This window comes from Dama dama, chromosome 12 (genome assembly GCF_033118175.1).
Source record: "Dama dama isolate Ldn47 chromosome 12, ASM3311817v1, whole genome shotgun sequence".
NCBI lineage: Eukaryota > Metazoa > Chordata > Mammalia > Artiodactyla > Cervidae > Dama > Dama dama.
This window is the reverse complement of record NC_083692.1, coordinates 260834-332922: the sequence shown is the minus strand read 5'-3', so window position 1 is coordinate 332922 and position 72089 is coordinate 260834. Positions and strand designations below refer to the sequence as shown.

Here is a 72089-nt window from a genome sequence, read left to right as displayed (position 1 = left end):
TGACCAGCCCAGGTTGGATGCATGAGACAAGTGCTCTGGCCTGGTGCACTGGGAAGACCCAGAAGGAGCGGGTAGAGAGGAAGGTGGGAGGGGGGAATGGGATGGGAAATACATGTAAAACCATGGCTGATTCATGTCAATGTATGACAAAAACCACTACAATATTGTAAAGTAATAGCCTCCAACTAATAAAAAAAAAAAAAATTCAATTTGTTGTAAACCATGGGCCCCACCCAAACCCAATGAATCAGAAAATTTTGAAGTGGGGCCCTGGCATTCATGTTTTTTAAGCAAGATTTTCAGTTGATTGTGATGCACATGAAATTTGGGAACCTCAGTGGCTGTTTTTTAAAGTCACCTTGGAAAGGGAACCCTCTTACACTGTTGGTGGGAATGCAAACTAGTATAGCCACTATGGAGAACAGTGTGGAGATTTCTTAAGAAAGTGGAATTAGAACTGCCATATGACCCAGGAATCCCACTTCTGGGCATATACACCGTGGAAACCAGATCTGAAAGAGACATGTGCAACCTAATGTTCATCACAGCACGGTTTACAATAGCCAGGACATGGAAGCAACCTAGATGTCCATCAGCAGACGAATGGATAAGGAAACTGTGGTACATATACACCATGGAATATTACTCCACCATTAAAAAGAATTCATCTGAATCAGTTCTAATGAGATGGAGGAAACTGGAGCCCATCATACAGAGTGAAGTAAGCCAGAAAGATAAAGACCAATACAGTATACTAACACATATATATGGAATTTAGAAAGATGGTAACGATAACCCTATATGCAAAACAGAAAAAGAGACACAGATGTACAGAACAGAATTTTGGACTCTGTGGGAGAAGGCGAGGGTGGGATGTTTCGAGAGAACAGCATCGAAACATGTATATTATCTAGGGTGAAAGAGATCACCAGCCCAGGCTGGATGCATGAGACAAGTGCTCGGGCCTGGTGCACTGGGAAGACGCAGAGGAATTGGGTGGAGAGAGAGGTGGGAGGGGGGATGGGGATGGGGAACACAGGTAAATCCATGGCTGATTCATGTCAATGTATGACAAAAACCACTACAATATTGTAAAGTAATTAGCCTCTAACTAATAAAAATAAATGGAAAAAAAAAGAAATATACATTCTAGGTACATAGATGTATAAATACCTACATTCATAGAGACATAAATATCTATACACATAGACATATAAATACATATGTACATATAGACATAACTATCTATGTATATACAGATATAAATATCTATTATAGATACATATAGACATAGATATCTATATACATAGACATGTAAATATCTGTATACACGGAGGATGGTTACACAGTGGACAATGAAGGAGACCACCTTATAGACAACATAAGTGATACAGATAGTGGCATTTATAAGAGCATACTAGGAGAGAGAAACATAAACAATTTCAAACAAAGAGAACACAGCTAAGCAAGATGCATGTGACTAGTTTTAATCTGAGGGCACTAAACCAACAAGTCCACAGGAGGTCAGTAACTGATGGCAAAGTCTGGAAGGGTGAGATAGTGAAAACAAGTTAAATGTTTCATCTTTGTTTACAAAGTATAGCTTATAAATTTTTGGATTCATACTCGTTACCTCCTAAAGTATGTATCATCCTATATATCCTCATATGCCCACATCCAATTGTTTCAACTCAAATCAAGCATAACTCCAACTTGTTGCAACTCTATTTAGTCAACTGTTGCAATTTCATGAAAAAGACACATTGTGATTCTTTTGTATAGACCAGTAATGTTTAGGATTTCTGTCTATTTTTTTTTTTTTTTTTTTTAGGGTCCTTAGAGATCGTTTAAAATTTCAACACTTCTCCCTGCTTCACCTTGTTCTGATTCAGTTGACATTGGAAAAGTTATGGAAAGAGTGTTTAATATAATCTGAACTCACCAGGTATCTATTGTTTGGTGTACATAAAGATCTGAGAAGTAGACTTCGATGGATATAAAAATTAATATTGTGGATATAGAACATAATTAGAAATTGCGAGAGTCATTTGACCAGAGAGCAATCACAATGGATCCACTTCATCTCCGACACCCATGAGGACAAGTTCATCTTGGTAATAATATCAGCAACTGAAGAGTTAAAGTGTTATCACTGTGAAAAATGATTATGAAAAGAATTCTATGGAATGTTTTCATAGATAGGATGCAACTTTCCAAGAGGCTTTAAATTTCAGGTGAATGTTTTATTATTTGAAATCTTGAGTGGATTACAGACTCTGTAAAATTTATAGACTGTTCAAAGTTACATTCTGTTCCATCCTGGACTGAATCCATTACCTTTTGGTTCATGCACTTGTGACACACTTCATCAGCTTAGAGACAATCTGTGTTGGAGAGTGTTCTAAACCAATGTGTGCGTACCAGCTGCAGGTCTGACAAGAAACATTCACTCTCATGTTGTTGTAGTTGCTGTTCAGTGGCTAAGTTGTGTCTGATTCTTTGTGACCCCATGGACTGCAGCACGCCAGGAATCCCTGCCCATCACCAACTCCCGAAGCTTGCTCAAATTCATGACAGTTGAGTCAGTGATGCCATCGAAACATCTCTTCCTCTGTCATCCCCTTCTCCATTTGCCTTCAACTTTTCCCAGCATCAGGGTCTTTTCCAGTGGGTCGGCTCTTCACATCAGAGGGCCAAAGTATTGGAGCTTTGGTTTCAGCGTCAGTCCTTCCTATGAATGTTGAGGACTGAGTTCCTTTAGGATTGACTGGTTTGATCTCCTCGCAGACCCAGGGACTCTCAAGAGTCTTCTCTAGCACCACAGTTCAAAAGCGTTAGTTCTTCAGTGCTCTGCCTTCTTTGTGGTCCTACACTCACATCCGTACATGACTGCTGCAAAAACCAGTAGCTTTTACTCTCACATATGGGATATCAAATTTGTTTTTACATATCACCTGCTATGTTTAGGCTCTTGGTTCATACTTCATGTACCCATGTAGTGTTGTATTTAAATCCAGTTTGAAACAGAGCTTTGTTTGGAGAACGTTTTGCCCACCAGCAGCGTTCTATTCTCACCAGCACCTCTTACCTTGGTGTGACATCTCAAAACTCAGAAACTCTTACATGTGATATGAATATCAATTTCATCTTAGCAGAGTTTAAACAGAGAATTGACAAAATCAGGGTGCCTATTTTATCAGGTTTCTCCAGGCAGAAATTTGAAGCTTGATGTGGTTCAGATGTTCAGTCGTGTCCAACTCTTTGCAACCCCATAGACTGCAGCATGCTGGGCTTCCCTGTCCTTCACCATCTACCAGAGTTTGCTCAAACTCATGTTCATTATCTTGGTGATGCTATCCAACCATCTCGTCCTCTGTCATCCCCTTCTCCTCCTGCCCTTTGTCTTTGAAATTGAAATTAGAAGGCAGAGTTCATACAGCTTATGGGCTCCTTGACTCAATATTTTTTTGCAAGAATTTTCTTATGTATTTTTTCAAGTGTGACCTTTCATTCATATAATAGCAAATAACAGAATTAGAAGAAACCAATTTGAAACAACGGATTGTTTCTACCCTGACAATCTGAACACAAAGGAACCAGTGGGAACCACAAAGATCTGGGGGCGAAGCTTTTAAGAATATTTTAGGTTGGCAAATACTAACTAGTATGCTTTCCATTTCAACAATTTTAATTCTGATACAGAATATCCTTTTCTAGAAGGCTTCCAGTGTGGCTGCCTCCTGCTGGAAGCATGGGAGAAGGAATCAGGGCATGTTCTGTCTGTCTTTACAAAACACTGGACTCAACTCTAAGAAATCCCTGGATCTTCCCTGGATCCTGACCAACACATGGCCAAAGATACTGGTGACAGTTTTGTTTTGACTGTTAAAGTGTTTAATGACAAAGATTCTTTCGGTTTCCTGATGTGGGTGACATGTGGGGCTCAGTGATGATTTTTTCTTTAAGAAACTTACTTGCCAGGTCCCACCTGAGGGTGAGGCCCCTGTCCAATGATGAGAGACCTGTGCCTCCAGGGAGAGCAACTTTATGCTAGTTTAAACCTGATCATGTTCTGTCTGCATGGTAGATTTAGACCTCTCTGTCTTGTCTGGGATTTTCCCTGGTGGCTTAGATGGTAAAGAATCTGCATGCAGTGCAGGAGAATTGGGTTCATCTCTGCATCGGGAAGATCCCCTGGAGAAGGGAATGACGACTGAATCCAGTATTCTTGCCTGCAGAATCCCATGGACAGAGGAGGCTGGAGGGCTACAATCCATGTGGTCACAAAGAGTCAGACTGTCTGAAGGATGAATACTTTGACTTTTCAATCCTGTCTGCACGGATTATGTTCAGACAAGACTGCTTGCTTTCTGCAATGGGAATATTGACACCTGACCATGTTCTGTGTGCACGAGGACGTGGAGACCTGGGTGCGGACTGGGCCTGGCCTCCGTCCTGGCAAACTCCGTGCCTGTGTCTGAATGTTAGTGCTCAGAGGTCTGGGGTCTGGAGCTGAGGTGGGCTTCTCTGGGTAATGTGCCCTCCTCTGAGTGGGGTTCCATGGCCCTCCCAGGGGTCAGTGCTGCAGTAGGGCTCTTAGTCTTTCCTCCTGCCAGGGTCACCTGCCCTGAGGCTCATGGAGACTCCTCAGGTGGGCTACTTGGTAATTATTCCAGTTTTTCAGTGCATTCAGTTTGAGTAGGGAGGCAGGTTCACCTGGCTAATTGATTCTGGGGTACAAGGATCAGGCAAAAATCCAACGGGCAGCAGGTGAGGTTGCTATATGATCGCCTTCCCATCGGCCGTCCCTGCTCAGCAGACACCACCTGCCCCTCTTCTTCTAGCCCCACGCCTGGTGTATTTTCTCAACAGCTCAGTGGGGAAACAAAGAATGGAGCCCGCTGGAACCGAGGTAGTGTGTTCAACATTATCTTGACAGCTGTGAAAACATTTAGTATCAGACAGAACCAAAGGGCAGGAGAGGAAGACTTCTCTGGTACCAGAGAAGTTTCCAGGAACCCAGTAGGTTGCAGGAACCCAGTCGTTTCTGCCTTTGGGGCTCAGCCATCAGGGACCTGGTGTCCTAACCAAGAGTCATACAGCCCCAGAGGCAGGGTTTGCGGACCGTGTGGGTCTCACCCCATCCACACGGGTCCGGATCCTGTGCCCAGAGACCCCATGTCTGCTCTTCACCTCGTGTGTCTTGCCCCTTGGAGATCCCCAACCTCTGAATTGAGGGTGTTTCCCTGATTAACCTGTGGCGTTTCTTCTCTTAATCTTGTGACATTCACATGAGGTCAGGCACCTTTAAATGGGTTGCTGTTCTGTGTTCTGCTGGGTGAAATCCTTTGGCGGTGTCATATTAACATCGTGGTGTATCACAGACCTAATCTGTAGGCTCGCCACTGTCTGGGGTCCCCTAGATGGATTTTCTGTAATTTAATTTTTATTTTCTATTGGAGTAAGGTTGATTTCCATTGTTTTATTAGTTTTAGCTGTACAGGAGCTTAATTTGATTTTACATAGAAGTGAATCTATTCTTTTTTCCAATTTTTTCCATCATATACATTATTACAGCTTCTCTAGTAGAGTTCCCTGTTCTTTTCACTAGGTCCTATTTGGTTATCAACTTGTTAGATCTTAGTGTGTATATAAATCCTAAACTCTTTACCCCTTCTTTCTTTCTTTTGATACTCATAATTTGATTTTCGCACACTGTGAAGTCCATTTTATACATTAGGTCATTGGTATGAATTTATAGATTGTCCCCGTAAGTGATGTCTCATGATATTTGTCTTTCTGTCTCTGAGTTCCCTCACCTGGTGTGATGATTTCTTCGCACACCCACGCTGCTGACAGCAGCCCTGTTTCACTCTGTTTTACGGTTGAGTGGTGTTCCAGTTGTAGATGTACCGCCTTGTCTTCACTTTTCTTCCACTGGACCTTTTGGTGGATTCCATGTCTTGCCTATTGAAAGAGTGCTGCCCTGAAAATCAAGGTGCACGTGTCATTTTGAATGGTGATTTTCTGTGGACTGCGCTTCCCTTTATAGCTCAGTTGGTAAAGAATCCACCTGTAATGCAGGAGACCCCAGTTCGATTCCTGGGACAGGAAGAAGATCCACTGGAGAAGGGATGGGCTACCCACTCCAGTATTCTTGGGCTTCCTTTGTGGCTCAGCTGGTAAAGAATCTGCCTGCAATGTGGGAGACCTGGGCTTGATCCCTGTGTTGGCAAGATCCCCTGGAGAAGGGAAAGTTTACCCACTCCAGTGTTCTGGCCTAGAGAATTCCATGGACTGTATAGTCCATAGTGTTGCAAAGTGTTGAACACGACTGAGTGACTTTCTTTTTTTTTTTTTTTTATTAGTTGGAGGCTAATTACTTCACAACATTTCAGTGGGTTTTGTCATACATTGATATGAATCAGCCATACACTTCACATGCTCTGGACCTAGGCCCATGAGTGGGATTGCAGGGTCATTTGATACCTCTATGTCTTGTATTTCTTGGAAGTGCCATGCTGTTTCCCAAAGTAGCTTCACCATTTACAATTCCCAAAAAGATTATAGGAGGATTTCATTTTCCATATATTCTCTGTAGATGTTTTATTTTATTTATTTATTTAATCTTTATTCTTTGTAGATCATTTTGATGATGGCCACCGTGACCAGTGTGAGGTGATACCTTATTGTAGTTTTGATTGGCATTGATTTAATAGTTATTGGTGTGGACTGTCTATCCATGTGCTTTATTATTTTATACTTTGTGAGTACAATTTATCTCTTGAAACTGGCCTCTTGCAACTTGGCCCTGTTTGGAATTCTTTTCTGATGAAATACTGCAGGACATTTCTTGAGGGTGGATGTCATTTAAAGCCCTGTCAAACTTGTGACTATTTAGAGCCCTTCAGCACCTATTTTATGGCTTCCCTGCTCACTCAGTGGTAAAAGAATCCACCTGCAATGCAGGAGACTTTCAGGAGACCTGGGATCAATTTCTTGGTTGGGAAGATTCCCTGAAGAAGGAAATGGCAAACCACTCTAGTATTCTTGCCTGGAGAATCCATGGACATCCTTTGTCCTGCCAAGGTACAGTCCATGGGGTTGCAAAGAGTCGGACAGGACTGAGCAACTAAACAACAAAAACCGCACCAGTTTTGACATGTAAATATTTATCTGTACCAGCTAATTACTCCCCCCACCACCTGACACCTTTCCATTTTGGTAAGTGTAAGTTTCTGAGTCTGTGAATCTGTTTGCCTTTTGTAATGACGCTCATTTGTATCCATTTTTAGATTCCACAGAAGTGATACTCTCTATTATCTTTCCCTTCCTCAGTTATTTCACTTAGTTTGATCACCTCTAGTTTCTTCCCTGTAACTGGAAATGGCATAATTTCATCCTTTTTTATGTCTGAGCAATATTGCTTTGGATATATGTACCTCATTTTCTGTATCCATTCGTCTGTCCTTGTACACTTAAGTTGCTCCCCTGTCTTGGCTATTGTACCTAGTGCTGCCATGATCTTTGGAGTGCAGGTATCTTTTAAAATTTTGCTTTTTTTCCTGGATTTACTTCTAGGTATTGGATTTCTGGGTCACTGGGTACCTCTATGCTTAGTTTTTAAAAGAACCTCCATAATGTTCTACCTATTGGGTGTACCAATTTACATTCCCACCAACAGTGTAGGAGGGTTTCTTTGTTTCCACATCCCCTGCAGAATTTATTGTTGTATGTTTTTGATGTGGCCATTCTGATCAGTGTGAGGTGATACCTCATGATACATTTGATTTGCGTTTCTCAAAGCACTAGTGATGCTGAGCATCTTTTCATGTGCTTTTATCACCGTCTCTATGACCTCTTTAGAGAAACATGCATTTAGACCTTTGGCTGATTGTTTTTGTTGAGTTTTTTTTTTTTTTTTTAATTGAGCTGTACTAATAATTTGTATGTGTTGAAAAGAAAGTTCTTGTGAAATCAACCCTGAATATTCACTAGAAGTACTGAAGCTCCAATCTTTTGGCCACCTGATGCAAAGAGTTGACTCATTGGAAAAGACCCTGAGTCTGGGAAAGTTTGAGGACAGGAAGAGACGTGGGCAGCAGAGGATGAGATGTTTGGATGACTTTACCCACTCAACAGACATGAGTTTGAGCAAACTCCCAAAGATAGTCAGGGACAGGGAGGCCTGGTGTGCTGCATTCCATGGGGTCACAAAGAGTCAGACATGACTTAGCAACTGAACAACTACAAAACCCTGAATCCTCCTGAATATTAACTGCCTAGCAATTCAGCTGGCATTTAATATTCAGCTGTACAGTATGAAAAGACAAAAAGATATTACACTGAAAGATAAATTCCCCTGGTTTGTAGGTGCTCAATATGCTGCTGGAGAAGAGTGAAGAAATAAATCCAGAAGGAATGAAAAGGCTAAGTAAAAACAGAAACAGTTGGGGGTGTTTCTGGTGGTATAAGTAAAGTCCGATTCTGTAAAGAGCAATATTGCATTGGAACCTGGAATGTTAGGTCTGTGAATCCAGGTGAATTAGAAGTGGTCAAGAAGAAGATATCAAGAGTGAGCATTGACATTTGAAGAATAAGTGACCTAAGTTGGATGGGTTAGTGTTAGGTTTAGAATGTGGTCCACTGGAGAAGGGAATGGCAAACCACTTCAGTATTCTTGCCTTGAGAACCCCATGAACAGTATGAAAAGGCAAAAAGATAAGACACTGAAAGATGAACTCCCCAGGTGGGTAGGTACCCAATATGTTACTGGAGATCAGTGGAGAAATAACTCCAGAAAAAATGAAGGGATGGAGCCAAAGCAAAAACAACACCCAGTTGTGGATGGGACTTGTGATAAGAAGCAAGGTTTGATGCTGTAAGAGCAATATTGCATAGGAACCTGGAATGTTAGGTCCATGAATCAAGGCAAATTGGAAGTGGTCAAAGAGGAGATGACAAGAGTGAACATCGACATTCTAGGAATCAGCAAACTAAGGTGAACTGGAATGGGTGAATTTAACTCAGATGACCATTATATCTACTACTGCAGGCAAGAATCCCTTAGCAGAAGTGGAGTAGCCATCATAGTCAACAAAGGAATTTGAGATACAGTAATTGGATGGAATCTCAAAAATGACAGAATGATCCCTGTTCGTTTCCAAGACAAACCATTCAATATCACAGTAATCCAAGTCTATCCCCAACCAGTAATGATGAAGAAGCTGAAGTTGAACAGTTCTATGAAGACCTACAAGACCTTCTAGAACTAACACCCAAAAAAGATGTCCTTTTCATTATAGGGGCCTGGGATGCAAAAGTAGGAAGTCAAGAAATACTTGGAGTAACAGGCAAATTTGGCCCTGGAGTACAGAATGAAGCAGGGCAAAGGCTAGTAGAGTTCTTCCAAGAGAATGCACTGGTCATAGCAAACACTGTCTTCCGACAACACGAGAGAAGACTCTACACATGGACATCAACAGATGCATGACACCGAAATCAGGTTGATTATATTCTTTGCAGCCAAAGATGGAGAAGCTCTATACGGTCAGCAAAAGCAAGACTGGGAGCCGACTGTGACTCAGATCACGAACTCCTTATTGCCAAAATCAGAGTGAAATTGAAGAAAGTGGAGAAAACCACTAGACCATTCAGGTATGACCTAAATCAAATCCCTTATGACTATACAGTGGAAGAGAGAAATAGATTTAAGGGACTAGATCTGATAGACAGAGTGCCTGATGAACTATGGATGGAGGTTCATGGCATTGTAGAGGAGACACTAATCAAGACCATCCCCAAAAATACAGAAAAGAAAAAAAAAAAATACAAAAAAGCGAAATGGCGGTCTGAGGAGGCCTTACAAATAGCTGTGAAAAGAGGGAAGTGAAAAGCAAAGGAGAAAAGGAAAGATATATGCATTTGATGCAGAGTTCCAAAGGATAGCAAGGATAGATTAGAAAGCCTTCCTCAGCAATCAGTGCAAAGAAGTAGAGGAAAACAATGGAATGGGAAAGACTGGAGATCTCTTCAAGAAAATCAGAGATACCAAGGGCACATTTTATGCAAAGATGATTTCAATAAAGGACAGAAATTGTAGGGACCTAAGAGAAGCAAAAGATATTAAGAAGTGGTGGCAAGAATACACAGAAGAACTGTACAAAAAAGATCTTCATGACTCAGATAATCATGATGGTGTGATCACTCACCTAGAGCCAGACATCCTGGAATGTGAAGTCAAGTGGGCCTTAGGAAGCATCCCTACGAACAAAGCTAGTGGAGGTGATGAAATTCCACTTGAGCTATTCAAATCCTAAAAGATGATGCTGTGAAAGTGCCGCACTCAATATGCCAGCAAATTTGGAAAACTCAGCAGTGGCCACAGGACTGGAAAAGGTCAGTTTTCATTCCAATCCCAAAGAATGGCAATGCTAAAGACTGCTCAAACTAACCCACAACTGCACACATCTTATATGCTTGCAAAGTAATGCTTAAAATTCTCCAAGCCAGGCTTAGCAATTGGTGAACCATGAACTTCCAGATGTTAAAGCTGGTTTTAGAAAAGGCAGAGGAACTAGAGATCACATTGCCAACATCCGCTGGGTCAGGAAAAAAGTAAGAGTTCCAGAAAAACATTTATTTCTGCTTATTGACTATGCCAAAGCCTTTGACTGTGTGGGTAACAATAAACTGTGGAAAATTCTGAAGGAGATGAGAATACCAGACCACTGACCTGCTTCTTGAGGAACCTGTATGCAGGTCAGGAAACAACAGTTAGAACTGGACATAGAACAACAGACTGGTTCCAAATAGGAAAAGGAGTATGTCAAGGCTGTATATTGTCACCCTGCTTATTTAACTTATATGTAGAGTACATCATGAGAAATGCTGGGCTGGAGGAAGCACAAGCTGGAATCAAGATTGCCAGGAGAAATATCAATAACCTCAGATATGCCGATGACATCACCCTTATGGCGCAAAGAGAAGAACTGAAGAGGCTCTTGATGAAAGTGAAAGAGGAGAGTGAAAAAGTTGGTTTAAAGCTCAACATTCAGAAATCTAAGATCATGGCATCCGGTCCCATCACTTCATGGCAAGTAGATGGGGAAACAGTGGAAACAGTGGCTGACTTTATTTTGGGGGGCTCCAAAATCACTGCAGATGGTGATTGCAGCCATGAAATTAAAAGACTCTTACTACTTGGAAGAAAAGTTATGAGCAACCAAGACAGCATATAAAAAGCAGACATATTACTTTGCCAAAAAAGTTCCATCTAGTCAGGGCTATGGTTTTTCCAGTGGTCATGTATGAATGTGAGTATTGGCCTATAAAGGAAGCTGAGCACAGAAGAGTTGGTGCTTTTGAACTGTGGTGTTGGAGAAGACTCTTGAGAATCCCTTGGACTGCAAGGAGATCCAACCAGTCCATCCGAAAGGAGATCAGTCTTGGGTGTTCATTGGAAGGACTGGTGTTGAAGCTGAAACTCCAATACTTTGGCCACCTGATGTGAGGAGCTGACTCATTTGAAAAGACCATGATGCTGGGAAAGATTGAAGGCAGGAGCAGAAGGGGATGACAGAGGATGAGATGGTTGGATGGCATCACCGACTCAATGGACATGAATTTGAGTAAACTCCGGGAGTTGCTGATGGATAGGGAGGCCTGGTGTGCTAGAGTCCATGGGGTCGCAAAGAGTCGGAAACGACTGAGCGACTGAACTGACTGACTGACGTTTCTATCATATGCTGGAGCAGCAACTGCATCACACTCGAGTGACTCTGAGGAGATACCCCACGTCCAGGGGCAAAGGAGAAGCCCCAGAAAGATGGTATGAGGGGCACAGTCACATTCAGAATCAAACCCCACACCTGCCAGAGACACTCAGAGGGCTCAAACGCACCCTGTGCACACCAGGACCTCAGCCCCATAGAGACTGAGACAGAACTGTGTCTGGGTGTGTCCTGAGGAGATATAGGTCAGCAGTGGACTGCCGCAGGAACAGGGACTCTGGGGGCAGAAGACCTGGGTATAGCATAAGCCCTCTGGTAGAAGTTCACTGTTAACCCACCACGGAGCTGCCAGGATGTCCACAGGTCTGGGGAAACAGACTCTTGGAGGGCACAGCAGAACCTAGTGCACACCAGGGCCCAGGAGAAAGGAGCAGTGACCCACAGGAGACTGACCAAGACGTGCCCGCGAGTGTCCAGGAGTCTCTGCTGGAGGCGTGGGTTGGCGGCGGCCTGCTGCAGGGCTGGGGGCCTGACTGTAGCAGGGCCTGAATGGCATCTTTTGAAGGAGGTCGTCGTTATCTTCATCACCTCCACCATAGTTTGGCCTCAGGTCAAAAAACAGAGAGGGAACACAGCCTCACCCTTCAACAGAAAATTGGATTTCCATCAGAGCGCAGACAGACTGAAAATCACAATCACAGAAAAGTAACCAATCTGATCACATGGACCACAGCCTTGTCTAATTCAATAAAACTACGAACCATGCTGTGTAGAGCCAGCCAAGACGAACGGGTCATGGTGGAGATTTCTGACAAAACAAGGGCCACTGGAGAAGGGAATGGCAAACCACTTCAGTATTCTTGCTTTGAGAACCCCATGAGCAGTATGAACAGGCAAAAAATTAGGACACTGAAAGATAAGCTCCCCAGGTCGGTAGGTGCCCAATATGCTTCTAGAGATCAGTGGAGAAATAACTCGAGAAAGAATGAAGAGACAGAGCCAAAGCAAAAGCAACACCCAGTTGTGGATGTGACTGGTGATTGAAGTAAAGTCCGATGCTATAAAGAGCAATATAGCATAGGAACCTGGAATGTTAGGTCCATGAATCAAGGCAAATTAGAAGTGGTCAAGCAGGAGATGGCAAGAGTGAACATTGATATTTCAGGAATCAGCGAAATAAAATGGACTACAATGGGTGAATATAATTCAGATGACCATTATGTCTTTTGGACAAGAATTCCTTAGAAGAAATGAAGTAGCCCTGATAGTCAACAAAAGAATCTGATGCAGTACTTGGACGCAATCGCGAAAACGACAGAATGATCTCTGTTCATTTCCAAGGTGAACTATTCAATATCACAGTAATCCAAGTCTATGCCCCGACCAATAAGGCTGAAGAAGCTGAAATTGAATGGTCTTATGGAGACCTACAAGACCTTCAAGAACTAACACCCAAGAAAGGTGTCCTTTTCATTAAAGTGGACTGGAATGCAAAAGTAGGAAATCAAAAAATACCTGGAGTAATGGGCAAATTTGGCCTTGGAGTACAGAGTGAAGCAGAGCAAACCCTAATAGAGTTTTGCCAAAAGAATGCATTCATCATAGCAAACACCCTCTTCTGACAACACAAGAGAAGACTCCACACATGGACATCACCAGATGGTCAATACTGTAATCAGGTTGATTATATTCTTTGCAGCCAAAGATGGAGAAGCTCTATACAGTCAGCAAAAACAAGACTGGGAGCTGACTGTGGCTCAGACCATGAGCTCCTTATTGCCAAATTCAGACTTAAATAGAAGAAAATAGGAAAAACCACTAGACCATTCAGGTATGACCTAAATCAAAACCCTTATGACTGTATAGTAGAAGTGACAAATAGATTCAAGGGATTATATCTCTAGAGAGAGTGCCTGAATAACTATGGATGGAGCTTTGTGACATTGTAGAGGAGGCAGTGATGAAGACCATCCCGAAGAAAAAGAAATGCCAAAGTCAAAATGGATGTCTCAGGAGGCCTTCCAAATAGCTCTGAAAAGAAAAGAAGTGAAGGGCAAAGAGAAAAAGAAAGATATACCCATTTGAATGCAGAGTTCCAAAGAAGAGCAAGGAGAGATAAGAAAGCCTTTCTCAGTGATCAGTGCAAGGAAATAGAGGAAAACAATAGAATGGGAAGGATTAGAGATCTCTTCAAGAAAATTAGAGATACCAAGGGAACATTTCATGCAAAGATGGGCAGAATAAAGGACAGGAATGGTAGGGACCTAACAGAAGCTGAAGACATTAAGAAGAGATGGCAAGAATACACAGAAGAACTGGACAAAAAAGATCTTCCCGACCCAGATAATCACGATGATGTGATCACGCAAATAGAGCCAGACATCCTGGAATATGAAATCAAGTGGGCCTTAGGAAGCATCACTATGAACAAAGCTAGTGAAGGTGATGAAATTCCAGTTGTGCTATTTCACATCTTAAAAGATGATGCTGTGAAAGTGCTGCACTCAATGTTCCAGCCAATTTATAAAACTTAGGAGTGGCCACAGGACTGGAACAGGTCAGTTTTCATTCCAATCCCAAAGAAGGACAATGCCAAAGAATGCTCACACTAGGGTACAACTGCACTCATCTCACATGCTGGCAAAGCAATGCCCAAAATTCTCCAAGTCAGGCTTCAACAGAGCGTGAACCATGAACTTCCAGATGTTGAAGCTAGATTTAGAAAAGGCAGAGGAACCAGAGATGAAATTGCCAACAACCACTGGATCATTGAAAAAGCAAGAGAATTTCAGAAAAACATTTACTTCTGCTTTATTGACTATGCCAAAACTTTTGACTGTGTGGATTACAACAAAGTGTGGGAAATTCTTCAAGAGATGGGAATAAGAGACCACCTGACCTGCCTCCTGAGAAATCTGTATGCAGGTCAGGAAGCAACAGTTATAACTGGATATGGAATAACAGACTGGTTCCAAATAGGGAAAGGAGTACGTCAAGGCTGTATATTGTCACCGTGGTTATTTAACTTATATGCAGAGTACATCATGAGAAATGCTGGACTGGATGAAGGACAAGCTGGAATTGAGATTGCTGGGAGAAATATCAATAACCTCAGATATGCAGATGACACCACCTTTATGGCAGAAAGTGAAGAACAACTAAAGAACCTCTTGATGAAAGTGAAAGAGGAGAGTGAAAAAGTTGGCTTTAAACTCAACATTCAGAAAACTAAGATCATGGCATCTGGTCCCATCACTTCATGGCAAGTAGATGGGAAACAGTGGAAACAGTGGCTGACTTCATATTTTTGGGCTCCTAAATCACTGCAGATGGTGAGTGCAGCCATGAAGTTCAAAGACGCTTGCTCCTTGGAAGATAAGAAAGGAAAGAAAAGAAGAAAAGAATACCTAAATGGCATATTAAAAAGCAGAGACATTACTTTGCTAACAAAGGTCTGTCTAGTCAAAACTATGTTTTTTCATGTATGTATGGGTGTGCAAGTTGAACTATAGAGTAGTCATGGGTGGATGTAAGAATTGGACTATAAAGAAAGCTGAGAGCTGAAGAATTGGTGCTTTTGAACTGTGGTGTTGGAGAAGACTCTTGAGAGTCCCTTGCACAGCACTGAGATCCAACCAGTCCATCCTAAAGGAAATCAGTCCTGAATATCCATGGGAAGGACTGATGCTAAAGCTGAAACTCCCATTACTTTGGCCACCTGATGTGAGGAAGTGACTCATTGGAAAAGACCCTGATGCTGGGAATGATTGAAGGCGGGAGGAGAAAGGGGCGACAGAGGATGAGATGGTTGGATGGCATCACTGACTCCATGGACATGAGTTTGAGCAAACTCCAGGAGTTGGTGGTGGACAGGGAGGCCTGATATGCTGCAGTCCATGGGGTCACATAGAGTCAGACATGACTGAACGACTTAACTGATGGTTTGGGTAGAGGAATTCATATGGTTAAAGTTAGGCTCAAGGCAAAGATAGGTTCAAGGATAAGTACAGAACCTGAGGATGTGGCTGGTCATAGGGCTTCTTTAATAAACAGTTTGACTGCAGCGCCAATAGTTTGGAGTAGGCTGTATGGCCCTACAACATTTGGGCCTCTTCAGAATTGTGTATAGCCTAGAACTTTTCATTCTACTAGTGGTAAGAATGCTATAGCTAGGAGGATGGGCTTCACTTTCACTTTTCACTTTCATGCATTGGAGAAGGAAATAGCAACCCACTCCAGTGTGGTTCCTGAAGAATCCCAGGGACGGAGGAGCCTGGTGGGCTGCCGTCTATGGGGTTGCACAGAGTCAGACACGACTGAAGCGACTTAGCAGCAGCAGCAGCAGCAGCAGCACGGGGTCATACAAAACAGGTCCACGCCCCCCTGGCCCCACTTTCCTAAATCCACGCCCCCGTGCCCTGCATCCCCACATCCACGCAGCGCAAGCCAGCAGTCTGCCTCCTCTTTCCAGTCAGTTTTTGGGCTTCACTGAGGTGATTTGCCTCTGGGGAAGGAAATGGCAACCCACTCCAGGATTCTTGCCTGGAACATCCCATGGACTGAGGGGCCTGGTGGGCTACAGTCCATGGGGTCGCAAAGAGTCGGACACAGCTGAGCAACTGAGGTGTCATACAAAATTGCCTGTAGTGCCGCTGTGTTTGCATCTGACGTCCACACCATCATCCAATGAGCAGGAAGGACATAATCCCTGCTCCTTCTCAGCCAGTAAGTCATTGGAAGAGATTATTAGTGGTAACAAGAATTAGTACTGTAACAAGGAAAAGGAGTGTTTGAAGAATCAGTTAATGTTGGGGTCTGAGTGAATGGATCATATTGAGAAGTCTATAGTTGATCATATGACAAATAGGGCCACCAGCACACATTATTGAGAAATAATCTACTTTAGAACTGAATGATAGCTTAAGGGTTTGTAGTGTGATTCAGTGCCAGTTTGAGATAATGATCTCTTGGTCTATATACATGAATATTATTGTTGGAACTAAGCTAATGGTGAAGGCATATGAGATAATCTTACATATAGAGGGTATGTGGTGGTTTTATAAATGTTAGTGCTTGTTATTATGATTGATGATATAAATAGTGAGGCTAGAGTGAAAGAGGAAATTTAATTTATTACTTTTATTTGGAGTTGCACCAAATATGTGGTTCCTAACACCAATGGATAAAAGTTTGAAAAAGCCATGCTGTTAGTCATGGGAGTATAGAACCAGCAATTCTTATCTACTTCTGTGGTACATAAGAAGGTATTGTCTTCTCTTACTAGAATCAAAATCAAGTGTTTTTTTTTTTTTTTTCTAAACTATATATACAGTATAGGGGGCCTAGAATGATTTTTGGGTTTAAGGATAAGAGTAGAAGAGGTAGGATGGGTAATGATATGAGAGCATTTTCTCATGTAAAAGATGGAGAGATACAGTTTATGTGGTGTGTGTATTTGCCTCACTGTGTTGTAATGAGTATATATAAAGAGTATAGGGCAGCAACTACTCTATTAATTCCTATTAAAATAATTGCAATGTTTGATCACGAGAAGGATATTACTACAAATAGCTCTCCAATCAAGTTAATAGTTGGGGGTAGAGCTAGGTTTGTTTAAGTTGCTGGTAATCGCCAGGTTGCTATTAGTATGAGGAACATTTATAGGCTTTAGGCTAGGATTATTGTTTGGTGATGGACCTGGTAATTTGAATTTGCCAGGCAGAACAATACAGAGGATGTAAGACTATGGGCAATTATTAGGGCTGTGGCTCCTATACAACTTCAAGGTGTTCGGGTAAGGATAGCAAAGTGCTATGTGGCTGACAGAAGAGTATGCAGTGAGTGATTTTAGGTGTGTCTGGCATAAGCAAATTGAGCTGGTTATAATTATGCCTCACACGGACAATAGAATGAGTGGATACCCTGTGAAGTCTGTTAATGGGTTTCAAATTATATTAATTTGTAATTCATAGTATACCACAGCATCCAAAATTTAGCAGTGCTGGCAGCATAGCCAGAACTATGAAGCCTGCAATAGGGGCCTCTTCATGTGCGTTAGGTAGTCAAAGGTGGAGGCCATAAAATGATAATTTTACTCTAAAGGCAACTATGCATACTAACCCTATGAAACCTTTGGATCAAGAGCTGGATACTGACTGGGCTCAGCATTAGAATATTGAAAGGTCCTACTGTATTTTGAATGTAGACAAGTATTCCTAAGAGGGGAAGAGAACTTACTAGGGTATAAAATAAATAGAGACCTGCATTAACGTGTTCTGCTTGATTTCCTCTTTGGGTAATGATAATGAGTGTTGAGACTAGTGTTGCTCCAAATAGAATAAATAAAAGAATTAATTTTATGACAGTAAATGTTATAATTAAAGTAATTATAATATGACTAGCAGTGATAATCTTTTTTTTCTGGTAGAGGTCCTTTTAATACGTGGTGCTGACTATTAGCATAAGGGGTCCTAACCAAGTAGTTAAAATCAGTGGTGGTGTCCATAGGGAGCAGGAGAAAACTAATGAGAAATTGAGGCTGTTATCATTGACTAAGGAGGAGTAGGCTTGTGAGTCTAATTAGTAGGCTATGCGTGGTGGTGTTATTTCAGATTAACCTGATGATCAGGTTAGTGGTATTGTTGCTGACCACAATCTTGGCCTTCTCTGCCTGCTGAAGCTGAATAAAAGAACATGGAGACAGAGTCTGGAGGAAATAGAAAGCTGGCTTCAATTCTCAGCCAGCAGAGAAGGGAACCCAGCAGGCTCATGCATCAAGACGTGTGCCTGTCCCCCTTGAGGAGTCTAGGGGCTCATAGAAGGAAGGGCTCACATTCAGGAGGCAGTGTGATAAACAAAGGGGATAGGACTTTGATTTCTTCCTCTTGCATTTATTCATAGTCGCATCAGTTCAGTTCAGTTGCTCAGTCATGTCTGACTGATGATGGGAAAGACTGAAGGTGGGAGGAGGTGACGACAGAGGATGAGATGGTTGGATGGCATCACCGACTCAATGGACATGGGTTTGAGTAAACTCCAGGAGTTGGTGATGGACAGGGAGGCCTGGTGTGCTGCAGTCCATGGGGTCGCTAAGGGTGGGACACGACAGAGCGACTGAACTGAACTGAAACCACTCCAGTAGATTCTTCCAAGTGTGTAGCCCAGAGCGTTCTGCCTGAGGGAGTTGAGATCACACAGGTAAAACGTGTGAGAGCTCACAGGGTGCTCAGGACTGTGGAACTGACAGCCCTTCCTGGGCAGCCACGACCCTGAGCGGCGATGAGAGCCTCGCCCCCTCGTGGTCCCAGGAAGAAGGAAGCTGATCGGCCTGCCGGCCGGTCCGAGCCACTGCTGGGAGGTCCCTGTCTACCCTGACCACTGGAGCGGCCCAGGCGGCCCACTCTCTCGGGCCCCACCAAGCCCCTGGTCCACACCTGTCTGGAGAGTCTTTCCAGGCCGTCGTGACGGGAATCTGTGATGGGAACTCAGCAGAAAGTGCATGAGGGCAGCCGGGACCTTCCTTCACCGAGGACGTGAGATCGCCAGGTACACTGAGGTCACGCAGGTGGCGGGGAGGCCGTTTCAGATGGTGGTCTGTGCTGAGAAGGACACAGGACTCGGGGAGGCAGGGGCTGACGGGCGGCGAGTCCAGAGAGGCGCCTTCTTGGAGGAGGGGGGATGCTCAGACAGAACTGCATCTTGGACCGGAGCTCCAGCAGAGCTGGCCGGTGGCAGAGGAGGGCAAGGCCGGGGCTCGGCCATAGGAGTGGTGCATCTGGCCTCTGGTAGAGTTTCTGCTCCCCAAGGACTGTGGTTATTGTCTGTCTCCTCATGGCTGTCCCGTGCCTGGAACATGACCTGGCCAGAGGCAGGTGCTGAGCAAATATCTGTGAATGAGTGGACGGTCCGAGTGTGGAGATGCGCAGGACAGGAGGCGTCAGGCTGCAGAGTGGGGTTAAGTAGATTAGGAGGCCGAGCCAGGAGAGAGACATACAGGGTTTCTAAACCCGGACTCCCAGCCCCCTTGGGCTCAGCTCCACCCAAGCCCGTCTGTTCCCCAGACACTCTGTTTTCTACGGTACATTCCCTCTGGCCTTCACTCACCTGCGTGTCCTGCCCTGCATGACTTAAAAGCAGCTCCAGGTCTGTTCCTCCCACCAGTGCCTGAAGCGTCTTTATGCTTAAGCTGGGGGATCCCAAGGGCGCCCCCTGAGATGGGGCCCCTTCCCTGCCCGCGGACGGTTGCTCCTTGTCTGTGCCGTGGACTCTGCTCTCTGCAGTTGTCTGCCTGTTCAGGTCTCTGCCTGAACCAGGGCCGGGAGTGTTCATGGGTCGGTGTGTCCCCGCTGATTCTAGCAATCCGCCAGGCTGAGTCCTGCTGGCCTGCATCGTGACACTGCCATTTACTGGTGACACGGTGCCCACCCTGGAGCACCGCTGACAACGTGCCCACTCTGGAGCACCGCTGACAAGGTGCCCACTGGTCTCAGCTGGACCTCGCTGTTGGGCCGGGAGCCAGATGGTCAGTGCTGCTGGTGCCTGTGGGCATGGCTGCCATCACAAGCCTTCTCCTTGGGGCTCAGCAGCTGAGCTGTCAGGGCGTGTGCAGAACGCGCTGCAGACTGGCACAGGGGGCCAGCACTGGGCCTCAGCCGGAGAGTGGAGGCACCGACGTGGCGCCTGCCCTCCATGAGGACAGTTTCTGGCCTCCTGGGCTCTGTTTTGTCCAACCTTCGAGGATCGGGCGGAGCTGCTGCGCTCATCCTGGCCCACCCGCTCCAGAGCTGCCCTCACAGACCTCCCCTGCATTGGGGTCTGACCAGTACATTCCTGGTCCCAGCACCAAGCCAGGGCGTCCCGTGGCCCCTTCAGTTAAGGGGTCAGGGGAAGCAGAGCCGCTTTGTGTTGAGCTGGAGGGGGAGTCGTGTGGGTAGAGTTCTCATTTCTTCCAGCGACACTTGTGGCTTACGGCGCCCAGGGCTCCCAGCCAGCCTGTGGGCCGCCGTGGGACCCCGTCTCCTGTTGGCTCCTCTTCTGACTGGTTGGTCCATGTTCTAACTGCTCGGGACTTGGTGCTTCTGGGTTGAGTGTCTATTGTAATTGGCTAGCATCAGTTCTTTTTTTTTTTTAATCAGTATTTTTGTTTGTTTGTTTGTTTGATGTATAACTGGTTTACAATGTGTTACTTTCTGCTGCACGGCTCAGGGACACAGTTATACACATATACATTCTTTTTAAAAATATTCTTTTATAGTTTATCATTGGACACTGAATATGGTTCTCTGCTATGCAACAGGGCCTTGTTTATCCATTCTACTTATAAAAGCTACATCTGCTGACCCCAGCCGCCCACTCCATCCCTCCCCCGCCCCCTCCTCCTCGGAGAGCGCCAGTCTGTTCCCTCTGTCCCTGAGTCCATTTCTGTTTCATGTGTGTGTGCTCAGGTGTTCAGTTGTGTCTGACTCTTTGCGACGCCATGGACTGTAGCCCACCAGGCTCTTTTGTCCATGGGATTCTCCAGGCAAGAATTCAACACTTGTTGAGTGCAGGCTTGTGGTCACTCTGACCTGTCACAGACCTCTCAGACGCCATCCGCTGGGTGAGTGCAGCCTTGTGGTCACTCAGGTCTGTCACAGACCTTTCAGAGACCATCTGCTGGGTGAATGTGGGCTCCTGGTCACTCTGGTCTGTCACAAATCTAACAGAGGCTGTCCGCCATGTCAGTGCAGTCTCGTGGTCACTCTGACCTGTCACAGTCCTGTCAGAGACTGCCCACTGGGTGATTGCATGCTTGTGGTCACTCTGCTCTGTCACAGACATCTCAGACGCCATCCGCTGGGTGAGTGCAGCCTTGTGGTTACTCAGGTCTGTCACAGACCTATCAGAGGCCATCCGCTGGGTGAGTGCAGGCTCGTGGTCACTCTGGTCTGTCACAGACCTTTCAGAGGCCATCCGCGGGGTGAGTGCAGGCTCGTGGTCACTCTGACCTATCACAGACCTATCAGAGGCCATCCGCTGGGTGAATGTATGATTGTGGTCACTCTGGTCTGTCACTGACCTCTCAGAGGCTGTCTGCTGTGAGTACAGGCTCATGGTTGCTTTAGTCTGTCACGGACCTCTCAGAAGCCATCTGCTGGGTGAGTGTGGGTTCCTGGTCACTCTGGTGCACAGTCTCCGTGGGGATGTGGAGAGGCACCGTGTGGCTGCCTCAGCTGGGGGCCACTTATTGTGCTCTTGCTGCCCCCAAGCTATATCTGGAGAAGGCTAATCCCAATGAGAAGCTACTTTCAGACTTCAGCTCATATCCCAGGAACTAGCCTTCCAGCCTAAGCAGGTAACTCGGGGTTTCCTGTGTTAATGCTCACAGCTCACATCCCCTAGAGAGTGGGCCGGATCTGGGGACACATGTCCTCTGCTGCTAAAACTGACCTTAGACTGTGTTCCAAGGGATGGACAACAAGGGGTGATGGGAGAACGTCTGCGCTACCTGCTTGGAGGCACTGTGCCCCCAGCCCCTGCCTTCTCCCCACTCAGGTACGGAATGTTGGAGAGCAGGAGGGGGAACCTGGGTCCCCAGTGAGACCCTCTCAGCAGAGCTGGGCCTGGGTCAGGCTTGGAGGGTGTGACCGAGAGTTTGCTGGACAGGACGCCACATTTAGAGGGCCTCCTGCAGTGCGGGCTTCAGGGCTACATAGCAGCTAAGTGCAGAGCATGGTGGCTCAGCTGACGGCTGTGGATCCTGCAGGCTGAACGCTGAGCCCTGAACGTTGGAAGGTTGTCTGGAGTCACAGGACATGCTTGCTCTCTCTGCTGAGATGATCCCAATGGGGACCCAGGTTCCCCCTCCTACTCTCTAGAAGCTATCAAACTGAAGCCACTTCTCATGGTGAGCTGTGAGGAAACTCAGGAAAGGAAAGAATACCTGCTTTCCAGCAGCCATCAGACTGCAGCCACTCCCCACTGTGATCCCCGAGGAAACTCAGGAAGGAGAAGTCAGGATGCTGGTCCCAGGTGGTAAGGTGTGTATCAAAGGGGATGACTTCAGTGAGATGGCTGGTGCATCTTCCAACACTTAGAAAAGTGCTAAGTTCCTTAACTTTAGATGCTGCCCCTTGGTTTTGAAGTCCTAAAAGATTTGTACTGAATAAAACAACTCTCAACACCTATATTATAATATTATTATGTCTATACATATGAAGTAGAGACTTTCCAAAGAACAACAAAGACAAATCTCAACATTCAGAACACTGGCACCAGTGGTGGGCACTCCCCAAAAGATGCAACTAGTGGAGCAATTAGAAACCTCATCACCTCTTTCCCCATAAGATTGTGGAATGGATGCTGACACTGGAGAATTGTTACAGGGAAGAACAAAATCTGACTCCATGGTGAATGTTTTACTTTAACCTTTGCTTCCTATTGGTCTGTTTGCTGCAGGGATGCTGTCCATACATAATGGCCTGCCTCAGGAAACCCCGCCCCTCTGCCTCTGTCCAGGACCTGTCCACCTGTGGATGGCTACAGGAGGGAGAAAGTAACACATCTCCTCCCGAGACTGGCCATTCCAGATATTTGCCACATAAATGGCCTTTTTACTTTATTTCCTCACTTCCCAGCTTTGTGTTCCTTGAAAGACACTGGCATGCAGACCCTGACAAGATGGTTGCTTCAAGATATTAGTCTGCTATCTTCTCAGTCCGCCGGCTTTCCAAGTAAAGTCATCTTCCTTGCCTCATCAGCTCGCCTCTGATTTATCGCCCTGTTGTGAGGCATGCAGAGTGAGCTTGGACTTGGTAACAATACCACATGTATTGCAGTCAGAAAATCAAAACATAAAATGGAAGCAATATTTTAACAAATTCAATAAAGACACTGAAAATGGACCATATAAAAAGATCTGAAACCAAAAACCAGAAGGAACTCAGTGGTTATCTGAAATATTTAGAAAGCAGTTAGAACCCCTCCTGCCCATACCCCATGAAGCCACACTGGACAGTTAGGCCCTGTTCATTCAGGACACCCTCTCCAGACCCCAGCTGGAGGTGCTCTGCCCCCAATGCCCTCCTGGGTCTCAGGAGTAGAAGAAACACAACCTAGGGGGTCTCCTCTGTGGTCCAGGGGAGCGTCACACCAGCCACCCTGTCTCCCTGCCCATAATAAATAAGGAGGGTTGTCAGCACCTGGGCAAGTGATGCTGTGGGCACCTGGACTGCCTCGTCCTTGTGAGATTCGGTGTGAAGACAACACAGAAGGAGAACCAGCCAAGAGGGATCCAGGGAGCAGTGAACCCCTCTTCACAGGGACCCTGTGAGACCCAAGACTCACTCTGCCCACCCTGCTCTGACTTTTGGGAACTGGCCTTTGCCATTCTCTGGGCAGGAGGTGGGAAGGTCCACAGGGCCTCTCTTCCACCTCCTGAGACCTAGTTGGGCACCAGGGGAAGCAGCCCTCCACCTGGGATCCAGAGAGGGTGTCCTGAGTGCACAGGGCCTAACCGGTCAGTGAGGCCGGCCCTCGTCACAGTGCACTGACCTGCTGCAGGGTCTCGGGTTCCCTGGTATCCAGCTCCCCCATCGCCAACCCAAGGTTGGTGTCTTGGGGGCCCCTCACTGGTGGGCACCCAGCAGGTGAAAGCTGCATGCTCACCGAGAAGAAGGAGAAGCCGGTGGGGCAGGGGTCCCGCATGGAGTGTCCAAGGCCCCTCTGCTCCCCGAGGAACACCCAGCCCCGCCTGCCGTGGCCTTTCTCCTCTTCGGTATGTGTTTGTGGCTGATGTTGCCAAACACCTTCCCCTGGAAGAGAAGGCTCCATGACCGTGGAAGGCGTGGAGGTGAGGAGGTGCTGTAGCCCTAAACCCAGAGAGCTTCAGAACTAACTCCCCTGAGCCCTGAACGTACTGCCTGTTACATCTGTACCAACCGAGGCCAAGATCCAGGCAGATTCTCTGTGGAAACACTTTTCTGTCCAACAAGAGAGGACGTGTTAACCCACAGCTGAACCCCGAGACGTGGGACGTGCTGTAACTGTGGAGACTGCAGGGAAGGTGTTTGAGCTGCTTCTTCCCGGGCGGCTCCCTGAGGCCCCTGGAGTTACTGGACCCAGAGGCGGAGCACTCGCGCTTCTCTCCTCACTGCAGGCCAGACGGTGCCCCCAACCACACAGCCCTGCTCCTCCACCTCCCTGAGTTCAACAGAAACCCCCCGGTCACGAGGCCAAAGCGCAGTCTTCTTGGTGAGCAGAGCAGAGGCCGGTGGGAAGGGGGGTGGAGGCTGAAAGCTTCTTTGTAGAAGAAAAACACGGACGTGTGTTCCCGTCTGTGGTGGCCGGATGCTGCAGTAATTGATGTTCCCCACACATTTATGGGTGGGTTGTAGTTTCTGTATTTTCTAAATTTCTTTTTTTTTTTAAACAGCTGCATATTATGAGAAAATTTTTGCAATCAACCATGAGCACTTGCAAAATAAGATCTTTTTTTTTTTTTTTTCCTTTTCCTAAAATGTTGCAGTTTTCTATGGTGACAGATGAACCGCCTCCTACTTTTAAGTATTCATTTAATTGGCTGCGCTTGGTCTTAGCTGTGGCATGCAGGGCCTTCAGTTGCAGCATGTGGGAAATAGTGCCCTGACCAGGGATTGAACGTGGCCCCCTGTGTTGGGAGCTCAGAGTCCTAGGCTCTGGATCAGCAGAGAATGCTGCGATCTCCTACTTAAAGCAAGGTTATTTATTTATTTCCGGCTTGCTGGGTCTTCGCTGCTGTGCGGGCTTGTCTCTGGCTGTCGGGCGTGGGGGCTGCTCTCTCGTTTCTTCGCTGAACTTCTCCCTGTGGCGGCTGCTCTGGTTGGGAAGCAGAGACTCTAGGCTCTTGGGCTGCAGGAGTTGTGAACGGACTTAGTTGCTCCACGGCACGTGGGGTCTTCCCAGATCAGGGATTGAACCCGCGTCTCCTGCATTGTCAGGTGGATTCTTAACCACAGCACCACCAAGGGAGTCATTCCCCTCCCCGCTTCCTGCCAACAACCCATTTTAAAAAAAGGCTATAAATAATCTGTTTAGTAAGTTTTCAGAAGTCGGAGCTCTGAGGTCAGCGTCTGTGGTGTCATTCTCCCAAAGGCATCTTGGCTTCAGATACTGGCTGGGCTCATGAGTCCAGTAAGCAGGGCAGGTCTGGTGGCTGAAGACAGGCTTGGCCTCTGAGCTCTGCTCTCAGCGACTCACCCAGGGTCCCCGAGCCCCGGCAGCCAAGCAGAGCCGCGTGCAGGCGGAGCTGGTACAGCCACGGGGCCGCCGTGGTCAGGGTGGAGCGTGCGGCGGAGGCAGCTGGCTGTCCGTCCCGTGACTGCTGGTGTCCTGTGTGACCGTGCAGGGCAGTCACGGTGTTAGGTGGGGGCCTGGCCGCTGTCCTGGGGACAGGATGGGACCTCAGAGAGCTCGCATCCCCACTCCCCATCTCCCAGCTCTGCTTCAGATCATGGCTTGTGTCTGCTGGCAGCTCCCTGGGCTTGGAGGCTGTGTAAAGCATCAACCCCCTTGCTTAAGGTCAGCTGAGACCCCCAGCTCTGGGGTCACACACCATCTGGGCCACCATCCAGGTCATCCCACTTCTCTGAGGGAGGGCCTGTGTGGGGCTAGGGTGATGGGGAATTTGGGGGTGTTGTGGGCTGGCCCGCGGAGTCAGCTTTTTGAGGGGAGGGGAGTGGAGGGAGAACCTTTGACCTGCTCAGCCTTCCAGGGGATTCCAGGCCCAGCTCTGGTGGGAGATGCAGGTGAGAAGCTCCTGCAGGTTTCTGGATCCCCACCGTTTTTCAGTTGAAGCCCCTCTGCCTACACCACCCCTAACTCTCCCTCCTTTGGCCCTGGCCTGAAGCCACAGAAAATGGGGAGTTTACGTGGCTTCTCTTCCTGTAGGGAAGCCAAGCCACAGACAAACACGTCCCTTTAAGAAAGCATAGAAACCGGAAAATAATAGTGGGTGGTTATCACTGACACGGTTCATGTAGAGACGCTTCACAAGCCTGGCACATGGAAGGAACTGAGGGCCGTTGCCCCGAGTCCTGGACTTCGCACCCTCCGCCCCCGCTCCGTGGCCCACTCTCCCCTTGGTGTCTTCTGGTGGCCTGGCGGACTTCTGCCTCCTGAGCCCCTTCTGGAAGGATCAGTCCAGGGCAGAGGTCATTCACAGAGGGGAGGGTGTGGTCGACCTTAAGAACCCCATTGCCCCCACTCTGTCGGAGCTCAGTTCCGGGTCTGAGCAAGCGTGGCTTCCTGGTGCTGTCCCCACCCTCACTCACCCAGGGTGGGGGGGCTTTGTGTCCACCTTGTCCCCTCGTGCAGCCTGGTGTCCCCAGGACCCGTGCTGTGTGTGCATCTGCCCTGCTCACAGCGCACCCCGGGGCCCATCAGACTTCACTCATGACAGGGAAGTGTAAGGATGAACTTTTCCATGGTTAGGAATTTCAAGGCGCGACAGCGTTGCCCAGAGCGAACGGGCTCAGGTACGAGGCCCATGCAGAGAGAAGCCACGGTGTGGGATTCAAGGACCCTCCGTGTGGGGGTGGGATGGGGGCGGACAGGGATTTCCTGCAAACCTGGCTCCAGGCTCTGTTCCCGGCAGGGGTGACGACTGTGGGCACTGGCTGTCTGTGGAGGGGCCCTGGGGATGCCCAGCTCAGCAGGAACGGCAGGGGTGGGAAGGGAGGTCGGCCTCCCTTAGCACCCCTGACCTCACACCCCCTCATCAGGGCAGCCCAGTGCCTGAACGGCCCCTTCCTCGTCTAGCTCTGAAGACCTGGAAGGTGTGGGGGCTGAGGGACATGCAGAAAACAGATTCTGTAAAGCAATTATCCTTCTATTAAAAAATAAAAAAGATTAAAGAAAAAACACAAAGGACAGCAAAGGTGGGGCTTGCGTTCTCAGCCAGCCTCTGCCAGATTCCGCCTGTGCTTACGCATCAGACCAAAATGCTGGTGCTCCCACCTCGTATCACAGATGAGAATAGAGACACAGAGAGGTTTAGCATCTTGCCCCAGCTCACACAGCTGCTGGGGGCAGGGTTGAGAACTGGACCCCTGTGGTCGACTCTGGAGTCCAGATGCTGTGATGACCCTGAGGGAGCGGCAGAGACCAGATGGCCCATGCTGAGACAGGCGCGCGCGCACACACACACGTGCACGTGGCCTTCACCTTTGCGGCTACAGAAGTCAGAGGGAACCAGAGGGCCACCAGGAGAGGCCAAAGGAGAGTCGAGGTCTATAAGGAGGAGGGGCCCCACTTCCCAGGAGGCCTGGGAATCCCTTTCCTCGTGAGTCTGTCTCAACCCCTAGATTCCTCTCCCTGGACCCAGGATTGACTGTCCAGTGACCTAACTGACTTGGCTCCAGAATTATGCCTTCCCAGGGGTCCAGCTACGACTGGACTCCACTACTGTCAGTGATAAAGGGGGAATGAGTACATAGTCTGGGCTTCAGATTTGTTTGGAGAAAAAATTTATTAGAAGAGGACTACTAAAAAACCACAAAGGCAATTGGCATGAACATCTCCAGAACACTTAAGAAACCCTCTGCTGTTTATCTACCTCCTCTCCTGTCACGAAAGTGGAAGGTCTATTTAACAAGTAATTCTGTGCTTATCACACTCTTTCTTTAAAATATTTATCATATATTTATTTATTCGGCTGTGCTGTGTCTTAGTTGCAGCCTGTGGGAGCTAGTTCCCCAATCAGGTATTGAACGTGGGTCTCTGCATTGGAGTCTTGGCAACTGGACCACATGGGAAGTCTCTCCTCATACTCCTGGGGACAGTAACGGGTCACAGACCTCCTCTGAGGCCCCCTTAGAGCTGAGGCATGGGGTGGCTGCAGTAATCCTCCTGTGGCTAAGGTGTGGTTTGTTGGTCATGACTCACTCACACTCCCTACAAAAATAGGGCTACTCCCCTGTGTGTGTCCTCTGGTGTCTGATGAGGACGGACTTCTGACTGAAGCTTTGCCCACACTCCCCGCAAACATAGGGCTTCTCCCCTGTGTGTGTCCTCTGGGGTCTGATGAGGACGGACTTCCGACTGAAGCTTCGCCCACACTCCCTGTAAACATAAGGCTTCTCCCCTGTGTGTGTCCTCTGGCGTGAGATGAGATTTGACTTATCACTGAAGCTTCGCCCACACTCCCTGCAAACATAATGCTTCTCCCCTGTGTGTATCCTCTGGTGGGTGATGAGGGCTGACATCTGACTGAAGCTTCGTCCACACTCCCCGCAAACATAGGGCTTCTCCCCTGTGTGTGTCCTCTCGTGTGTGGTGAGACTTGACCTGTCCTTGGAGCCTTGCCCACACTCTCCGTACATGACTCTCATAATCCCTGAGACCCCTGCCCCCGTGAGCAATGTGCCTGTGTCCTCTGGATTCAGTTTCTGGCTTATGTTGGGCTCGTCTTTCATTCTCTCATGCACCCCAGGATCCCCCATTTGTCCTCCGGGTGAGTAGGAAGAGACCCTTGAAATCCTCTTCAGACTTACGCTTTTCAGCAATTTTGGGGGCCTGTCCTTTGCCTCCTAACCGTCAGGTTTGTCGCTCGGGCTGTGTGGATCTGAATATCGCTGATTTTGATTGCCTGGGCAGGGATACTCTGGTTGGAGGAGGTCTCTTTCGGATGGTCTCAGGAGGGTCTGAGAGGGGTGACTGCGTTGGGTGTGTTTGTTGAGGAATTTCTGACTGGAGAAGGCCAGAGAGCAGGAGGAACATGGGTGGATCTTGGGCTTCGGTTCTGCTGAAAGAGGAAGCTTTTGGTCGGGTAGCTGGTTTGCCATGGTCAGGCTTGCCCCGCTAATCATCTAAGTGTTGACAGTGCACGATTTGTCTCCCATCAAGTGTCTTTACAGTCCACTTTTCCACACCACTCTTATTCTCTACATCTACAGAAATCCAGGAAGTTGGTGTCCGGGGCCTTTTCTACATATCACCCAGATAGGGACTTTCCAGCAGCATCAGAGGCAGCATCTCTCCTGATGAGGTGGATCTGTAAGGACTTTCCCTGCCTGTAAGTGTCTGAAATGTCATGTCACAATGGCCACAGGTATTTACCCTACTGAGAGATAAGACTTGATGACTTAGGTGGAATCTCCTGAGTGGCTACCTGTGAGAAGAAAGGGTCGATTAAGTTAGGGGCGCCTGGCCTGGAGCTTTCTGCATATGGGAGGCAGCACAGGGGGTGGTTACAGCAGGTGTGGGTAAATCTGACTTTGTGGCTCCTTGTTCAAAGAGCAGCCTTTGTGCCGATCTCTGCAGGAAGTGGGTTTGAGACTGGACGTGACCGAGCAGCCCAGGTCCCACTGACCACAGGTCTCTGGCCCCTGCTGCCCAGACAGGTTCACAAATTGCTCCTCTTTCCGTTTCCCATAAATCATAAGAAAGAGGCATATCCTTTCTCAAGCCTCACCAGTATCCATACCTCATTTATTTCATTCAGGCTTAGTCCATTTAACGTGCACGAGGAAGCCCTATTTAAAAATACATCTCCAGCCAGACTCTTCACATCCTCACTCCAAAGCATCTTCAGCCAGCCCACTCTCCCCTCATGTCTGGCAATGACCTGACCTCTGAGGGGACTCCCCTCTGATGTCTAGTCCCCAAAATGAACCAAAGCATCGTCTTAGCACAGAGAACAGGCTGCTTGCAGCTTAAAGTCTCGCGGTTGTTCTGTGTCACCCAGGAGGACCCCTGGGGCCTGCACGTGGACACAGGCCCTGAGGCTTCCGTGTCCCGTCCAGCCTCCTTCTCTCCCTCGGTGCTTCCTCCCACGACCCCTGGCATGGCCTCTCTTCCCGGCCCTGAGGCTGTGGTACTGGCTGCTTCCCTGCCAGGAATCCTTCCCCAGGGGTGTTATCTCTGCACAGACCCTGCCCCACCGTCCTGCACCACACCCCACCCTCTGCTCACGCTGACCCGAGGCACGTTCCCTGCACTGGTTTTCCTCAGAGCACCAGCCCCTGTCTGGTATGAAGCCCCTGCTGCCCCAGGGCAGTGGTTCTGTCTGTTTCGGTGCGTGGAGCCCCGTCTGGCACAGAGTGTGAACTCACATGACAGCAAACTGGAACAGTAACTGAAGGCACATCACTGTACATGTGTCGCTTAGAAATGGGAGGAAATGAGGAAGAAACAGGTAAAGGGCAGAGAGCTGGTAGGTGAGAAAAATGTTGCTTTTTGCTTCTAAGCCTTTAGCAGAAGGTGATGTTACACATTTTTTTTTTTGCATGAAATATTAAAAATTAGAACTAGCATTTTTAATATAAAACTTTCTCCTAATGATCATATGAAAAGAATCAAATTCTGAGGCATTTTAACTTCAACTCAACTGACTTTGGACTGGGTTGTCCTCTGCTTCGAAATCGGACCACGGAGGCTCCCAGGATGGGGTGGGGTGCTGGAAGATGGCTGACGCTCACCTCTCCCGGCCGCGAGCTCACTCTTCCCCCTGCTGTCCCGCTTGATGCCAAGGTCCTGAACATACTCGTCCCCGTACCAGACCAGCAGCTCACAGCCCGGCCTGACCACCTGGCAGGTTCGGTAGAAGATCTGCCCGTGATACTGGAAGGCCACCAGGTTCTGCTCCTCGTCGTCCCGGGCACAGTTCACATACCTGGGGTCGAGGCCGGGAAAGGGAAAGAAACCTCAGGTGATGAGTGCCCTCCACTCTCCGACCATGCCCAGCTCCTTGCGTTCCGCCTCCGAGGCCGCCCCTCATGTGGACCTTCTGTTCACACCTTCGACCAGGCCATGTGAATTCCCATGCTTTTTTCTCCTTACCTAATTAGCCATTTTTCCAGAGCCCAGTTCCAGACTCATCTCCACCTGGACTGTCCTTGAGGCTGGTGACCTCCAGCTCCTCTAAACTCTGAATTAAGTTCTCTTTCATTCACAGGACTTGGTGCTCCTTGGCTAACAAGCAGCCCTCAGCATTCACCCCAGCCTGCCTTCTCTCCCGAGGCTTTTTCCCATCTCCCCACGTGTATCCAGGGCCCTATTCGCTTGCCCACCCTCTCCCACGGACACTTGGAGAGAGCACTGATATAGCTTGAGACACAGAACAGTAATAGTTTGTTCACTGTCTGCCTGCCCTGATGAACGGAGAGGCCCTCAGAGAATCGCCCTGCTCAGGGCCATGCTGCCCCTCATTCCTTCTGAGGCCTCAGGGCCCACTTCTCACTGGAACCAAGCCTGAGGAGGTTGTTGCCCACATAGAGTCAAGGTCTCCTGTGTTAGGTTATCCTGGCACTGTGTAGTTACTCAAAGATAGAAAAAATAATGTTACTGCTCCTAAAATCAATTGGCTAATGTCTGGTTTCAGTATGTTCTCCAAAAGGACATTAGTTGTGTGATCTGCTTCAGTAACGAAGTTCACTGTCTAAACCGAAACATAAAGTGTGTGGTCAGTGTCCATTGAGTGAGTTAAAGTGTCCCTGGTGAATCTAGACTCCTCAAGTTGTTTTCAAGTCCACCAGTTTTGTTCAGCATATAGACTTGTATCTTGACGGCACATGCCATATTTTTATTTCCTTCTTTCTAGTGTCTTTTGAAATGAAAGAGCATGATATGGAGGGAAAAGAGGAAGGAAGATGTGAAAGTTGTTGAGGGAGCCGGGTTGAGAAGGAAAGGGGCGTGGGATGGAGGGAGTCTCAATGTCTACACACTGCAGACTCACTGCACTCACCTCATCCAGTTGGCCCAAGACGTGTCCTTTCCATCCACATACTCGTAGCAGTTCCTCCCTTTGGTTATCTGAGTGTCAAAAATAGAGATACAAACTTTCCTTTCTTTTCTTTTCTTCTTTTTTTTTTTTTTTTTTTTTTGGTAGGAAGATATAGAAGAGCTATTTCCCTCTGTAGTCATTGGTGCTTTTCAGCCTGCATGGATTCACCTGCCAGTCGGACCACACGGTAAGCCCCTTACTCATCATTGCAAGTCTGAGTCTCTTGGTTCATTGAAGGCAAGGGCTCCACAAGGGAGGAGTCACTTCTCTGTGCCTGGACCACTGTGTTCCCACCTCTCCTCTGACATTCAAATAGAAGTCTTGTGTGTCTGTACACTGTGGTCCCACCTCTCCTCTGACCTTTAGATAGAAGTCTTGTGTGTCTCTACACTGTGGTCCCTCCTGTCTTCTGACCTTTAGATAGAGGTCCTGTAAGTGTGTACCAATGTGTTCCCTCCTCTCTTCTGACCTTTAGATAGAGGTCCTGTGAGTGTGTAAAATGTACTCCCACCTCTCTTCTGACCTTTAGAAAGAGGTCCTGTGAGTGTGAATCAAGGTGTTGCCACCTCTCCTTTTACCTTTAGATAGAAGTTCTGTGAGTGTGTATCAAGGTGTTCCCATCTCTCTTCTGACCTTTAGATGGAAGTCCTGAGTGTCTGTACACTGTGGTCCCACCTCTCCTCTGATCTTTAGAGGGAGGTCCTGTGTGTGTGTACACTGTGGTCCCACCTCTTCTCTGATCTTTAGATAGAGGTCCTGAGTGTCTGTACACTGTGGTCCCACCTCTCCTCTGATCTTTAGATAGAGGTCCTGTGTGTGTGTACCAAGGTGTTCCCACCTCTCCTCTGACCCTTAGATAGAGGTCCTGAGTGTCTGTAGACTGTGGTCCCACTTCTCCTCTGATCTTTAGATAGAGGTCCTGAGTGTCTGTACACTGTGTTCCCACCTCTCCTCTGATCTTCAGATAGAGGTCCTGAGTGTCTGTAGACTGTGTTCCACCTCTCCTCTGATCTTCAGATAGAGGTCCTGAGTGTCTGTAGACTGTGTTCCCACCTCTCCTCTGATCTTTAGATAGAGGTCCTGAGTGTCTATACACTGTGGTCCCACCTCTCCTCTGACCTTTAGATAGAGGTCCTGTGTGTGTGTACCAAGGTGTTCCCACCTCTCCTCTGACCCTTAGATAGAGGTCCTGAGTGTCTGTACACTGTGGTCCCACCTCTCCTCTGACCTTTAGATGGAAGTCCTGTGTTCACTCCCAGGGCACACAGTACACAGGGCTGACTGTGTCATTGCCAACCACGTTATCACCATCTGCATCTTCGCATGTAGACATGAAGTAACCCCCACCACACACAAGCGGTTAGAGGCCAGAGGACAGGGAAACGGGTGCTTCTCACCAGCCAGGCGTATTCACTCTTGGCGGCCTCTTCATCGTCTGTGATCTGGCCCTCATAGGGGCCAAAGTGCAGGCCCAGCGGCAGATCGGACGCCTCGTTCCACACTCCAAGCCCAGGGTCAGGGATGCCCGACAGTCTGATGCTTAACCCAGGGGGCAGCGTGAGGGCTGAGCGGTTGGCATGCCCCTTTTCCACTGCACAGTCCTTTACAAAGGTTGGGGGTCCATGGGCAGCACAGCTGTCGATGAAGAAGTTCTGACACTCCTCACAATCGGGAGGTGAGATCAGGGATGAGAGGAGGTATAGTGATGTTGCTGGTCGTAACACCCTTCAGAAAGAACTGGGACATTCATGGCATTTGGCCTCGATCCTGCACCCCAAGTCATAGAGGAAGGGGATGGCTGGGGGACCAAATGGTGAGGTGAGGTTAGTGGACCAAGGCCTAGTAGCCCCTTCTCCGTGAGGGGGCCAGCGCGGTCACTCACAGAGGTAGTCATCATCCTGGGGCTCGCTGACCTCTTGGTACACGTGGCCCTTTCTTTCCCATAGACTGTATCTCTTCACTCCAGTCTCCTTTCCTCTGAGTTCTAAGATGGAGAACAGAAGCTAAGCAAGGCTGGTGGGGTCTGGGGAGTTAGTCCCTGTTTTACCAGAAAGTGTGAGATCTCCTACCTGTCCATCTATACACTTTGTTAAAACTTTCTTACATGTAGTTTTCAAACTTTAACTTTTGTAATTTTATGTTTTAATGTTACATTATTTATTTCTTGGCCACACTGCATGGCTTGTGGGATCTTAGTTCCCTGACCAGGAATGGAACCCACACCTCCTGCAATGGAATCGTGGAACCTTAACCACTTTATCCCCAGGAAGTCTTTTCTCTATATTTTGTTTCTGCTCCCTTTGACTACTGGTTCAGGAGACTGAGGCTCCAATGACCACAGATGCCCAGTTCAGTGATAGCATCCTGCACTTCCCGTTAGTAGGTTTAACTTCCCAACCTTCTTACTTAGGAAATAGTTCACTGACACATCTACTCAGAAAATATATGTTAAGGGCACATGATATGTAAGGCATTGTGCAGAGGTCTGGGCATAAACACTAACAAAGCATGGTCCCCATCATCACAGCTGGATTTATTGAACTACTTGTAGGTGTCAGACTTTTGCATTTAATGTAAGGCTTTCAAGCACTGTATGAGTTATATATCCTTATCCTCACTTTAAAGACAGCAATCAGGACCTCAGAAAATGTATAAGATTTTCCCAAGGCCCCAGTGCTAACTTCATGTCTCAGATCAGTCCAGCTTAAACACCCCCTACCCAAAGTCCATGCCACACACCTAGGCCATGCTTATTAGTTTTTCTACAGGGATTAGAGGACTCCCCAAATTTTCTCTTACCGACTGACTTTTTGTCTGGGGTGCTGTCCAGGGGTCCTTGCTTTTCTGTGATGGGGCACTGGTTTCTGAGCCTGCTTGGAGCCACTTGTCTTCAGCGATTTTGCTGCTCCCGGCAATTCCTTCAAACTAGATTCCTTACTTGATGGTGCCCTGGACATTCTCTTCCATGTGAGTAAAAGACAACATGCATTTCTTTAGTTCTTTAGGACTTTATGAAGTGTTTTCACATGCATGACTTTAGTTAATACTTTGACAATTCTTGGAAATACCTGATATGGGGGGAGGGTCTGAAAACTGGAGAGTAATAAAAGGACCTAGCTGGATAGTGAATCAAAACTAGAATTCATATCTTAAGGTTCTTCCCCTTCAACTTTCTGCAAAAAAGTCAGACCAAGGCAGGGAGAATAGCTGGAGGTCAGGGAAAGAAGAGGGTAAGGGCACATAGAGAGTTCCGGGGTTTCTATTAATTAGTGGCCCTTTGATGGACGAGGAAGTATGGAAAATTACAGAGGGGACAATACACATCTGGAAAATAAGGTGACAATGCAGTGAGATTAAGAGGAGAAAAGATGATCGGCAGAAACACATTTAGACAATAAAGAAAATGAGATGAAAGTTACAGGTTGCCATGTCCTAGAGACAATATTTGGAATTAAAGTAGCTGGTCTCATCAGTTCTCCTTGAACAAGGCTGTATGACTAGCTGGTTCTACTCAGTTTCCTGATCCATTAATTGGTATACAGGCTAATTCCTAATATTATAGGGACATGAAATTTAATAACCTTCAACAAATTGTTTTGTGAGCTATTTAATACAGTAAGAACGTGAGCATACATCCCTGGTATCAATTTATTCCCTAAACTGCATCTATATTTGAAGTCTAGCTCACAGACACTATCTTCAGCATTCTTTAACCTTTCTACTCCTAGATGAATGCTTAAATGTGGAGTCATTCATTAACAAAACATTCAGGGGCCCCTCAGGGGCTTTGAGCTGGGCCTGGACTTCTGAGAATGAATGGGTGTGGGCTAGGATCTCAAAGCTCACAACACAGGGGCAGGCTGAACACATGACTCCAAACAGGAGAGTTGCCTATTAGAGCTCAGAGGAGGAGTTGTTACTCCCTCCTACAGGAATGAGCATTTGAAATGATGCCCAGATGATGAGTTTCTACTCAAAAGTGGGTAATCTATGTGAAGTCCTTCTGTTATTTTCTTATTTGTTGCTTTTCAGTCATAAACCTGAGGCTTCTCAGGGTTGCGAGTTGCTTCATCTTATTGGAGTGGGAGGCTCTGAGGTAGGGATCCTGTCTCCTTCTTCATCTTGGACTGTCCACTCTACACACTGCCCAACATGTCCTTAAGCTTCCCTCAGTCAGATGTCTTAGCATATCCCTCCCTAGCACAGCACAAAAGAACTGAGGTTGAAAACATCTGTCAGATGAATGATATAAAGATGTATGAATAAGCTTCATAGAACCATGGAAGCTTTAATCATTTTGGAAGGAGCTTAGAGAAAGTGCTTTGGTTTAGATTGCACTACCAGTGATACTGTGATCTCAGACATATAATCAAAGGTTTTTTACCTCATTTTTTGGATCTATAATGGTGATAGCTATATACCTACTTATAGGTACTGCAGGACTGATTTAAGGTTTAAGTAAGTTTATTCACATAAAATGCTTAAAGTCTGAAATATTATGAAAGTAATGTAACAACAGAACCGCCTACTACTGTTGTTGTTCTTACTAACTGTAAAGGTGGTGATGGTATCAGACAGTGTGCTAAAGATTCAGGGCAGGAAGGCAGCCGTCTCCAGGATCTCTATGTTTTCTCCTATTCTCACCTGTGACTGGATCCATGAGGAGGATATTTTGGCAACAGGATTTGGGAAATACTCACCTTCTGGTGTTTACTGTGCTCCACTCTGAAGGACATTGAAGAAGGTTTACCTAAAGAATGATGAGAATCAGTGTTTTGGTTGGGAAATGTTTCCAAACTCTGGGTATTCTAATTAAGGACACATAATTCTAAGCCAGAGAGTGACAAAGACAATGATTACCAAAGGCGGAATGGAAAATAATTTCTGTATCATCAACTCCTATGGTTCCACTGGGAGCGTTACATAATTTTTAAATTAAAAAAAAGAAATATGAAACTTCATCTGTGCCTCATCTGATGTTCATAAAGTATCTAATAAATTTCCTAGTCTTTCATGACAAAAGTACTCAACACTGTAGAAATAGAAGGAAGTTACTGCAATATAATAAAGGTCATATATTGAAAGTCTACCTCTAACATCATAGTCATCAGTGAAAAAGATCAAGAAAAAAAGGCAAGGATGCCTGTTATCAACATTTCTGTTCACCATAATATTAGAAGTCCTAGCCAGGGCTTTAGGTTAGAAATGGAAACAAAAGGCTTCCATTTGGAAAGAAAGAAGTAAAATTATGTCTGTTCACAGGGGCATGGTTTTATGTGCAGAAAAATCTTTAAATCCACACACACACAATTCCTGCCAGAAAGTCGCATGGTACAAAATCAACATTCAGATGTCTTTCCGTGCATGAAGAAGGACCATTCCAGAAAGGAAAATAAGAAAACAATCCTATTTATTTATTTATTTATTTTAAAGCCACCATCAAGAGCTAAATTTAAAAAAATATATATTTATTTTTATTTATTTGTTTGTGCCAGGTCTTTGTTGCAGCATGTGGGATCTAGTTCCCTGACTAGGGACTGAACCCAAGTTCTCTGCATTGGGAGTGTGGAGTCTTACCCACTGGACAAATAATCTTATTTATAATAGCATTGAAAAGAATGAAGTAATTAGGAATATACTTAAGGAGATGAAAGAATTACATGTTGAAAACTACAAAATATTGCTGAAAGGAATCTGACATAAATAAATAGATAGATGTCTCATGTTTATGGATTTGGAGGCTTAATATTATTAAGCTGTTCATACTACCAAAAGCAATTTAAAGATTCAATGCAATTCCTATTAAAATCCCAATGAATATTTTTTCAGATATAGAAAATCCATCCAACAGTTAACACGGAATCTCAGAGCACCCCAAATAGGCAAAGCAATCTTAGAAAGAACAGCAAAGCTGGAGGCCTCTGATTTCAGAACATACTACAAAGGTACAGGAACCAAAAGAGTGTAGATTTGGCAAAAAATATATGCTTAGTCGCTCAGTCTTCTTGACTTTTTGTGACCTTTTGGACTGTAGCCCACCAGGCTCCTCTGTCCAGGGGATTTCTCAGGCAAGAACACTGGACAGGGTTGCCATTTCCTTCTCCAGGGGATCTTCTTAACCCATGGAGTGAACCCGCATCTCCTGTGTCTCCTGCACTGAAGGCAGATTCTTCACCTGCTGAGCCACTGAGGAAGCTGGCTGGCATAAAGACAGACATGTCAATCAACGGAACAGAATAGACAGCCAGAAATAAACTCTTGGATACATGGTCTAATGATCTTCATCTAGGGTGTCAAGATAATGGGGAAAGTTTAATCCCTGTAATGAATGGTGCTGGGGAAACAAAATATCCATATGCAAAATAATGAACATCTTACATCTTGAAGAAAAATCAATTCAGAATGGATGAAAGACCTAAATGCAAGACTTGATAAGACTCTTAGAAGACAACAAGGGTGAAGCTTCAGGACGTTGAATCAGCAATGATTTCTTAGATATGGTACCAAGTGCACAAGTATTAGTAACAAAGTAAAAATAGACAAATGAGATTAATCTTAAAACCTCTGTGCAGCAAAGGACACAGTGAACAGAGTGAAAAGGCCACCTACACGATGGTAGAAAATATTTGAAAAATATGCATCTGATAAGGGGTTAGTAAGCATACACCAGTATGAAGGCTACCTACAAGCCAGGAAGAGAACCTGATTGACCACGATGGCACCTTGATATCAAATTTCCATTCTCCAGCATTGTAAGAAAAGAAATTTCTGTGGTTTAAGGAATGCAGTCTACTTTGTTATGGCATTCTGAGCTGACTAACAGTGAGAGAAGGAATTGAATAGACATTTCTCCAGAGAAAATACACAAATGGCCAACAAACATATGCAAAGATGCTCAATATTACTAATCAATAGGGAAATACAAATTGAAACCTTCTGTGATGGGCAATATGTATAAGAAGGCAATAGCATGTTTGGTAAGGATATGGGTAAATTGGAACCCTTCTACACTATTGTTGGCAATGTAAAATGTTGCAAGCTTTCTAGAAAACAGTCTGGAGTTTCCACAGAAAATTAGAACTGCTGTATGATCTAGCAATCCCACTCAAGAGTGTGTTTCCATAAAGAATTGAAAGCCAGATATTGAATAAATAGTGGGCACATGTATGGTCACTGCCGCATTATTCCCAATGGGCACGATGTGTAAGCAATCTAAATGTTCATTGGTGGATAAAAGATAAAGGTTATATATAAGATATATGTTATAGCTCTTATATCCACATGCACACAACAGAATGTTTTGAAGCCTTAAAATAGAATTCTGTCATATGCTACCTCATGGATGGGCCTTGATGATATTTTACTAAGTGAAATGAACCAATCAAAAAAGACAAATATTGCCTGATTCCAGTTCTATGAGGTATCTAAATTAATCAAATCCATGGAAACAGAAAATATAATCGTGGTTGCCAAGGGCTGTGAGGAGGAAGGATTGGAGAATTGTTCCTCAGTAGGTTAGGGCTTCAGTCACGCAAGATGTAACATTTCTACAGATTTGCTGTAGAGCCATGTGTATATATATCCCCGGTGGCTCAGTGGTAAAAAATCCACCTGCAATGCAGGAGATGCAACAGATGCAGGCCCAGTTCCTGGGTTGGGAAGATTACCTGGAGCAGGAGATGGCAACCCACTCCAGGATTCTTGCCTAGAGAATCCCATGGACAGAGGAGCCTGGTGGGCTACAGTCTATGGGTAGGCAGAGTCAGACATGACTGAGCGATTAGCACTATGGCCACTAACACTACCGTGCACATAGTTAGCAACAGTGTGCCATACACTCAGAAATTGTTAAAAAGGTAAATAAAGACGTGCAGGTGTATGGTGAACCGAGGCGTATGTATTCCCTTTGAAGAATCTCTCCTTATGTCAAAACCTTTGCAGACAACCAAATGTTTGCTTTTCATGTCCCTTTCACTAGTTTTAATAACCTAATGGAATAGAGAGACTTCCCTGGTGCACAGTGGATGAGAATCTGCCTGCCAATGCAGAGGACACAGGTTTGGTGGCTGGTCCAGGAAGATTCCACTTTCTGCGGGTCAGCTAAGCCTGTGTGTCACAAACTACAGAGCCTGCATGTGCTCTGCAAAGAGAAGACACTCACCGCAACCAGAGAAAGCCCATGGACAGCAATGAAGACCCAGTGCAGCCAAAACTAAATAAATAATTTTTAAAAATCTGGGAGAACAGAAATCCATAGATGGAGAATCATAGAACTATCTAAATTGTTTTCTCCAGTCTAGGCAGATTAACTCTTCTAAACTGTTTGAGCGGCAGAAGAGGAAGTGAGCTGCTCCCTTCTATTTTATAATAAGTGTACTTCATTTTATTTACCTGATGCCATCTCTGGTCAGTGAAATGTGGGAAAGATCATGGAGAATAAATAGTTCTCTCAAACAATTTCCCAGAATCAAAATGAAGAATTAGTTTAACCTTAGGGTAAGAAGATCATGGGTTTTGTTTTATATACATAACATAAATAATATATCTTGACATAATATGTTAATCATTTCCTCTTTGAAGAGATTTAATCCAATAACCAATGAGATTAGTAGTAAATCTGTTTGGTGAATTTATTTCTAAGTTTTCTTTAACTGCCTTTCACTAAGAATGTTTAGCAAAAATAATTCTTTGTAAACAGAATGATAAATTTTAACCATAAAATTTTTGAGAATTACACTGGAAAACCTAAACATTCATCTTCATTCAGGCTAATGTCAATATTCAGCCACAACCACTTCGGAATGCTGAAAATTATGTTTTCCCTACTACTGGCTGAGATGTAGTTGAGACCTAAGCCCAGGCTGGTTTCAGGAAGACACCTCCAAATCCTCCTGGCCTCTCACCTCGCTTCCTTGGTGTCCATTCTTCATCAGAATCCTCAGTGTCATCTACCTGGGGTTTGATGACCTGCCTGCGGTGATGCATGAAATCCGGTCGAGTGGCTCTGAAACCTGGAAAGAAGCAAAATATTTGTTCTAAGAAGGAGAAACAAAGCATAGAAGCAATGGAAAGTGTCACAAAGTCAAGGAATCAGTAGGATGGGCTGGGGGAATCTAGAATAAGGCAAGAGGTGAGCTCTGCACTGCAGGGTCAACCTCCCTTTGGTACAAAACTGTAAACATTTCCTTAGTCTCCACACAAAAGGGAACTGTGAGCAGATGAAGCCACCTAAGAGCGGGCCCAGTGAACACTGAGGGTGAAGACCTGTTTGATGTTTCCCAGGCTCACAGGCACCCAGCACTTCCTGTTACCTATAGCAATCAGCGCTTCATAGTTTCTTTTCATATTCCTATATCAGATTTTTTCCCATTCTCCCATTTCTTCCCATTCTTCCATGGAGAAGTATACGGAGATGTCTTTGGAAGCATCTTTGGCCTGAGGAAAATAATAGATTTCATCAGTGATTTACTAATCTAAGTCAGACCTTAGAGCTGAGCCTTCTCCTCCACCTTTTGTGCAGGGAGTAGCCTGAAGCTACTGGATGGTCTGTGTGAGACAGGGATGAAGACTTTCCTTCCCGACTGTGTCCTGCTTAACTGAACAAACGCTGAGCATTTTCCTAGCTCTCCCTGGACACAGAGCAGTTGACGAAGCTAGTGTCCTGTTTTGTCCCACTCCACCCCCCCATCTCAGACAGGACCAGGCATTCCCATCCTGTGTATGGTCACAGGGAAGTTCACTCAGCTGCCCAGGCAAGCAGTCTGTGGTGCTTCAGGGACCAGCGCCGTGTCCTTCCTATAGAGCTGGCTTAGAGCCCAGGTTTGCTGCCTCCACCTCTCATCGTGGGCTTCCACTTTGTTCTCCCGGCATCTCCCTCAGTGCTCTCCTCTGGAGACCTGTTTGGCCTCATGGCCATTGGAGTGCTCAAGGCCAAGGTGCCTGTGGAAGAAGAAGGTGCTGAGATAGCCCAGACCAGTGTCCAGAGCCCGGTGTGTCTTCCTTGGGTGGAGTGTCCAGGGCAGGAAGGTGAGGGGAAAGTCAGGGTGAGGGTATTGGTGGGATGGACGGATCCTGACTAGATATGACAGATCAGCCTAATGTGAACTAGATTTGGTTTCTTTGGTTCCCTACAATTCAACCCCTCTGAGGGAAGGCACTGGGAGGGATGTGTCTGTGGGTGACGGAGGGATTCTTGAGGAGACCTGGAAACCCCTAACTGCTGGACTGGGGTCAGGCTGAAATCAGGGCTCTGTTCCAGTGCAGCAGAAGGAGTGTTTCTCCAAGAAGGGTTTTGAGGATCTCCTCCTGAACACTCAGAAAAATCTGGGCATCACGTAGGTTGTACGTCTAAGGGAGAAGTCGCTCAGCTTGAGGAGATCTGGGTCCCACGGGCTGAAGTAACTGGGGTCCTCAGACAGAGGGGACTGGGGATCTTTTGGCTGATGTAGAATGCGCAGGGTGAGAAAACTTGGGATCTGTGAGGCTGAGGAAATCGAGGGTTTCTTATTAAGGGACTTTAGGTCTCCAACAGGCAGGACAGTTAGGGTCTTGAGGAGGAAGGGTTTCAAGAGATCCCAGGCGGAGGGATTCAGGGTCTGCGAGGGTGAGGAAATTTGGTCTCTCTGCGGGTGCTATTTTTAGGTTTCCTCAGGCTGAGGGGAACTGGGCTTAATCTAGGTATTTGAGGGTCGCAGCACTAGGGGATTTGGTGTTTCTGTGGGTGAAGGGACTTGTAATCCCTGAGGCTGACGAGACCAAGCCCCCTTCAGATTAGGACTCAGGTTACTCAAAGTTGACAGAATTTCGGGCCTCCCACCCTGGAATTTGAAGCCGTCATGCTAAGGGTTTATGAGGGCTGCGCAGGGCGCGTTCCCGTCACCCTCCCCGCTGTCCTGCCGCGCTGCCCACCCTGTCCTCGGGAGCGCTAGAGGTTCAGCGACGTCCAGTCCTTCGGCGCTGAGGTGAAGTGAAGGGCCAGCAGCCTGCCTGTACCCTGTCAGGCACAAGCGACCAATCGGCGTTGTGACTGAGGCAGTCTGGCCAATAGGTGCCCGGAGGGTGGGGAGCGTGATGGAGGCCCCGCCCCACCGCTCGGGGATTGGCTGCTCTGTGGGCGTGTCTGTCAAGCCTCCAGTGCGCTGGCGCATCTTGGCTTGTTTCATAGTTTTCAGGCCTGACCACTTAGGCCTGGATCCTCAAGTGGGCGGGTTGTCCTCAGGCTGAATGTTTCTTTCCAGTGCCCTCAACTGGTATATCGGCTCCACCAGACTGTAACCGTGCTCCTGGAGTGTATCCTAGGCCCCCCTGTGCCCTACCTTATGAAATCCAGTTTTGGCAAGAACTCTTATGTGGTGAGTACTGCATTATTCAAGGGAAAACGGTGTAATTAACTATATCCAGATGAGACACAAGATAAACACCGTATGGTCAAAGATTTAAACACAACGCGCGGAATAAGGATGTTAGAAAAAATGTGGAGGATTTTTAACCTGAAAGTGGAAGTGGCACTGATGAGCCATCTGTATATTTAATGTATGTATGAAAAGCCTTCAGAAATGAGGTATAAGTAAAACCTCAAAGCCTTGCAAGTGTTTTCTGTAAGCCGAGGCATCGATCTGGAGGACTGTGGATCCACTGAGCTGAGTTTGCCTGACACCTACTGGCTTCACAAGATAAAATAGGGACACTGTTTCTGGCCCTTAGGTAGCTTTGCTCACAGAAAAATAATGTGATTTCCATGTATTGGAAGCAAAGCGACTGGCTGTAGAATTAGTATGAAGTGGTGGTTGGGAGTCTGTATGGAGAAATGTTACCGGAAAAGTGAGTTTACCTCTTGGTGGGTGTAGAGCCAGAAGGTGCAACCCAGCCAAAGCTCATGGAAAGGAAAAGTGTATTACTTGCAGAACTATGGAGAGCACCATGGAGCTTCCAGAGCAGTGTCTCTGTAAACCAGAAAGTTGGGTAATATTTAATCTATGAGTACAGGCATGTTCCGGCTTCTGTGGTGACTCAGATGGTAAACAGTCTCTGCATAGCAGAAGACCTGGGTTCAACCCCTAAGTGAGGCAGATCCCAAGAGGAGGGCGGGGCAGTCCACTCCAGTATTCTTGCCTGGAGAATCCCATGGACAGAGGAGGCTGGTGGTCCATGGGGTTGCAAAGAGTCAGACATGAGTGAGTGACTAACACTTTAACTTTCCAGGCATGTTCATTAAGGGTCTTGGGCTGTGGGAGACTCCAAGCTTCATTTGATTGAAATCTTGAGAGTCAGAACCAGTCATCATCAGCATCGCTTACATTCCAGCTGGTCTGGTATACATATAGATATCTATTCTTGATATAGATATAAATATCTATTCTTCTTCATATTCTTTCCCCTTATCGGTTCAATTCAGTCACTCAGTCGTGTCTGACTCTGCAGCCCTATAGACTGTAGCATGCCAGGCCTCCCTGTCTATCAGTAACTCCCGGAGTTTACCCTAACTCATGTCCATTGAGTTGGTGATGCCATCCAACCATCTCATCCTCTGTCGTCCCCTGCTCCTCCTGCCCTGAATCTTCTCAGCATAAGGGTCCTTTGAAATGAGTCAGCTCTTCACATCAGGTGGCCAAAGCTTTGGAGTTTCAGCTTCAACATCAGTCTTTTCAATGAACACTCAGGCCTGATCTCATTTAGAATGGACTGGTTGGATCCCGTTGCAGTCCAAGGGACTCTCGAGTCTTCTCTAACACCACAGTTCAAAAGCACCCATTCTTCAGCAGTCAGCTTTCTTGACAGTCCAACTCTCCCATCCATACATGACCACTGGAAAAACCATAGCCTTGACTAGACAGATCTTTGTCAGCAAAGTAACATCTCTGCTTTTTAATATACTGTCTAGGTTGGTAATAACTTTTCTTCCAAGGAGTAAGTGTCTTTTAATTTCATGGCTGCAGTCACCATCTGCAGTGATTTTGGAGCCCCCCGAAATAACGTCAGCCACTGTTTCCCCATCTATTTGCCATGAAGTGATGGGACCAGATGTCATGATTTTAGTTTTCTGAATGTTGAGCTTTAAGCCAACATTTTCACTCTCCTCTTTCACTTTCATCAGGAGGCTCTTTAGTTCTTCTTCACTTTCTTCCATAAGGGTTGTGCCATCTGCATTGCTGATATTTCTCCCAGCAATCTTGAATCTAGTTTGTGCTTCATCCAGCCCGGTATTTCTCATGATGTACTCTGCATAGAAGTTAAATAAGCAGGGTGACAATATATAGCCTTGATATGCTCCTTTCCCGATTTGGAACCAGTCTGTTGTTCCATGTCTGGTTCTGACTGTTGCTTCTTGACCTGCATACAGATTTCTCAAGAGGCAGGTCAGGTGGTCTGGTATTCCCATCGTTTGGGAATTTTCCACAGTTTATTGTGACCCACATAGTCAAAGGCTTTGGCATAGTCAATAAAGCAGAAATAGATATTTTTTCTGGAACTCTCTTGCTTTTTTGATGATTCAGTGCATGTTGGTAATTTGATCTCTGGTTTCTCTGCCTTTTCTAAAGCCAGCTTGAAGATCTGGAAGTTCACAGTTCATGTATTGTTCAAGCCTGGCTTGGAGAATTTTGAGCATTATTTTGCTAGTGTATGAGATGAGTGCAATTGTGCAGTAGTTGGAGCATTCTTTGCCATTGCCTTTCTTTGGGATTGGAATGACAACTGACCTTTTCCAGTCCTGTGGCCACTGCTGAGTTTTCCAATTTGCTGGCATATTGAGTGCAACACTTTCAGAGCATCATCTTTTAGGATCTGAAATAGCTCAACTGGAATTCCATCACCTCTACTAGCTTTGTTTGTAGTGATCTCTCCTAAGGCCCACCTGACTTCACATTCCAGGATGTCTGGCTCTAGATGAGTGATCACCCCATCGTGATTATCTGGTTCATGAAGATCTTTTTTGTACAGTTCTTCTGTGTTTTCTTGCCACCCCTTCTTAATATCTTCTGCTTCTGTTAGGTCCATACCATTTCTCTCCTTTACTGAGCCCATCTTTGCGTGAAATGTTCTCATAAGCATAAGTTTTTTTTTTTTCCCCATTTATTTTTATTAGTTGGACGCTAATTACTTTACAATATTGTAGTGGGTTTCTCCAAAGAAGAAATACAGATGGCTAACAAACACATGAAAAGATGCTCAACATCACTCATTATCAGAGAAATGCAAATCTTAAGCATAAGTTTTAAGGGTGCTATTGCAGGAAGTGGCCACAAGGCGTCAGGACTTCTTCATTCCCAGTTGTGATTGCCTTGAAAGTGAAAACTTTCAAGTTTTAAACCAAGAGTATAATTCAATATGGAATGTACCTGAAGAAATACCCAAAACCTTGTGTGTTCTTTCTGAGCATTCTTATTTATTTATTTTAAATTTTTTAAAATTTACTGGCAGGTCCATGTGGCATGTGGGATTTTTAGTTCCCTGACCGTGTCGAACCCTCACCCCCTGCATTTGAAGCACAGAATCTTAACCACTGGACTGCAGGGAAGTCCCCCTAAGCATTATTTTTTTAAAGTAACCTTTATTTCATATTGTAGTAACATTGATATACCATGTGTTGTTGGTGGCAGGTGAACCGAGTGTATTTTCTATTTTGTTTTTGTTCAGTTGCCAAGTCAGGTCTTTTTGTAGGAGCGCTCCCTTTGCTACAGGCCCTGTTATACTGGTAAGACATCTATTTGTACATGCATAAGTGTACATAAATGTAAATATCTAGGTACATCGATATGTAAATATCCAGGTAGAGATATAAATGTCTAGGTATGTAGATATACAAATGTCTATATGCATAGAAATACACATTGTAGGTACACAGATGTATAAATACTTAGGTTCATAGAGACATAAATATCTATATACATAGAAATATAAATGTATATGTACATATCGACATAACTATCTATGTATATACAGATATAAATATCTATTATAGATACATATAGACATAGATATCTCTATACATAGACATGTAAATATCTGTATACACGGAGGATGGTTACACAGTGGACAATGAACGAGACCACCTTATAGACAAAATAAGTGATACAGATAGTGGCATTTATAAGAGCATACCAGGAGAGAGAAACAAACAATTTCAAACAAAGAGAACACAGCTAAGCAAGATGCATGTGACTAGTTTTAATCTGAGGGCACTAAACCAACAAGTCCACAGGGGGTCAGTAGATGATGGCAAAGTCTGGAAGGGTGAGATAGTGAAAACTAGTTAAATGTTTCACCTTTGCTTACAAAGCATACCTTATAAATTTTTGGATTCATACTTGTTACCTCCTTAAGTATGTATCACCTATATATCCTCATATGCCCACATCCAAACTGTTTCAACTCAAATCAAGCATAACTCCAACTTGTTGCAACTCTAGTTAGTCAATGGTTGGAGTTTCATGAAAAAGACACATTGTGATTCTTTTGTATAGACCAGTAATGGTTAGGATTTCTGTGTAATTTTTTTTTTTTTTTTGGGGGGGGCGGTCTTTAAAGATCGTTTAAAATTTGAACACTTCTCCCGGCTTCACCTTGTTCTGATTCAATTGACATTGGAAAAGTTATGGAAGGAGTGTTTAATATAATCTGAAATCACCAGGTATCTATTGTTTGGTGTACATAAAGATCTGAGAAATAGGCTTCGATGGATGTAAAAATAAATATTGTGGATATAGAACATAATTAGAAATTGCGAGAGTCATTTGACCAGAGAGCAATCACAATGGATCCACTTCATCTCCCAAACCCATGGGGACAAGTTTATCTTGGTAATAATATCAGCAACTGAAGAGTTAAAATGTTTAAAAGTTGTTGCTGAAGGATAAGACACCAGGATTCTTGGCCTCCGGAGGAGACGAATTCAATCCAGGGCCAGAGACGAGGCTGGATCGCTCAGAGCTTTTGTGTAATAAAGTTTTATTAAAGTATAAAGGAGATAGAGAAAGTTTCTGACATAGGCATCAGAAGGGGGCAAAAGAGTACCCCTCTCCTTCTCTTTAGCTGTATGTTATATAGTCACTCACAGTCTGTTAATGAAAAGAAAGGAGTGTCATAAAATTTAGAATGGCAAAAGATAATTCATCCCTGGCCCTAAAACGATTGACTTGAATCTTGTAGAAGGGCAGAATACCAACAAATAGTTTCATTTACATAGATTAGGGGAAGAATACCTGAGTAAGTAGGTTGGGCCATTTGGTGGAACCAACTGGAAGATAGAGTCTGGGGTTCATTAACATAGCTTAAGACAATATTTCCATAAGAAAAAGAAATGTATTGGTTAACTCAAGGTTTGAGAGTAGTTAGCTTCAGGTGAAATCACCTGTCATGGCAACACAGCATTTTAAGAGAAACCTCCTTTTAAATTTGTATAGAGAAGAAAAATATCGCTGGTTTTTTTTCCTCCTGCTGCTTAAGAGAGATAAAAGTGTCTGGCACTTGCAGCCTCTTTCCTCCATTTGGAGAACCCTGGCTTTCCTGCCTGTTACCCTCTCAGTGTTATCACTGTGAAAAATGATTATAAAAACAAATCTATGAAATGTTTTCATAGATAGGATGCAACTTTCCAAGAGGCTTTACATTTCAGGTGAATGTTTTATTATTTGAAATCTTGAGTGGATTACAGACTCTGCAAATTTTACAGACTGTTCAAAGTTACATTCTCTTCCATCCTGGACTGAATCCATTACCTTTTGGTTCATGCACTTGTGACACACTTCATCAGCTTAGAGACAATCTGTGTTGGAGAGTGTTCTAAACCAATGTGTGCGTACCAGCTGCAGGTCTGACAAGAAACATTCACTCTCATGTTGTTGTAGTTGCTGCTCAGTGGCTAAGTTGTGTCTGACTCTTTGTGACCCCATGGACTGCAGCACGCCAGGAATCCCTGCCCATCACCATCTCCTGGAGATTGTTCAAACTGCTGTCCGTTGAATCAGTGATGCCATCCAACCATCTCTTCCTCTGTCATCCCCTTCTCCATTTGCCTTCAGTCTTTCCCAGCATCAGGGTCTTTTCCAGTGGGTCGGCTCTTCACATCAGGGGGCCAAAGGATTGGAGCTTTGCTTTCAGCGTCAGTCCTTCCTATGAATGTTGAGGACTGAGTTCCTTTAGGATTGACTGGTTTGATCTCCTCGCAGACCCAGGGACTCTCAAGAGTCTTCTCTAGCACCACAGTCCAAAAGCGTTAGTTCCTCAGTGCTCTGCCTTCTTTGTGGTCCTACACTCACATCCGTACATGACTGCTGCAAAAACCAGTAGCTTTTACTCTCACATATGGGATATCAAATTTGTTTTTACATATTGCCTGCTATATTTAGGCTCTTGGTTCATACTTCATGTACCCATGTAGTGTTGTATTTAAATCCAGTTTGAAACAAAGCTTTGTTTGAAGAACGTTTTGCCCACCAGCAGCGTTCTATTCTCACCAGCACCTCTTACCTTGCTGTGACATCTCAAAACTCAGAAACTCTTACATGTTGATATGAATATCAATTTCATCTTAGCAGAGTTTAAACAGAGAATTGACAAAATCAGGGTGCCTATTTTATCAGGTTTCTCCACGCAGAAAGTTGAAGCTTGATGTGGTTCAGTTGCTCAGTCGTGTCCAACTCTTTGCAACCTCATAGACTGCAGCATGCTGGGCTTCCCTGTCCTTCACCATCTACCAGAGATTGCTCAAACTCATGTTCATTATCTTGGTGATGCTATCCAACCATCTTGTCTGCTTTCATCCCCTTCTCCTCCTGCCCTCAGTCTTTGAAATTGAAACTGTTAGAAGGCAGAGTTCATATAGCTTATGGGCTCCTTGACTCAACTTTTTTTTACAAGAATTTTCTTATGTATTTTTTCAAGTGTGACCTTTCATTCATATAATAGCAAATAACAGAATTAGAAGAAACCAATTTGAAACAACGGATTGTTTCTACCCTGACAATCTGAACACAAAGGAACCAGTAGGAACCGCAAAGATCTGGGGGCGAAGCTTTTAAGAATATTTTAGGTTGGCAAATACTAACTAATATGCTTTCCATTTCAACAATTTTAATTCTGATACAGAATATCCTTTTCTAGAAGGCTTCCAGTGTGGATGCCTCCTGCTGGAAGCATGGGAGAAGGAATCAGGGCACTTTTTGTCTGTCTTTACAAAACACTGGACTCAACTCTAAGAAATCCCTGGATCTTCCCTGGATCCTGACCACCACATGGCCAAAGATACTGGTAACAGTTTTGTTTTGCCTGTTAAAGTGTTTAATGACAAAGATTCTTTCGGTTTCCTGATGTGGGTGACAGGCGGGGCCCAGTGATGATTTTTTCTTTAAGAAACTTACTTGCCAGGTCCCACCTGAGGGTGAGGCCCCTGTCCAATGATGAGAGACCTGTGCCTCCAGGTAGAGCAACTTTACGCTAGTTTAAACCTGACCAAGTTCTGTCTGCATAGTAGATTTAGACCTCTCTGTCTTGTCTGGGATTTTCCCTGGTGGCTTAGATGGTAAAGAATCTGCATGCAGTGCAGGAGAACTGGGTTCATCTCTGGATCGGGAAGATCCCCTGGAGAAGGGAATGATGACTTAATCCAGTATTCTTGCCTCCAGAATCCCATGGACAGAGGAGGCTGGAGGGCTACAATCCATGTGGTCACGAAGAGTCAGACATATCTGAACGATGAACACTTTGACTTTTCAATCCTGTCTGCACTGATTATGTTTAGACAAGACTGCTTGCTTTCTGCAATGAGAATATTGACACCTGACTATGTTCTGTGTGCAAGAGGACGTGGAGACCTGGGTGTGGACTGGGCCTGGCCTCCGTCCTGGCAAACTCCGTGCCTGTGTCTGAATGTCAGTGCTCAGAGGTCTGGGGTCTGGAGCTGCGGTGGGCCTCTCTGGGTAATGTGCCCTCCTCTGAGTGGGGTTCCATGGCCCTCCCAGGGTCAGTGCTGCAGTAGGGCTCTTAGTCTATCCTCCTGCCAGGCTCCCCTGCCCTGAGGCTCATGGAGACTCCTCAGGTGGGCTACTTGGTAATTATTCCACCTTTCTAGCATATTCAGTTTGAGTAGGGAGGCAGGTTCACCTGGCTAATTGATTCCAGGGTACAAGGGTCAGGCAAAAACCAATGGGCAGCAGGTGAGGTTGCTATATGATCGCCTTCCCATCGGCCGTCCCTGCTCAGCAGACGCCAGACCTGCCCCTCGTCTTCTAGCCCCGTGCATGGTGTATTTTCTCAACACCTCAGTGGGAAAACAAAGAACAGAGCCTGCTGGAACCAATGCAGTGTGTTCAACATTATCATGACAGCTGTCAAAACAGTATCAGACAGAACGAAAGGGCAGGAGAGGAGGACTTCTCTGGGACGAGAGGAGGTTCCAGGAACCCACTCGTTTCCGCCTTTGGGGCCCAGCCATCAGGGACCTGGTGTCCTAACCAAGAGTCATGCGGCCCCAGATGCAGGGTTTAGAGACTCTGTGGGTCTCACCCCATCCACACGGGTCCGGATCCTGTGCCCAGAGACCCCGTGTCTGCTCTTCACCTCTGTGTGTCTTGCCCCTTGGAGATTCCCAATAACTGAATTGAGGGTGTTGCCCTGATTAACCTGTGGTCTCTCTCTTCTCTTCATCTTGAGACATTCACATGAGGTCAGGCACCTTTGAATGGGTTGCTGCTCTGTGTTCTGATGGGTGAAAACCTTTGGTGGTGTCATATTAGCATCATAGTGTATCACAGACCTAATCTGTAGGGTCGCCACTGTCTGGGGTCCCCTAGATGGATTTTCTGTAATTTAATTTTTATTTTCTATTGGAGTCAGGTCGATTTCCACTGTTTTATTAGTTTTAGCTGTACAGTAACTTAATTTGATTTTACATAGAAGTGAATCTATTCTTTTTCCATTTTTTCCTCATATAGATTATTACAGTCTCTTTATTAGAGTTCCCTGTTCTTTTCACTAGGTCCTATTTGCTTATCAATTTGCTAGATCTTAGTGTGTATATAAATCCTAAACTCTTTATCCCTTCTTACTTTCTTTTGATACTCATAATTTGATTTTGGCAGGCTGTGAAGTCTGTTTTGTACATTAGTCATTGGTATGAATTTATAGATTGTGCCCGTAAGTGATATCTCATGATATTTGTCTTTCTGTCTCTGAGTTCCCTCACTTGGGGTGATGATTTCTTAGCACACCCATGCTGCTGACAGCATCCCTGTTTCACTCTGTTTTACGGTTGAGTGGTGTTCCAGTTATAGATGTACCGCCTTGTCCTCATTTTTCTTCCACTGGACATTTTGGTGGATTCCGTGTCTTGCCTATTGAAAGAGTGCTGCCCTGAAAATCAACGTGCACGTGTCATTTTGAATGGTTATTTTCTGTGGACCGTGCTTCCCTTTATAGCTCAGTTGGTAAAGAATCCACCTGTAACGCAGGAGACCCCAGTTCGATTCCTGGGACAGGAAGATCCGCTGGAGAAGGGATGGGCTACCCACTCCTGTATTCTTGGGCTTCCTTTGTGGCTCAGCTGGTAAAGAATCTGCCTGCAATGCGGGAGACCTGGGCTTGATCCCTGGGTTGGGAAGATCCCCTGGAGAAGGGAAAGGCTACCCACTCCAGTGTTCTGGCCTAGAGAATTCCATGGACCGTATAGTCCATAGTGTTGCAAAGTGTTGAACACGACTGAGTGACTTTCACTTCCCATTCTCTGGACCTAGGCCCATGAGTTCGATTGCAGGGTCATGTGATACCTCTGTGTCTTGTATTTCTTGGAAGCTCCATGCTGTTTTCCATAGCGCGTTCACCATTTACATTCCCAAAAAGATTGTAGGAGGATTTCATTTTCTGTGTATTCTTTGCAGATGTTTTATTATATTTATTTATTTAATCTTTATTCTTTGTGGATCATTTTCCTGATGGCCACTGTGACCAGCGTGAGGTGATACCTTAGTGTAGATTTGATTGGCATTGATTTAATAATTATTGGTGTGGACTATCTATCCATGTGCTTTATTATTTTATACTTTGTGAGTACCATTTATCTCTTGAAACTGGCCTCTTGCAACTTGGCCCTGTTTGGAATTCTTTTCTGATGAAATACTGCAGGACATTTCTTGATAGCAGATGTCATTTAAAGCTCTGTCAAACTTGTGACTGTTTAGAGCACTTCAGCACCTGTTTTATGGCTTCCCTGCTCACTCAGTGGTAAAAGAATCCACCTGCAATGCAGGAGACTTTGAGGAGACCTGGGCTCCATCCCTGGGTTGGGAAGATTCGCTGAAGAAGGAAATGGCAAACCACTCCAGTATTCTTGCCTGGAGAATCCCATGGGCATCCTTTGTCCTGGCAGGCTACAGTCCATGGCGTTGCAAAGAGTCGGACATTACTGAGCGACTCAGCCCAGCACACAGTACACTATTAAATTAATTGATGGTGAAGTTTGGTATAGCACAGACATGGGTGCAAGTTTTTGTCATGCTCATAGGATGAAGCCAGATGTTAGTAAAATGTCTTGTATACCTTCTGGTACTCCAATGTGAGATGCAGATATTGCCAGTTTTATTCATAAGGCTATTGTTATTAATATGGATGCTGTTGGATTAAATAATTTTGAGGCAGTCCATTGGCCTGAGAATAATAAATAATGACAGTTATCATGAGGAATATTGATGTGGTGGATTGTGTCAAGTATTTAGTTGATGCTTCTGTTGCTCCTGGGTTGAATTTATTTATTATGATGGGGATCATGCCTAATATATTTATTTCAAAGCCAAATCAGATAAGTAATCAATGGAGATAATTATAAAGACAATAAATCCTGAGAAAATAGTTGATAGGATAACGATAAAGATGATGGGATTTATTAGTACAGAAAGGGTATAAATGAACATTTTTGGGGTACAGTCCCAATAGTTTAAATAGCTGACCTTACTTATAGAATGTGGTGTAATTTGGTAGCACAGTGAACTTTGGATTCTTAAGGGTACGTTCAACTCCTACAATTCTAGATAAGAGGATTTAAATCTCTATTATTTACTCTCTCAAAGTAACTCTAGTCTGACACATTTCCTATGCTTGTGGAAGAGTACTTGATAATAGGATGGATAAGGATATGTGTCATATGCATAGGGCTTAGTGTTAGGGATAGAAAATATTTGAGAGTAAATGTATTCATTGGTCATATTGAAATCAGGGGTCTAATGCTCAAATTGATAGGAAGGCGACTGTTAATAATAGTGATTTGGTTCAGTTCAGGTGCTCAGTCCCGTCCGACACTTTGTGACCCCATGGACTGCAACATTCCAGGCCTCACTGTCCATCACCAACTCCTGGAGTCGACCCAAGCCCATGTCCATTGAGTCGGTGATGCCATCTCACCATCTCATCCTCTGTCATCCTCTTCTCCTCCCGCCTTCAATCTGACCCAGCATCAGGGTCTTTTCAAATAAGTCAAGTCTTCACATCAGGTGGTCAAAGTATTGGAGTTTCAGCTTTAGCATCAGTCCTTCCAATGAACATCCAGGGCTGATCTCCTTTAGGATGGACTGGTTGGATCTCCTTGCAGTCCAAGGGACTGTCAAGAGTCTTCTCTAATACCACAGTTCAAAACCATCCATTCTTCGGCACTGAGCTTTCCTTATAGTCCAACTCTCACATGCATACATGACTACTGGAAAAACCATAGCTTTGACTAGACCAACCTTTGTTGACAAAGTAATGTCACTGCTTTTTAATACGCTGTCTAGATGTGTCATAGTTTTTTGGTTTTTTTTTCCCCAAATAGTAAGCATCTTTTAATTTCATGGCTGCAGTCACCATCTGTAGTGATTTTGGAGCCCCCCCCCCCAAAAGTCTGTCACTGTTTCCATTGTTTCCCCATCTATTTACCATGAAGTGATGGGACCAGATGCCATGATCTTAGTTTTCTGAATGTTGAGTTTTAAGCCAACTTTTTCACTCTCCTCTTTCACTTTCATCAAGAGGCTCTTTAGTTCTACTTCACTTTCTGCCATGTGGGTGGTGTCATCTGCATGTCTGAGGTTATTGTTATTGCTCCTGGCAATCTCGATTCCAGCTTGTGCTTCATCCAGTGCAGGGTTTCTCATGAGGTACTGTGCATATAAGTTAAATAAGCAGGGTGATAATATACAGCCTTTATGTGCTCCATTTCGTGTTTGGAACCAATCTGTTGTTCTATGTCCAGTTCTAACTGTTGCTTCCTGACCTGCATACAGGTTTCTCAGGAGGCTTGTCAAGTGGTCTGGTATTCCATGTCTTTCAGAATTTTCCATAGTTTATTGTGATCCACAGAGTCAAAGGCTTTGGCATAGTCAATAAAACAGAAATGGATGCTTTTCTGGAACTCTCTTGCTTTTTCGATGATCCAGTGGATGTTGGCAATTTGATCTCTGGTTCCTCTGTCTTTTCTAAAACCAGCTTGAACATCTCGATGTTCACAGTTCACATATTGCTGAAGCCTGGCGGACACCTCCCCCCCCCCCCCCCCCACAAATAAATTCTGTCACTGTTTCCATTGTTTTCCCATCTATTTGCCATGAAGTGATGAAGCTAGTTGCCACGACCTTAGTTTTCTGATTGTTGAGTTTTAAGTACACTTTTTTCCAAAGAGGGTGTTTGCTTTTACCAGTGCATTCACTTGGCAGAACTCTATTAGCCTTTGCCTTGCTTCATTCTGTACTCCAAAGCCAAATTTGCCTGTTACTCCAGGAGTTTCTTGACCTCCTTCTTTTGCATCCCAGTCTTGCAGGTCTTCATAGAACTGTACAACTTCAGGTTCTTCAGCAATGCTGGTCAGGGCACAGCCTTGGATTACTGTGATATTGAATGGTTTGCCTTGGAAATGAACAGAAATCCTTCTGTCGTTTTTGAGACTGCATGCAAGTACTGCATTTCAGACTCTCTTGTTGACTATGATGGCTACTCCATTTCCTCTAAGGGATTCTTGCCCACAGTAGTAGATATAATGGTTTCAATAATCTGTGAATTGTGAACATTGAGATGTTCAAGCTGGTTTTAGAAAAGGCAGAGGAACCAAAGATCAGATTTCCAACATCCATTGGATCATTGAAAAAGCAAAAGAGTTCCAATAAATATCTATTTCTGCTTTATTGAGTATGCCAAAGCTTTTGACTGTGGATCACAATAAATTGTGGAAATTTCTGAAAGAGATGGGAATGCCAGACCACCTGACCTGCCTCTTGAGAAACCTGCATGCAGGTCAGGAAGCAACTGTTAGAACTGGACATGGAACAAGAGACTGGTTCCAAATTCGAAAGGAGCATGTCAAGGCTGTATATTGTCAGCCTGCTTGTTTAACTTGTATGCAGAGTACATCTTGAGAAAAGCTGGGCTGAAGGAAGCACAAGCTGGAATCTAGATTGCTGGAAGCATTATCAATAACCTCAGAAATGCGGATGGAACCACCCTTATGGCAGAAAGTAAAGAAGAACTAAAGAGCCTCTTGAGGAAACTGAAAGAGGAGAGTGAAAAAGTTTGCTTTAAGCTCAATATTTAGAGAAGAAGTTAATAGCACCCCACTCCAGTACTCTTACCTGGAAAACCCCTTGGTCGGAGGAGCCTGGTAGGCTGCAGTCCATGGGGTTGCAAAGAGTCGGACATGACTGAGTGACTTCACTTTCAGTTTTCACTTTCATTCATTGGAGAAGGAAATGGCAACCCACTCCAGTGTTCTTGCCTGGAGAATCCCAGGGATGGTGGAGCCTGGTGGGCTTCCGTCTATGGGGTTGCCCAGAGTCGGACACGACTGAAGCAACTTAGCAGCAGCAGCAGCAACATTCAGAAAACTAGATCATGGCATCTGGTCCCATCACTTGCAGGCAAATAGATGGAGAAACAGTGGAAACAGTGGCTAACTTTATTTTCTTGTGCTCCAAAATCACTGCAGATGGTGATTGCAGCCATGAAATAAAATGACGCTTACTGCTTTTAAGAAAAGTTATGAGCAACCTAGACAGCATGTTAAAAAGCAGAGACGTTACTTTGCCAACAAAGATCCATCTAGTCAAGGGTATTGTTTTTCCAGTCATCCTGCATGGATGTGAGAGTTCGACTATAATGAAAGCTGAGTACCGAAGAATTGATGCTTTTGAACCGTGGTGTTGGAGAAGACTCTTGAGAGTCACTTGGACTGCAAGGAGATCCAACCAGTCCATCCTAAACATAATCAGTCCTGAATGTTCATTGGATGGACTGATGTTGAAGCTGAAACTCCAATATTTTGGCCACCTGATGTGAAGAACTGACTCACTGGAAAAGACCCTGATGCTGGGAAAGATTGAAGGCAGGAGCAGAAGGGGACGACAGAGGATGAGATGGTTGGATGTCATCACCGACTCAATGGACATGAATTTGAGTAAACTCCGGGAGTTGGTGATGGACAGGGAGGCCTGGTGTGCTGGAGTCCATGCGGTTGCAAAGAGTTGGACACCACTGAGTGACTGAACTGACTGACTGATGTTTCTATCATATGCTGGAGCAGCAATTGCATCACACTCGAGTGACTCTGAGGAGATACCCCACGTCCAGGGGCAAAGGAGAAGCCCCAGAAAGATGGTATGAGGGGCACAGTCACATTCAGAATCAAACCCCACACCTGCCAGAGACACTCAGAGGGCTCAAACGCACCCTGTGCACACCAGGACCTCAGCCACACAGAGACTGAGACAGAACTGTGTCTGGGTGTGTCCTGAGGAGAAACGGGTCAGCAGTGGACTGCCGCAGGAACAGGGACTCTGGGTGCAGTAGACCTGGGTATGGCATAAGCCCTCTTGGATAAGTTCACCATTAATCCACCACAGAGCCGCCAGGACATCCACAGGACTGGGGAAACAGACTCTTGGAGGGCACAACAGAACCTAGTGCACACCAGGGCCCAGGAGAAAGGAGCAGTGACCCACAGTGGACTGACCAAGATGTGCCCGTGAGTGTCCATGAGTCTCTGCTGGAGGCGTGGGTTGGTGGTGGCCTGCTGCAGGTTTGGGGGCACTCACTATAGCAAGGCCTGCATGGCATCTTTTGAAGGAGGTCACCATTATTTTCATTACTTCCACCATAGTTTGGCCTCAGGTCAAAAAACAGAGAGGGAACACAGCCTCACCCTTCAACAGAAAATTGGATTTCCATCAGAGGGCAGATAGAATGAAAACCGCAACCACAGAAAACTAGCCAATCTGATCACATGGACCACAGCCTTGTCTTACTTAATGAAACTATGAACTATGCTGTGTAGAGCCAGCCAAGACAAACGGGTCATGGTGGAGATTTCTGACAAAACATGGGCCACTGGAGAAGGGAATGGCAAACCACTTTAGTATTCTTGCTTTGAGAACCCCATGAGCAGTATGAAAAGGCAAAAAGATAGGACACTGAAAGATAAGCTCCCCAGGTCGGTAGGTGCCCAATATGCTCCTGGAGATCAGTGGAGAAATAACTCGAGAAAGAATGAAGAGACAGATCCAAAGCAAAAGCAACACCCAGTTGTGGATGTGACTGGTGATGGAAGTAAAGTCTGATGCTGTAAAGAGCAATACTGCATAGGAACCTGGAATGTTAGGTCCATGAATCAAGGCAAATTAGAAGTGGTCAAACAGGAGATGGCAAGAGTGAACATTGATATTTCAGGAATCAGCGAAATAAAATGGACTAGAATGGGTGAATATAATTCAGATGACCATTATGTCTTTTGGGCAAGAATTCCTTAGAAGAAATGGAGTAGGCCTGATAGTCAACAAAAGAGTCTGATGGAGTACTTGGATGCATTCTCAAAAATGACAGAATGATCTCTGTTTCCAAGGTGAACCATTCAATATTCACAGTAATCCAAGTCTATGCCCTGACGAATAAGGCTGAAGAAGCTGAAATTGAATGGTTCTATGAAGACCTACAAGACCTTCAAGAACTAACACGCAAAAAAGGTGTCCTTTTCATTAAAGTGGACTGGAATGCAAAAGTAGGAAATCAAGGAATACCTGGAGTAATGGGCAAATTTGGCCTTGGAGTACAGAATGAAGCAAGGCAAAGGCTAATAGAGTTTTGCCAAAAGAATGCATTCATCATAGCAAACACCCTCTTCCAACAACACAAGAGGAGACTCTACACATGGACATCACCAGATGGTCAATACTGAAATCAGGCTGATTATATTCTTTGCAGCCAAAGATGGAGAAGCTCTATACAGTCAGCTGAAAGAAGACCAGGAGCTGACTGTGGCTCAGACCATGAACTCCTTATTGCCAAATTCAGATTTAAATTGAAGAAAATAGGGAAAACCACTAGATTGTTCAGGTATGACCTAAATCAAAACCCTTATGACTATATTGTAGAAGTGACAAATAGATTCAAGGGATCATATCTGCTAGACAGAGTGCCTGAATAACTATGGATGGAGCTTCATGACATTGTACAGGAGGCAGTGATCAAGACCATCCCCAAGGAAAAGAAATGCAAAAAGGCAAAATGGTTGTCTGAGGAGGCCTTACAAATAGCTCTGAAAAGAAGAGAAGCAAAAGGCAAAGGAGAAAAAGAAAGAGATACCCATTTGAATGCAGAGTTCCAAAGAAGAGCCAGGAGAGATAAGAAAGCCTTTCTCAGTGATCATTGCAAAGAAATAGAGGAAAACAATAGAATGGGAAAGCCTAGAGATCTCTTCAAGAAAATTAGAGATACCAAGGGAACAGTTCATGCAAAGATGGGCACAATAAAGAACAGAAATGGTAGGAACCTAAGAGAAGCAGAAGATATTAAGAAGAGGTGGCAAGAATACACAGAAGAACTGGACAAAAAAGATCTTCCAGACCCAGATAATCATGATGGTGTGATCACTCACCTAGAGCCAGACATCCTGGAATGTGAAATCAAGTGGGCCTTAGGAAGCATCACTATGAACAAAGCTAGTGAAGGTGATGAAATTCCAGTTGAGCTATTTCAAATCCTAAAAGATGATTTTTTCAAAGTGCTGCACTCAATACCAGCCAATTTGGAAAACTTAGCAGTAGCCACAGGACTAGAAAAGGTCAGTTTTCATTCCAATCCCAAAGAAAGACAATTCCAAAGAATGCTCAAACTACTGCACAATTGCACTCATCTCACATGCTTGCAAAGCGATGCTCAAAATTCTCCAAGCCAGGCTTCAACAGAGCGTGAACCATGAACTTCCAGATGTTCAAGCTAGATTTAAAAAAGGCAGAGGAACCAGAGATGAAATTGCCAACGACTACTGGATCATTGAAAAAGCAAGAGAATTCCAGAAAAACATTTACTTCTGCTTTATTGACTATGCCAAAACTTTTGACTGTGTGGATTACAACAAAGTGTGGAAAATTCTTCAAGAGATAGGAATACCAGACCACCTGACCTGCCTCCTGAGAAATCTGTATGCAGGTCAGGAAGCAACAGTTAGAACTGGACATGGAACAATAGACTGGTTCCAAATAGGATAAGGAGTACGTCAAGGCTGTATATTGTCACCCTGCTTATTTAACTTATATGCAGGGTACATCATGAGAAATGCTGGACTGGATGAAGCACAAACTGGAATCAAGATTGCCAGGAGAAAAATCAATAGCCTCAGATATGCAGATGACATCACCCTTATCGTAGAAAGTGAAGAAGAACCGAAGAGGCTCTTGATGAAAGTGAAAGAGGAGAGTGAAAAAGTTGGCTTAAAAATCAACATTCAGAAAACTAAGATCATGGCATCTGGTCCCATCACTTCATGGCAAATAGATGGGAAAACAGTGGACACAGTGGCTGACTTTATTTTTTGGGGTTGCAAAATCACCGCAGACAGTGATTTCAGCCATGCAGTTAAAAGACTCTTGATCCTTGGAAGGAAAGTTATGAGCAACCTAGACAGCATATTAAAAAGCAGAGACATTACTTTGCCAATAAAGGTTTGTCTAGTCAAGGCTGTGGTTTTTTTTTCAGTAGCCATATATGGATGTGAGAGTTGGACTATAAAAAAAGCTGAGCACAACAGAATTGATGCTTTTGAACTGTGGTGTTGGAGAAGACTCTTGAAGAGTCCCTTGGACTGCAAGGAGATCCAACCAGTCCATCTTAAAGGAGATCAGTCCTGGGTGTTCATTGGAAGGATTGGTGTTGATGCTGAAACTCCAATACTTTGGCCACCTGATTAGAAAAACTGGCTTATTTGAAAAGACCCTGATGCTGGGAAAGATTGAAGGCAGGAGAAGAAGGGGACGGCAAAGGATAAGATGGTTGGATAGCATCACCAACTCAATGGAAATGAGTTTGGGTAAACTCCAGGAATTGGTGATGGACAGGGAGCCCTGACGGTCTGCGGTTCATGGGGTTGCAAAAAGTCAGACATGACTGAGCGACTGAACTGAACTGAGGATAAAAATTTGTTGTAAGTGTCATGCGTTGAAGTTAAGTAAGAATCATGCTATTGTTTTAATAAAACCGGTATCAGTATAGGGTTCGGAGAAGGCAATGGCACCCCAGTCCAGTACTCTTGCCTGGAAAATCCCATGGACGGAGGAGCCTGCTAGACTGCAGTCCATGAGGTCGCAAAGAGTCAGACACGACGGAGTGACTTCACTTTAACTTTTCACTTTCATGCATTGGAGAAGGAAAAGGCAACCCACTCCAGTGTTGCTGCCCGCAGAATCCCGGGGACGGAGGAGCCTGGTGGGCTGCCGTCTATGGGGTTGCACAGAGTCGGACACGACTGAGCAACTGAACTGAACTGAGGATAAAAATTTGTTGTAAGTGTCATGCGTTGAAGTTAAGTAAGAATCATGCTATTGTTTTATAACCGGTATCAGCGTAGGGTTCAGAGAAGGCAGTGGCATCCCACTCTAATACTCTTGCCTGGAAAATCCCATGAATGGAGGAGCCTGGTAGGCTGTGGTCCATGGGGTTGCGAAGAATCAGACATGACGGAGTAGCTTCACTTTCTCTTTCACGCATTGGAGAAGGAAATGGCAACCCACTCCAGTGTGGTTGCCTGAAGAATCCCAGGGACGGAGGAGCCTGGTGGGCTGCCGTCTATGGGGTTGCACAGAGTCGGACACGACTGAAGCGACTTAGCAGCTGCAGCAGCAGCACGGGGTTATACGAAACAGGTCCACACCCCCCTGGCCCCGCTTTCTCACATCCACGCCCCCGTGCCCTGCATCCCCACATCCACGCAGCGCAAGCCAGCAGTCTGCCTCCTCTTTCAAGTCAGTCTTTGGGCTTCGCTGAGGTGTTTTGGCCCTGGGGAAGGAAATGGCAACCCACTCCAGGATTCTTGCCTGGAACATCCCATGGACTGGGGGGCCTGGTGGGCTACAGTCCATGGCGTCACAAAGAGTCGGACACAGCTGAGCGACTGAGGAGTTATACAAAATTGCCTGTGGTGCCGCTGTGTTTGCATCTGCTGTCCACACCATCATCCAGTGAGCAGGAAGGATATAATCCCGGCTCTTTCTCAGCCAGTGAGTAATTGGAAGAGATTATTACTGGTAACAAGAATTAGTATGGTAACAAGGAAAAGGAGTGTTTGAAGAATCAGTTAATGTTGGGGTCTGAGTGAATGGATCATATTGAGAAGTCTATAGTTGATCATATGACAAATAGGGCCACCAGCACACATTATTGAGAAATAATCTATTTTAGAACTGAATGATAGCTTAAGGGTTTCTAGTGTGATTCAGTGTCAGTTTGAGATAATTATCTCTTGGACTGTATAAATGATTATTATTGTTGGAACTAAGCTAATGGTGAAGGCATATGAGATAATCTTACATATAGAGGGTATGTGGTGGTTTTATAAATGTTAGTCCTTGTTATTATGATCGATGATACAAATAGTGAGGCTAGAGTGAAAGAGGAAATTTAATTTATTACTTTTATTTGGAGTTGCACCAAATATGTGGTTCCTAACACCAATGGATAAAAGTTTGAAAAAGCCATGCTGTTAGTCAAGGGAGTAGAAAATCAGCAATTCTTATCTACTTCTGTGGTAAATAAGAAGGTATTGTCTTCTCTTACTAGATTCACAATCAAGTGTTTTTTTCTAAACTATATATACAGTATAAGGGGCCTAGAATGATTTTTGGGTTTAAGGATAGGAGTAGAAGAGGTAGGATGGGTAAAGATATGAGAGCATTTTTTCATGTAAAAGATGGAGAGATACTGTATATGTGGTGTGTGTATTTCTCTCACTGTGTTGAAATAAATATATATGAAGAGTATAGGGCATCAATTACTATATGAATTCCTATTAAAATAATTACAATGTTTGATCACGAGAAGGATATTACTACAAATAGCTCTCCAATCAAGTTAAGAGTTGGGGGTAGAGCTAGGTTTTTTTAACTTGCTGGTAATCATCAAGTTGCTATTAGTAGGAGGAACATTTGTAGGCTTTAGGCTAGGATTATTGCTTGGCAATGGACCTGGTAATTTGAATTTGCCAGGCAGAACAATACAGAGGATGTAAGACTATGGGCAATTATTAGGGCTGTGGCTCCTATACAACTTCAGGGTGTTCGGGTAAGGATAGCAAAGTGCTATGTGGCTGACAGAAGAGTATGCAGTGAGTGATTTTAGGTCTGTCTGGCATAAGCAAATTGAGCTGGTTATAATTATGCTTCATAAGGACAATAGAATGGGTGGATACCCTATGAAGTCTGTTGATGGGTTTCAAATTATTGTAATTCGTAATTCGTAGTATACCATAGGATCCAAAGTTCAGTAGTGCGGGCAGCATAGCCAGAACTATGAAGCCTGCAATAGGGGCCTCTTCATGTGCGTTAGGTAGTCAAAGGTGGAGGCCATAAAATGGTATTTTTACTCTAAAGGCAACTATGCATACTAACCATATGAAACCATTGGATCAAGAGTAGGATACTGATTGGGCTCAGCATTAGAATATTGAAAGGTCCTACTGTATTTTGAATGTAGACAAGTATTCCTAAGAGGGGGAGAGAACTTACTAGGGTATAAAATGAATAGAGACCTGCATTAAGGTGTTCTGCTTGATTTCCTCTTTGGGTAATGATAATGAGTGTTGAAACTAGTGTTGCTCCAAATAGAATATATAAAAGAATTAATTTTATTGCAGTAAATGTTATAATTAAAGTAATTATAGTATGACTAGCAGTGATACTATTTTTTTTTTTCTGGTAGAGATTCTTTTAATACGTGGTGCTGACTATTAGTATAAGGGGTCATAACCATGTAGTTAAAATCAGTGGTGGTGTCCATAGGGAGCGGGAGAAAACTAATGAGAAATTGAGGCTGTTGTCATTGAATAAGGAGGAGTAGGCTTGTGAGTCTAATTAGTAGGCTATGCGTGGTGGTGTTAATTCAGATTAACCTGATGATCAGGTCAGTGGTATTGTTGCTGACCACAATCTTGGCCTTCTCTGCCTGCTGAAGCTGAATTAAAGGACATGGAGGCAGAGTCTGGAGGAAATAGAAAGCTGGCTTCAATTCTCAGCCAGCAGAGAGGGGAACCCAGCAGGCTCATGCCTCAAGACCTGTGCCTGAGCCCCTTGAGGAGTCTAGGGGCTCATAGAAGGAAGGGCTCACAGTCAGGAGGCAGTATGATAAACCAAGGGGGTAGGACTTTTATTTCTTCCTCTTGCATTTATTCACAGTCGCATCAGTTCAGTTCAGTTGCTCAGTCATGTCTGACTGATGATGGGAAAGACTGAAGGCGGGAGGAGAAGGGGACGACAGAGGATGAGATGTTTGGATGGCATCACCGACTCAATGGACATGGGTTTGAGTAAACTCCAGGAGTTGGTGATGGACAGGGAGGCCTGGTGTGCTGCAGTCCATGGGGTCGCGAAGAGTCGGACACGACTGAGCGACTGAACTGAACTGAAACCACTCCAGTAGATTCTTCCAAGTGTGTAGCCCAGAGCGTTCTGCCTGAGGGAGTTGAGATCACACAGGTAAAACGTGTGAGAGCTCACAGGGTGCTCAGGACTGTGGAACTGACAGCCCTTCCTGGGCGGCCAGGACCCTGAGCAGCGATGAGAGCCTCGCCCCCTCGTGGTCCCAGGGAGAAGGAAGCTGATAGGCCTGCCGGCCGGTCCGAGCCACTGCTGGGAGGTCCCTGTCTACCCTGACCACTGGAGTGGCCCAGGGGGCCCACCCTCTCGGGCCCCACCGATCCCCTGCCCCACACCCATGTGGAGAGTCCTTCCAGGCCGTCATGACGGGAATCTGTGGTGGGAACTCAGCGGAAAGCTGTGAGGGCAGCTGGGACCTTCCTTCACCGAGGACGTGACATCACCAGGTACACCAAGGTCACGCAGGAGGCAGGGAGGCCGTTTCAGATGGTGGTCTGTGCCGAGAAGGACACAGGACACGGGCAGGCAGGGGCTGACGGGCGGCAAGTCCAGAGAGGCGCCTTCTTGGAGGAGGGGCGGTGCTCAGACAGAACTGCATCTGGGCCCGGAGCTCCAGCGGGCCGGCTGGTGGCTGAAGAGGGCAAGGCCGGGGCTCGGCCACATGAGCGGTGCATCTGGCCTCTGGTAGAGTTTCTGCTCCCCAAGGACTGGGGTTATTGTCTGTCTCCTCACGGCTGTCCCGTGCCTGGAACACGACCTGGACAGAGGCAGGTGCTAAGCAAATATCTGTGAATGAGTGGACGGTCCGAGTGTGGAGATGCGCAGGACAGGCGGCGTCAGGCTGCAGAGTGGGGGTTACGTAGATTAGGAGGCCGAGCCGGGAGAGGCATACAGGGTTTCTAAACCCGGACTTCCAGCCCCCTTGGGCTCAGCTCCACCCAAGCCCGTCTGTTCCCCAGACACTCTATTTTCTACGGTACATTCCCTCTGGCCTTCACTCACCTGCGTGTCCTGCCCTGCATGACTTAAAAGCAGCTCCAGGTCTGTTCCTCCCATCTGTGCCTGAAGCCTCTTTATGCTTAAGCTGGGGGATCCCAAGGGCGCCCCCTGAGATGGGGCCCCTTCCCTGCCCAGGGACGGGTGCACCTTGTCTGTGCCATGGACTCTGCTCTCTGCAGTTGTCTGCCTGTTCAGGTCTCTGCCTGACCCAGGGCCGGGAGTGTTCATGGGTCGGTGTGTCCCCGCTGATTCTAGCAATCCGCCAGGCTGAGTCCTGCTGGCCTGCATCGTGACACTGCCATTTACTGGTTACACGGGGCCCACCCTGGAGCACAGCTGACCACGTCCACTGGTCTCAGCTGGACCTCGCTGTTGGGCCGGGAGCCAGACGGTCAGTGCTGCTGGTGCCTGTGGGCATGGCTGCCATCACAAGCCTTCTCCTTGGGGCTCAGCAGCTGAGCCGTCAGGGCGGGTGCAGAACGCGCTGCAGACCGGCACAGGGGGTCAGCGCTGGGCCTCAGCCAGAGAGCGGAGGCTCCGACGTGGGGCCTGCCCTCCATTAGGACAGTTTCCGGCCTCCTGGGCTCTGTTTTGTCCGACCTTCGAGGATCGGGCGGAGCTGCTGCACTCATCCTGGCCCACCCGCTCCAGAGCTGCCCTCACAGACCTCCCCTGCACTGGGGTCTGACCAGTACATTCCTGGTCCCAGCACCAAGCCAGGGCGTCCCAGAGCCCCTTCAGTTAAGGGGTCAGGGGAAGCAGAGCCGCTTTGTGTTGAGCTGGAGGGGGAGTCGTGTGGGTAGAGTTCTCGTTTCCTCCAGCGACACTTGTGGCTTACGGCGCCCAGGGCTTCCAGCCAGCCTGTGGGCTGCCGTGGGACCCCGTCTCCTGTCGGCTCCTCTTCTGACTGGTTGGTCCATGTTCTAACTGCTCGGGACTTGGTGCTTCTGGTTGACTGTCTATTGTAATTGGCTAGCATCAGTTCTTTTTTTTTTTTTAATCAGTATTTTTGTTTGTTTGTTTGTTTGATGTATAACTGGTTTATAATGTGTTACTTTCTGCTGCACGGCTCAGGGACACAGTTATACACATATACATTCTTTTTAAAAATATTCTTTTATAGTTTATCATTGGACACTGAATATTGTTCTCTGCTATGCAGCAGGGCCTTGTTTATCCATTCTACTTATAAAAGCTACATCTGCTGACCCCAGCCTCCCACTCCATCCCTCCCCCGCCCCTTCCTCCTTGGAGAGTGCCAGTCTGTTCTCTCTGACCCTGAGTACATTTCTGTTTCATGTGTGTGTGCTCAGGTGTTCAGTTGTGTGTGACTCTTTGCGACACCATGGACTGTAGCCCACCAGGCTCTTCTGTCCATGGGATTCTCCAGGCAAGAATTCAACACTTGTTGAGTGCAGGCTTGTGGTCACTCTGACCTGTCACAGACCTCTCAGAGGCCATCCACTGGGTGAGTGCATGCTTGTGGTCACTCTGGTCTGTCACAGACCTCTCAGAGGCCATCTGCTGGGTGAATGTGGGCTCCTGGTCACTCTGGTCTGTCACAGACCTCTCAGGGGCCATCTGCTGGGTGAATGTGGGCTCCTGGTCGCTCTGGTCTGTCACAGACCTATCAGAGGCCATCTGCTGGGTGAATGTGGGCTCCTGGTCACTCTGGTCAGTCACAGACCTCTCAGAGGCCATCTGCTGGGTGAATGTGGGCTCCTGGTCACTCTGGTCTGTCACAGACCTATCAGAGGCCATCCGCTGGGTGAGTGCAGGCTCGTGGTCACTCTGGTCTGTCACAGAGGTCTCAGACGCCATTCACTGTGTGAGTGCAGTCTCGTGGTCACTTGGCCTGTCACAGACCTTTCAGAGACCATCTGCTGGGTGAATGTGGGCTCCGGGTCACTCTGGTCTGTCACAAATCTATCAGAGGCTGTCCGCCATGTCAGTGCAGTCTCGTGGTCACTCTGACCTGTCACAGACCTGTCAGAGACTGTCCACAGGGTGATTGCACGCTTGTGGTCACTCTGCTCTGTCACAGACATCTCAGACGCCATCCGCTGGGTGAGTGCAGCCTTGTGGTCACTCTGGCCTGTCACAGACCTATCAGAGTCTGTCTGCTGGGTGAATGCATGCTTGTGGTCACTCTGGTCTGTCATAGACTTGTCAGAGGCTGTCTGCTGTGAGTACAGGCTCATGGTTGCTTTAGTCTGTCACTGACCTCTCAGAGGCCATCCACTGGGTGAGTGCAGGCTCGTGGTCACTCTGGTCTAACACAGACCTGTCAGAGTCTGTCTGCTGTGTGTACAGGTTCATGGTTGCTTTAGTCTGTCACTGACCTCTCAGAAGCCATCTGCTGGGTGAGTGTGGGTTCCTGGTCACTCTGGTGCACAGTCTCCGTGGGGATGTGGAGAGGCACTGTGTGGCTGCCCCAGCTGGGGGCCACTTATTGCCCTCTTGCTGCCCCCAAGCTACGTCTGGAGAAGGCTAATCCCAATGAGAAGCTACTTTCAGACTTCAGCTCACATCCCAGGAACTAGCCTTCCAGCCTAAGCAGGTCACTCGGGGTTTCCTGTGTTAGTGCTCACAGCTCACATTCCCTAGAGAGTGGGCCGGATCTGGGGACACATGTCCTCTGCTGCTAAAACTGACATTAGACTGTGTTCCAAGGGATGGACCACAAGGGGTGATGGGAGAACGTCTGCCCTACCTGCTTGGAGGCACTGTGCCCCCAGCCCCTGCCTTCTCCCCACTCAGATACGGAAATTGGGAGAGCAGGAGGGGGAACCTGGGCCCCCAGTGAGACCCTCTTAGCAGAGCTGGGCCTGGGTCAGGCTTGGAGGGTGTGACCGAGAGTTTGCTGGACAGGACGCCACATTTAGAGGGCCTCCCGCAGTGCAGGCTTCAGGGCTACATAACAACTAAGTGCAGAGCATGGTGGCTGAGCTGACGGCTGTGGATCCTGCAGGCTGAACGCTGAGCCCTGAACGTTGGAAGGTTGTCTGGAGTCACAGGACCTGCTTGCTCTCTCTGCTGAGATGATCTCAATGGGGACCCAGGTTCCCCCTCCTACTCTCTAGAAGCTATCAAACTGAAGCCAGTCCTCATGGTGAGCTCTGAGAAAACTCAGGAAAGGAAAGAATACCTGCTTTCCAGCAGCCATCAGACTGCAGCCACTCCCCACTGTGATCCCCGAGGAAACTCAGAAAGGAGAAGTCAGGATGCTGGTCCCAGGTGGTAAGGTGTGTATCAAAGGGGATGATTTCAGTGAGATGGCTGGTGCATCTTCCCACACTTAGAAAAGTGCTAAGTTCCTTAACTTTAGATGCTTCCCCCTGGTTTTGAAATCCTAAAAGATTTGTACTGAATAAAGCAACTCTCAAGACCTGTATTATAATATTATTATGTCTATACATATGAAGTAGAGACTTTCCAAAGAACAACAAAGACAAATCTCAACATTCAGCACACTGGCACCAGTGGTGGGCTCTCCCCAGAAGATGCAACTAGTTGGGCAATTAGAACACTCATCACCCCTTTTCCCATAAGATTGTGGAATGGACACTGTCACTGGGAATTGTTACAGGGAAGAACAAAATCTGACTCCATGTTGAATGTTTTACTCTAACCTTTGCTTCCTGTTGGCCTGTTTGCTACAGGGATACTGTCCATACATAATGGCCTGCCTCAGGAAACCCCGCCCCTCTGCCTCTGTCCAGGACCTGTCCACCAGTGGATGGCTACAGGAGGGAGAAAGTGACACATCTCCCTCCGAGACTGGCCATTCCAGGAGATATTTGCCAGATAAATGGCCTTTTTATTTTATTTCCTCACTTACCAGCTTTGGGTTCTATGAAAGACACTGGCATCCAGACCCTGACAAGATGGTTTCTTCAAGATATTAGTCTGCTATCTTCTCAGTCTGCCAGCTTTCCAAGTAAAGTCATCTTCCTTGCCTCAGCACCTCGACTCTGATTTATCACCCTGTTGTGAGGCGTGCAGAGCGAGCTTGGACTTGGTAACAATCCCACATGCATTGCAGTCAAAAAATCAAAACATTAAATGGAAGCAATATTGTAACAAATTCAATAAAGACACTGAAAATGGACCATATAAAAAGATCTGAAACCAAAAACCAGAAGGAACACAGTGGTTGTCTGAAATATTTAGAAAGCAGTTAGAACCCCTCTTGCCCATACCCCATGAAGCCACACTGGACTGTTAGGCCCTGTCCATTCAGTACACCCTCTCCAGACCCCAGCTGGAGGTGCTCTGCCCCCAATGCCCTCCTGGGTCTCAGGAGTAGAAGAAACAACCTATGGGGTCTCCTCTGTGGTCCAGGGGAGCGTCACATCAGCCACCCTGTCTCCCTGCCCATAATAAATAAGGAGGGTTGTCAGCACCTGGGCAAGTGATGCTCTGGGCACCTGGAATGCCTCTTCCTTGTGAGATTCGGTGTGAAGACAACACAGAAGGAGAACCAGCCAAGAGGGATCCAGGGAGCAGTGAACCCCTCTTCACAGGGACCCTGTGAGACCCAAGACTCACTCTGCCCACCCTGTTCTGACTTTTGGGAACTTGCCTTTGCCATTCTCTGGGCAGGAGGTGGGAAGGTCAACAGGGTCTCTCTTCCACCTCCTGAAACCCAGGTGGGCACCAGGGGAAGCAGCCCTCCACCTGGGGTCCAGAGAGGGTGTCCTGAGTGCACAGGGCCTAACCGGTCAGTGAGGCCGGCCCTCATCCACAGTGCACTGACCTGCTGCAGGGTCTCGGGTTCCCTGGCATCCAGCTCGGCCATCGCCAACCCCAGCTTGGTGTCTTGGGAGCCCCTCACTTGCGGGCACCCAGCAGGTGAAAGCTGCATGCCCAGTGAGAAGGAGGAGAAGCCGGTGGGGCCGGGGTCCAGCATGGAGTGTCCAAGGCCCCTCTGCTCCCCCAGGAACACCCAGCCCCACCTGCCATGGGATTTCTCCTCTTTAGTATGTGTCTTTGTGGCTGATGTTGCCAAACACCTTCCTCTGGAAAAGAAGGCTCCATGACTGTGCAAGGGGTGGAGGTGAAGAGGGGCTATAGCCCTAAACCCAGAGAGCTTCAGAACTAACTCCCCTGAGCCCTGAACGTACTGCCTGTTACATCTGTACCAACCGAGGCCAAGATCCAGGCAGATTCTCTGTGGAAACACTTTTCTGTCCAACAAGAGAGGACTTGTTAACCCACAGCTGAACCCCGAGAAGTGGGACGTGCTGTAACTGTGGAGACTGCAGGGAAGGTGTTTGAGAGGCTTCTTCCCGGGCGGCTCCCCGAGGCCCCTGGAGTTACTGGACCCAGAGGCGGAGCACTCGCGCTTCTCTCCTCACTGCAGGCCAGACGGTGCCCCCAACCTCACAGCCCTGCTCCTCCCCCTTTCTGAGTTCAACAGAAACCCCCCGGTCACGAGGCCAAAGCCCAGTCTTCTTGGTGAGCAGAGCAGAGGCCGGTGGGAAGGGGGGTGGAGGCTGCAAGCTTCTTTGTAGAAGAAAAACACGGACGTGTGTTCCCGTGTGTGGTGGCCGCATGCTGCAATAATTGGTGTTCCCCACACTTTTATGGGTGGGTTTTAGTTTCTGTAATTTCAAAATTTCTTTTTTTTTTTTAACAGCTGCATATTATGAGAAAATTTTGCAATCAACCATGAGCACTTGCAAAATAAGATCTTATTTTTTTTTCCTTTTCCTAAAATGTCACAGTTTTCTATGGTGACAGATGAACCGCCTCCTA

At 46.2% G+C, this 72089-nt stretch overlaps 1 protein-coding gene across 1 annotated transcript; it reads right to left on the bottom strand.

Moving 5' to 3' along the window:
- Positions 1 to 29275: 29275 nt before the first annotated feature.
- LOC133065879 (histone-lysine N-methyltransferase PRDM9-like) lies at positions 29276 to 66386 on the bottom strand. The gene is made up of 7 exons (XM_061156369.1): positions 66333 to 66386; positions 65868 to 65961; positions 34352 to 34453; positions 33867 to 34138; positions 32431 to 32498; positions 31166 to 31359; positions 29276 to 29487 (listed from the first exon to the last, which is right to left on the bottom strand). Exons 1-7 carry the CDS (start codon positions 66384 to 66386, stop codon positions 29276 to 29278), a joined length of 996 nt encoding a protein of 331 aa, XP_061012352.1.
- Between the last annotated feature and the right edge of the window lie 5703 nt (positions 66387 to 72089).

Excerpts from the sequence above, each read along its gene's own strand:
- LOC133065879 (XM_061156369.1), bottom strand. The coding sequence starts at position 66,386 with ATGGGAGGAACAGACCTGGAGCTGCTTTTAAGTCATGCAGGGCAGGAC. Across the intron at positions 34,454-65,867 it reads CCTCTCTGGACTTGCCGCCC|AACTCAGAGGAAAGGAGACT; the intron begins GTCAGCCCCTGC and ends TCTCCATCTTAG. Across the intron at positions 34,139-34,351 it reads CCAGGATGATGACTACCTCT|ATTGTGAGGAGTGTCAGAAC; the intron begins GTGAGTGACCGC and ends TCTCACCTCCCG.